Genomic DNA, 59,872 nt, shown 5'->3' with positions numbered 1-59,872 from the left:
TCTCCCGAACATCTTACAGGTTCAAACCTGAAGGCTACCTTTCACAACAACCACTTCACATCGGTGAGGCTGGTCTCATCTCAACTAGTCCAGTAGATGGAGCATTGCACAGGTTTGTTCCTACTTAGAAAATCAGCTATAACCACATTCACAACGTTGTTGCTCTTGGAATATACCAGGTACATAATTTGTTTCCAATATCCGATGGATGAATAAACTGTCTATATGGAAACCAGATTGTAAGTTACAGCATTATTTTCAATACATGATCTTTGTCAATAAAAACATCAATCTATACAACTTATAAATATAAAATATAAACATCCCCATTTAAATTTTCGGAAATGGCACTCTTCTCAGTAAGAAAGTAGTGAAAGGCACCACCAAGTGAATGAAAGCAGTAAAGAGCATTGTATCAGTCATTTATATGGTGACATCACTGTTTCTTAATTACAAGTTTTAAGGCTGGCGTTTTCATGTGCAAAGATTCAGGAATATATATGCGAAAATGCTGCCTCAGAAGATACCAGACCTCTTTCGACTTAAAGCTGCCATATCCCTTATATCCCCCACGCACCCTCCTCGCCCCTCCCCCCGGCTCCACACTGAAAACAGAGAAAACTTTCAAAAGTTTTATGTACCCAATTACTTTCTGCGGCATTCAACCCCTCAGTCAGTCCAAGTACACAGAAATGTGGTCATTTGTAATTTAGGAATCTTAGTTTTGTATATACACACATATACACATAGGCACATCTACCTGTATTGGTAGATATACGTATGTGAATATATATTTATATATACACACAGTTATAAATGTTAATGCACATTTTATAAAGGGACACCACAGCTTTAAATGGTTACTGCGCAGAATTACAGGTAGCCTAATAAATAGTGCGTTAACAAAGTACGGACCTTACAAGCAGACTTTCAATCAGGACCACTGGAAGGTTTCAGACAGCACATGTAAAGGGGATTGGCTACAGTTAAGCGACACAGAAAAACATTTACTTTTGACACTGGAACCATCGCAAAATCTTCTCGTCTTAAATCATATCATCAGTGACAACATGTTTTACTGGTCGACCCCCTTTAGAAATGCCCAGATTAAATTATTGACGACTTCTGGTTGATCCTGTTGAAGCCAGTGACTGCCCTCAGGCACAATGTTCAGTCTGAAGCAGTTCCTCATGTACGTCTTGGTCATCTCGGCCATCCCGAATTCCAGAAATTCCTCTTTTTCTCCCCACAGCAACAGGGTGGGTGACATCACCTCGTTCTGATTCAGGGGCAGGCTACTGTAAAATAAAAGTAATCGTTGTCTCAGGGCCACCAGTTACAGCTTTAAACTCCGGATGCACAGGATTTCGGGTTTCTCATTTGTACCAAACTGAGACTCCAAACTCCCATCCGTACAGATGGGAGAACTTACAGTAAATGGAGGCTTGGGCGGAGGGGTGGCAGATGGAGTTTAATCCGGACAAATGTGAGGTAATGCATTTTGGAAGTTTTAAAACGGATGGGAAATATACAGTAGATGGCAGAACCCTTAACAGTATTGATAGGCAGAGGAGTCCAGGTGTACAGGTACACAGGTCACTGAAAGTGGCAGCACAGGTGGAGAAGGTAGTCAAGAAGACATAAGGCATGGGGTGGCATGTGGCACAGTGGTTAGCACTGCCGCCACACAGCTCCAGGGACCTGGGTTCGATTCCAGGCTTCGGGTCACTATCTGTGTGGAGTCTCCCCATATCTGTGTGGGTTTTCTCCAGGTGCTCCGGTTTCCTCCCATAGTCCAAATATGTGCGGTTAGGTGCATTGGCCATAATAAATTGACCCCAGCGTCAGGGGATTAGCAGGGTGAATATGCCTGATAAATCACGCCTTAATGTTGTGGGATGCATAGGTTAGCAGGATTAGCGGGGTAAATATGCGGCGTTACGGGGATAAGGCCTGGGTAGGATTGTGGTTGGTGCCGACTCAATGGGCTGAATGGCCTCCTTCTGCACTGTAGGGATTCTATGATTCTATGCTTGCGTCCATGGGCTGGGCATTGAGTTTAAAAATTGGCAACTCGTGTTTCAGCTTTATAGAACCTTGATTAGGCCACGCTTGGAATACAGTGTTCAATTCTGGTCACCACACTACCAGAAGGTGGAGGTTTTGGAGAGAGTATGGAAAAGATTTACCAGGATGTTGCTTGGTATGAAGGGCATTCGCTATGAGAAGAGATTGGAGAAACTTGGTTTGTTCTCACTGGAGCGACGGTGGTTGAGGGACGATCTGATAGAAGTCTACAAGGTTATGGGCAGCATGGATGGAGTGGACAGTCAGAAGCTTTTTCCCAGGCTGGAAGAGTCAATTACTAAGGGGCACAGGTTTAAGGTGCGAAGGGAAGGTTTAAAGGAGATGCACGAGGCAAGTTCTTTGCACTGAGAGTGATGGGTGCCTGGAACTCGCTGCCGGGGGAGGTACTGGAAGCAAGTACGATAGTGAGTTTTAAGGGGCATCTTGACAAATGCATGAATAAGATGGAAATATGATGGGAATAGAAGGATATGGTCCCTGGAAGGGTAAGGGGCTTTAGTTCAGACGGGCAGCATGGCCGGTACAGGCTTGGAGGGCCGAAGGGCCTGTTCCTGTGCTGTAATTTTCTTCGCTTTTTGTTCTTTGAAAGTCAAGAATAAAGAATGGGTCATTTGCTTTTTGGTTCTGCTGCATTTTTCCCCATTTATTTCTCCTTCTAAGGGAATCTTTCCATTTATAATAGAGAGAAAATGCTGGAAATACTCAGCAAGCCTGGCAGCATCAATGGAGACCCAATCAGGATTAAGGGGCAAAAAAAAACCTTCTCATGATCAGGACCCACGGGGGCTCCTGTGCTGAGGGAGAGGGAGACTGATAGATACTGCCCGTCCACTCACAGGGCTGGCAGCTCCAGTGCCCTCAGAAGCTCCACTGGGAGATGAGGTGCCACTGCTGAGGCAGGCGGGGTATACAAGGGCACCTCGGCACAGAGGGGAAAGGAAAATCCGGAATATTAACAAAGATATAGGGCACGATCTTACCAGTCGTTCATGCCTCACTCCCACTGCAGCAAGGACAGGGAATTTGGTGCCCAATCAAATCTCCGTTCACTGCAGCGGGAATGGAAAATCCCACCGGTGTGAATGGAGGTAAGACTCCAGCCTATGTCACAAAATTACCCTACATCTCGGTCCGGTCACACGGCCGACCAAAATGTTTTACCAGTGACAATAAAGTGAGGATTTCTAGATTCTTCCATAGGCTAGAGTGGCTGTCTCCCAGCATGCACTGGGAGCTTGTCAGGGCTTCATTTTGTGACAGCAGCAGCCCCTGTCCAGTTCACCTTGGAGTGTCAGCAACAATAGCCGAGACACATTGAATGGAAGACAATCCAACTTCCACTGAGCGTACAGGCACAACAATAACAACAATGTTATTACTTCAGTCCCCAGTGCACTTCCTCACCGTCAGACCTCAAGAGAAAGGACTCAGAAACACGCACATTAGATGCATACATCCCCACCAACGTTTGAACCAAAGCGTTGAACTGGCTTTGCAAATTAGGAGATGCAAAGGCAATACCCCACCCCCCGCAAAAGCTCATGTGCAGCCTAGACTGTACCTTCCTGTACTGGGCCACCTTCCACCGACTGCCCCACACGATCGTGACTTCAGCACCGTGAAGAGTGAGCAGGACAGTGTAGAACTTCAAAAGGACATTGACAAGTTTGTGCAATGGGCAGACAGGTGACAGATGAAAGTTCAATGCAGAGGATTGTGAAGTGACTCATTTTGACAGGAAGAACGTGGAGAGACATTGGTGGGAATTCTCCGGCCTCGTGTGCCCCTTCGCCGCAGCCAGCGAGAACGGAGAATTTGGCCAAATCTACGTTCGCAGCAGTGGGATTGGGGAATCCTGGCTGCAGGTGAGGTCGAAGAATTCCGCCTAATATAAAATGAAGGGCATGATGCTAAAGGACATGGAGGAGCAGAGGGGCCTGAGAACATGTATATTAAGTCATTACAGATGGTAGGAGAGGTAGAGAGAGCAGGTAATAAAACAATGTATCCTAGTCTTTATTAATGTGAATCTGTTGCCTGTGTGTAGCTTCTTGACCAGAGACTCCCAGCTTCCCTGCATAGCAAGGCCCAAAAGCCCAAGATGAAGAAGATCCATGCCTCAGTCTTAAAGCAGCCTGACCAAAGAGAAGAATTCCAAGTGAAGCTCACAACCAATTTGAAAAATTTTCATACATCCAACACAATTCCAGAATAGAGGGACCCCAGACCACTGCGTTCAAACACTGTAAGCCCAGATCTGGAGGGTCATACCCTGGAATATATGCTGGAGGACTCTTCAGTAAGTCTTCTTGCAAGGACTGCATGGGAAGCCCAGGAAATTTCAACTTTCATTGGACAATTACCCACGCCTAGGTCTACTTCAATGGAGATGAAGTGGGAATGGTTGAGAGCTTCCAGCTTCTAGGTGTTCAGATCACCAATAAACTTTCCTGGTCCCTCATGCCAACGTTACAGTTAAGAAAGCCCACTAACACCTCTACTTTCTCTGGAGGCTAAGGAAATTAGGCATGTCCACTATGACTCCCACCAATTTTTACATATGCACCATAGAAAGTACCCTTTCTGGTTGTATCATAGATTGGTATGGCTCCTGCTGTGCCCAAGACCACAAGAAACTACAAAGGGTCATGAACAAAGTCCAGTTCCACCTCGCAAACCAGCCTCCCATTCATTCTGTCTACACATTACGCTCTCTTGGAAAAGCAGCCAGCATAATCAAGGACCCCACGCACCCCGGGGCATTCTCTCTTCCACCTTCTTCCATCAGGAAAAAAGATACAAAAGTCTGAGATCACATAGCAACTGACTCAAGAACAGCTTCTTCCCTGCTGACAACAGGCTTTTGAATGGACCTGGCATATATTAAGCTATCTTTCTCTGTCCTTAGACATGACTATGAGTTGGAGGCCAAAATAGAACAACGCCAGGGTGAAAGCTGGTTCACAACCAAGACCCGAAATGTGAATCTATTGACTCTGACATTCTGACGAGCTTGTCTTGCTTGGAACGAGTGAATTAACAACACTGCAAGTGGAAAAAGAAATGGAATTCCAATGATCTTGCTACGAAAACAAAGATAAACAATGGTGAAAAGCAGAAGACTGCAAATATTGGAAATCTGAAACAGAAACAGGTAATACTGGAAATACTCAGCGTGTCAGTCAGCACCTGGAGAGGGAAATAGAGTTTCCTCTACCTCAACGACTTTCCATCAGAACTGGGAAAAGTTAGAGATGTAATGAATTTTGAATGAGATGTGAGTGGGATAAAGACAGAGTTGTTTTTTTTCAAATGTATGCTTTTGCTTAAATTTATAGTTGGGATAAAGCGATTATTCTGGCAATGATCAGGCAGACCACAAGGGTAAATAAAGTCAGTCCTATATCATTTTCAGGATTTGATTTAAGGAACATTAATGGGGTAGCTTTGAGGGAACATAGCTCTGTATGTGGCCATGCGAACAGGAAAATAACCAGAAAGGACCCATCAGACTTATCTCATTCGAAAATGATACAATTGCATACAGTCCGTCCTCCAACTTCATAATCTTCTGAGAGAGACAAAAATACAGGAGAAAAAATAATCCTGCAGCCAATTTAGGAACTAGCTAGGAAATCCATTCTAACTTCATAAAATAATCCTACTAGAGTCCAGCATCATCAAAGCAGCTAACTGCAAGTTCTTGATGCTCAAATTGCGAAGATTCAATCTTCAGTACTTGTGTTCCTTAATGTTATAAGGTGAAATTTATGCAGATTAGAAAAAATGTTCATCTTCATATGATGGATCTCAATAAGATCGCCTGAGATTAACAGAATGCAATTCATTCTCTGTCTGCATCGTTGTAGCCTTGTTTTATTTAATTAGATTTGGTACCACAGGATGATAAGAGTGCAATGAAGACAAATTTCTAATCTTTACTGCAAGTTAAATAGAATAGTATCCGGGTGAAAGTTCAGTAAAAATGAAAGGTCACGGATATAAAGACTGCGGGTGGAATTTTCCAGACGGAACAGGACCATGCAAAGATCCATTGACCTCGGGTGGGATTTTCCTGTCTTGGGGCAAGTGCAGCCGGAAAAATCCCACCCCGTGTATTTATTCTTCAATCGACATCAGTGAAACAGATTATCTGGCCATTTATCTCATTGCAGCTTCTGTGCTACTACTATGCGCAAATTGGCAATGGGTTTTTTCCGCATTATAATGATGGCCACACTCCAAAAGGGCTTATTTGGATAGAAAGTACCTTGGGATGTCCTGTACTCATAAAAGGTCATGATGTGGAGATGCCGGCGTTGGACTGGGGTAAACACAGTAAGAAGTCTGACAACACCAGGTTTAAGTCCAACCGATTTATTTGATAGTAAACTCACAAGCTTTCAGGGTTTGCCCTTCATCAGGTGAATGACGAAGAGGGAAACCTTGAAAGCTTGTGAGTTTATTATCAAATAAATCGGTTGGACTTAAACCTGGTGTTGTCAGACTTCTTACTGCACTCACAAAAGGTGCCAGATCAATGCAAGTCTTTCTTAGATTAATACTGTCTATTTAAAATAATATCAGGAAATGCCGGAAAAGTTCAGCAGGTCAGGCAGCACCTGTGGAACGAGAAACAGAATTAACATTTCGAGTCCACATGATTCTTCATCACTGCCTATTTGGCTGTGTATTAGCAAGGAGTCACCCCAGAATGTCTTGTTGGCTGGAACTGCGATGTGTGATGCTATTAACAACCATGTTAGCACAATAATCCATTCATTTTAAACAGGGCAATGGCTTAATTAAAACAGTGTAATGAGAAATTTCCAAAGTGTTTATTTCCAAGATGATCGTGTGCGAATTCAAACTGAGTGTGAACAGGTACCATTCCCCAGCTGATTACAAGTCTTCCTTGGTAACTAGATTCCTTCTGACCTTTATTCAATTTTCTGCACCGTAATTTCTTAAATCATAATTATTTACCCATTTTATCCAATTGGCAGCGTTAAATTTCACTTATGGCCATCTGAATGAATATTTTCTTATCGGCTTAACCACATGCCCTTTAAACAGAGGAGAAACAAAACCCAGAAAGGTTTGTTAGCGAGCAATTAAAATTTACCAGCGAGATGTTTCGGTCAAAGATCAGAGACTGGATACTGACATCAACTCAAACAACACCAAAAAACACAAATAAACAGTTAGCCAAGCAAATCGTCTACGTCTGCCAAATAGTCATAATTTATCAGTTTCCAAGGTTAAAGATCTGATCTCTGTGGTATTTAAATACAATAAAATATGTCAGGTACATGGTTCATAAAAACAGGAATGTTTTCAAACTGTTTTAGAAAATATGTTGAATTTGTTAGATCCTCATGCTTTTTGGAGGCAATCTTTATGCAGTGTATTATTTAGATTCTTACAGCCTCTTCAATCTTCATACTATAACGGAAATAAATGTGTTTTAAATCATTGATGTTACTAAGAGATGCAGCTCGAGTCAAAATGAGCAATTTTGAAGCAAGTGCCTTATATATACCAACAATGTTCTGTTCTCATCTCTGTTTATTTTCAGTTTATTTATTTATGGTCACAAGTAGGCTTACATTAACACTGAAATAAAGTTACTGTGAAAATCCTCTAGACGCCACACTGAAGCAGAATTTTTAGCCTAGTCAGTGCACCTAACCAGCACATCTTTTGGACTGTGGGAGGAAACCAGAGCATCCAGAGGAAACCCATGCAAACATGGGGAGAATGTGCAGACTGTACACAGACAGTGATCCAAGTCGGGAATCAAACCTGAGTCCCTAGCGCTGTGAGGTAGCAGTGCGAAGCATTGTGCCACCATGCCATGTCTTAAGCAGGCAACCCGTTACTCTCAGAGTATGCCCTCTGATCCTAGACTCTCCCACAAGGGAAAAAAACCTCTCAGCATCTACCATGTCAGGCCCCCTGAGAATCTGCTATCTCAATAAGGTTGCCTCTCATTCTTCTAAATTCTAGTGAGTACAGGCCCAACCTACTCAACTCCTCCTCATAAGAAAACCCCTCCATACCCAGGGTCAACCTCGTGAACCTGCTCTGGACTGTCTCCAATGCCAATATCTTTCCTATGATAAGGGGACCAAAACTGTTCACAGTATTCCAGATGTTGTTTAACTAATACCTTGTATAGTTTTAGCAAGATTTTCCTATTTTTATAGCCCATTCCCTTTGAAATAAAAGCTAACACTGCATTTGCCTTCTCTATTACCTGCTGAACTTGCATGCTAACTTTTTGTGATTTATATGCAAGGACTCCCTAATCCGTCTGTGCTGCAGCTTTCTGCAGTCTTTCTCTATTTAAATAATATTCTGATTCCTTATCCTTCCAACCAAAATGCATAACTGCACAATTTCTTACATTATGTTCTGACTGCTGACTATTTGTCCACTCACCTAACCTAGAACATAAGAACATAAGAAATAGGAGCAGGAGTAGGCCATCTAGCCCTTCGAGCCTGCCCCACCATTCAATAAGATCATGGCCAATCTGAAGTGGATCAGTTCCACTTTCCCGCTTTCTCCCCATAACCCTTAATTCCCTTGCCTACCAAAAACCTATCTACCCGTGACTTAAATATATTTAGCGAGGCAGCCTCCATCACTTCAACTGGCAGAGAATTCCAGAGATTCACCACCCTTTGAGTGAAGAAGTTCCTCCTCAACTCCGTTCTAAACTTCACCCCCCCACATCTTCAGGCTGTGCCCTCTAGTCCTGCTATACCACTATATCAGTCTGTAGACTCACTCACTGGAAGTCTACCACCCCGCCCGCCATGGGAATCGGAGTGGGTGAGAGGTGGACAATGGGAAGGTCCATTGACCTCGGGTGGCATTTTCTGTTCTTGGGTTGAGCGAGGCTGTAAAGCCCGCCCTTTGTGTCATCCTTAACACTTCCCATCTATTTTGTGTCATCTGCAAATTTGACAATATACATTCACTTCCCTTGTCCAAGTCATTAATATATACTGTGAATAATTGTGGCCCCAACACTGACCCCTGTGGGCGCTCCATTAGTTACAGGTTGCATTCCCAAAAATTCCCTTCTTATCCTAACTCTCTGTCTTCTATCAGTTAGCCAATCCTCTATCCATAATAATATCCTACCTTCAACACCATGGGCTCTTATCTTATTAAATAGCCTTTTGTGCCGCATCTTATACAATGTGGATCTCACTTAAACACACTCAAGCCTTGACAGCAGTGAGCACATCCAGAGAGCATTAAAAAAAAGTTTCAGATAAATAAATGACCCCTTTCCCCTTGCAAAGTATCTCATCCCCACAAAATATTCACAAGTACAAGAGTACATGTGTATTTCTAAAGTGCAGGTAACCAGTGCGAGGCCTGTGTAACTGTATAGCAGATCAGTGGTGAGAGAGGTGGCAGAGAGACAGTGAGGGAGGCAGCAGAGAGACAGCAAAGGGGGGGTGGCAGAGAGATAGTGAAGGGGGTGGCAGAGAGACAGTGAGGGAGGCAGCAGAGAGACAGCAAAGGGGGGGTGGCAGAGAGATAGTGAAGGGGGTGGCAGAGAGATGGTGAAGGGGGTGGCAGAGAGACAGTGAGGGAGGTGGCAGAGAGATGGTGAAGAGGGTGGCAGAGAGATGGTGAGGGGTTGGCAGAGAGACAGCGAGGGGGATGGCAGAAAGATGGTGAAGGGGGGACAAGGAGATGGTGAAGGGGGTGAGAGAGAGATGGTGAAGGGGGTGACAGAGAGATGGTGAAGGGGGTGGCTGGGAGATGGTGAAGGGGGGACAAGGAGATGGTGAAGGGGGTGACAGAGAGATGGTGAAGGGGGTGGCTGGGAGATGGTGAAGGGGGTGGCTGGGAGATGGTGAAGGGGGTGGCTGGGAGATGGTGAAGGGGTGGCAGAGAGACAGTGAGGGAGGTAGCAGAGGGATGGTGAGGGAAATGGCAGAAAGACGGTGAGAGAGATGGCAGTGACAATGAGGGAGGTGGCAGAGAGATGGTGGGGGGGAGACAAGGAGATGGTGAAGGGGGTGACAGAGAGATGGTGAAGGGGTGGCAGAGAGATGGTGAAGGGGTGACAGAGAGATGGTGAAGGGGTGGCAGTAAGATGGTGAGGGAGGTGGCAGAGAGACGGTGAGAGAGATGGCAGAGAGACGGTGAAGGGGTGGCAGAGAGATGGTGAAGGGGTGACAGAGAGATGGTGAAGGGGTGGCAGTAAGATGGTGAGGGAGGTGGCAGAGAGACGGTGAGAGAGATGGCAGAGAGATGGTGAAGGGGTGACAGAGAGATGGTGAGGGAGGTGGCAGTGATGGTGAGGGAGGTGGCAGAGAGACGGTGGGGGGGGGGGGGGGGACAAGGAGATGGTGAAGGGGGTGACAGAGAGCCGGTGAAGGGGTGGCAGTAAGATGGTGAGGGGGGTGACAGTAAGCTGATGAAGAAGATGGCACAGTTCTCATGCCATAACCTTTGCAAAAACAGTGCTGGTTTTCTATCTGTCTTTTTAAGTTCTGGGACAACAACAGCAACCAAGTGCATTTATACAGCCCTTACAAAATAGCAAAAAAGTCTCAAGGTGTTTGACAGGCACGCATATCAGGCAGGAATCTGACCTGATTCCAATCTGGGCTGCAGCCTATTTTCTGTCCCCCTGAGGGAAGGTATTGATATCGAGCAGGTTTAGTGCTAAAAATAATTAGTGAGAAATAGAGAGAGAGATAGAAGAGAGTGAAAGAGAGGAGTAAATCTTTCCAGACTTTTGCTGCTCTTCAGCAATGGGAATTGCCTGACAGGCTCTAAAAATATGTGCCAAGCCTGGACGGTAGCTATGGTAACTCGAATTCAAATATGAAGTCAAACCAGTGCAGTGGGACACATAATCACAGGGCTTTGAACAGAATCATGGTTGTACTTAAATTTTTGCACAGGCTTTATCTCTTACAACTCTAGTCAACAGCGTACCTGAATATATTTCTAAAGTGGCTGAGTGGTCCGGAGAATGCTCCAGGCTGGGAAAAGATGTAGAGATAGGCTTCAATCTCATCAGCGGTCATCTTGCAGTCTTCTGTTCTAATGCCTGTGATCTGACTTGTGAATAAATACTTCAACACCTGGAACACAAAATCGGTTAACTGCCGTTGACACACTTGCAGTTATTCTCGACACTTTACACGGGACTGTATTATGGAACCGTATTTTGTGGTAGAATTATTCCTGTGTAATTCCTAGTCAGTACATTTTTTAAAAATTCTTCCAGTCTTTAAAAGATAAACAGATTTTATGCAATAGTGTAGCCTCACTGCGCCAGGAGCCCAGGCTCAAACCCAGCCTTGGCTGACTGTCCGGGTGGAGTCTGAACATTCTCCCCGTGTCTGCGTGGGTTTCCTCCAGGCGCTCCGGTTTCCTCCCACAGTCCGAAAATGATCGGGTAAGGTTGATTGGCCATGCTGAATTGTCCCTTAGTGTCCTAAAGTGTACAGGTTAAGGGAATTTGCGGAGTAAATATGTGTAAATATGTAAACATATATTACGGGACAGGGCCTGGGCAGGATGCTCTGTCGGTGCAGACTAGATGGGCTGAGTGGCCTCCTTCTGCACCGCAGGGGTTCTATGATTGCATAAAACAGGTTAAATTGGTTGGCAACCCTTGAATTATATTTCCATTGAAATCAACAGGAGTCAAACTGGGTTGAGATTAAGACCATGAGACCATGAGAAATAGGAGCAGGAGTAGGCCACTCAGCCCTGCAAGCCCGCCGTGCTATTTAATAAGATCATGGCTGATCTAGAATTGGTTGCTGACTTATCGTCATGTGTTTCACATTTGCACAAAGATCTGCCCCTAGGGTCTTCCTGCACCACAAACTGTTTATGTGCCTTTCTCAATAATGTGCCTGAGTGCACACTGAATTCAACACAAATTCATCAAAATATACCCTGCAGATCATTCGTGTGGCACCCAGCAAAATGGGTCCTACTTGCATGGTTGTGAATATGTTATCAGGAAGTAACTTACTCAAAGAGTGTAGGTAAACAAGATTAGTTACTGGATGTGGTCTGATTCCCAAGATTAAATGACAGGCAGAAACTTAATATTGTCTGTAGAACAAAGTACAGCACAGGAACAGGCTCTTCAGCCCTTCAAGCCTGCACTGATCACATTGTCCTATCTAGATCAACCGCTTGTATCCCTCTATTCCCCATTTGTTCATGTCCCTGTCAAGATAAGTCTTAAATGTGGCTAACTGCCTCAAACACCTCACTTGGCAGTGCATTCCAGGCCCTCATCACCCTCTGTGTAAAAAAACTCCCCCCGCTAATCTCCGCTGAACCCTTCCCCCCTTATCTTACACTTGTGCCCTTTGTAATTGTCATTTCTGCCCTGGGAAAAAACTGTTCATAAGAAAATAAGAACCAGGAGCAGGAGTAGGCCATCTAGCCCCTCGAGCCTGCCCCGCCATTCAATAAGATCATGGCTGATCCGTCGTGGCTCAGTTCCACATTCCAGCCCTTTCCCCATCTATACCTCTCATAATTTCACCCTATCTATACCTCTCATAATTTTATAAACTTCTCCCTCGGTCTCCGTCTTTCCAAGAAGAATAATCCCAGTTTACCAATCTCTCCTCGTAGCTAATACCCTCCAGACCAGGCAATGTCCTGGTAAACCTTTTCTGCACTCTCTCCAAAGTCTCCACATGCTTCTGGAAGTGTGGCAACCAGAATTGGACACAGTATTCCAAATGTGGCCTAATCAATGTTTTACACAACTAAAACATAATGTGCCAATTTTTATATACGATGCCCTGCCTAATGAAGGTAAGCATGCCAATACATTCTTCACCAGCTTTTCCTCCTGTGCTGCCGCTTTTAAGGATCCATGGACTTGTATTCCCAGGTCTCTCTGTGTATCTATACTCCTGCCATTTATTTTATAGCTCCTATTTGAACTGGATCTACCAAAATGCATCATGTCGCATTTGCCCGGATTAAATTCCATCTGCCATTTCTCCGCCCAGTTTTCCAGCCTATCTATATCCTGCTGTATTCTCTGACAATGTTCATCACTATCGGCAACTCCAGAAATCTCAGCATCATCCGCAAACTTGCAAATCAGACCAGCTACGTTTTCTTCCAAGTCATTTATATATATTACAAACAGCAGAGGTCCCAGCACTGATCCCTGTGGAACATGACTAGTCACAGACCTCCATTCAGGAAAATACTTGCTACTCTCTGTCTTCTATGGCCAAGCCAGTTCTGAATCCATCTAACTGGTTCACCCCTGATCTCGCGAGAATTTTTCCTTTGCACCAACCTTCTATGAGGGACTTTGTCGAATGCTTCACAAAAGTCCATGTAAACAACATCCACACCCCTTCCCTCAGCAATCATTTTTGCCATCTCCTCAAAAATCTTTATATAATTGTAAATAAAGCATTCCACATCCAAAACTGGTGCGATAATTGCACTAAATGAAGACTAAGCAGCTTCTTGCATTTCATCATCCAGGGTAATAAAGTCACTCAATTTACTGCTAGGTAAAAGAAACAGGAAACATTTTTATGTTGCAAAGTAAAATGGTAAATGGATTATATCCAGTGTATGCTTAAAACTCTTAAAGGCTCTTACAACCATCCCATTGACATCTGTAACATTGCTCACCTTGAAATCACTTATTGTAAGAACAAACTCAGGAAGCCAGGGCACTTGGAAAAAGAAAAAGTAACTTGACTTTATCAGCTGGGAGGGATGTCGGACCATGTAATCTGAAAAAAGACATTTCAATCAATTTCGTTCACATGCTTTCAAAAAATATACTTTTTTTTTGCAAAATACGTTCAACACAGAGCCTGATCTTCAGTGATTTAACCTGAAGCTGCTCCAGTGATGGAGTATTAACATAGTAACATAGAAAATAGGAGCAGGAGGAGGCCATTTGGCCCTTCGAGCCTGCTCCGCCATTCATTACCATCATGGCTGATCAAAGAACAAAGAACAAAAACAGCCCGGGAAACAGGCCCTTCGGCCCAACGAGCCTGCGCCACCATTTTAACATTATGAGTCCCCCTCCACCCATGACCCTTGTCTATGCTTATGGCGTTCCACATTGAGGGAAGACTAACTTAGGGACAATTTGTTACACCAATCAGCCTAATAGCACATCTTTGGGGTGCGGGAGGAAACCGGAGCACCCGGAGAAAACCAACTGAATAGTCTAATCCTGCTTTCTCCCCATAACCTTTGATCCCATTTGCCCCAGGTGCTCTATCCAGCCGCTTCTTGAATATTGGGAGCATTGTCCACATCTCTGTTCCAATTCATTGGATCCTTGATGTTTATTACCATCGACCAGATTCTACATTAGTCAATTACTTCATGTCCATGCATGCTGGTTATTGACCTTTATGTTAAAGGAGATCCATCCTTCTATTTTGGTTCCTCATAATTTCATGAGTTAAATCTCCCTTCCGCTTGCGCTGTTCTAAAAAAAAAGAACCTCAGCCTTCCCAGTGTAAAAACAAATAATATGGTTGCTGGAAATCTGAAATTAAAACAGGAAATGCTGGAAAGACTCAGCAATGTGCGTCGAGAGAGAGCCAGAGTTTACATTTCGCATCCGTATGACACTTCTTCAGATTTGAAGAGGGGCAGAAACGTAATAAATCTTATAATGGGAGAACGGGATGGAGAAAAGGGGGGCGGTTTAGAATGGAGTTGAGGAGGAACTTCTTCACTCAAAGGGTGGTGAATCTCTGGAATTCTCTGCCCGTTGAAGTGGTGGAGGTTGCCTCGCTAAATATTTTTAAGACGTGGGTTGATGGGCTTTTGATAAGCGAGGGGATTAAGGGTTATGGGGAGAGGGCGGGAATGTGGAACTGAGCAACGACAGATCAGCCATGATCTTATTGAATGGCGGGGCAGGCTCGAGGGGCTAGATGGCCTACTCCTGCTCCTATTTCTTATGTTCTTATGTTCTTATGTCCTTAGAAGGTGGAACAAAATAGGTCAGGGATGGGTGGGAGTTCAGGGGAGATTAACAAAGATGTCATGGACGCAATACAAAAGGAGTGTTGAAGACTAAAAAAGTTGCTCATAGTGGTGTATTGCAAGATAACAGAATGTGTTAATAGCAGAAAAAGAGACAGCACTCAACCTTTCCAACCTTTCCTCATAGCTAAGGTTCACTAATTCTGCTGAAAATCTCATAAATCTCCTCGGTAACACCCAGCTGAATTATAGAATCATACGCTGGAATTCTACCAACCCGCCTGCCATGGAATTGGAGTGGGCAAGGGGCGGACAATGGAAATGTCCATTGACCTCGGGCAGGATTTTCCAATCTCGCTTGAACGAGGCTGTAAAATCCCACCCATTGAGTCATAGAGCAATACAGCATGGAATCAGGCCCTTCAGCCCAACCCGTCCATGGTGCTCTCCCAGATACGTGTTTGACCCACATCCCTCTAACCCTTTCCCATCATAGGACTCCAACAATTAAACAGCTCCTCACCTCCCGTCCATACTATCGGCACCTCTTCATTATCGAACTAATCAATAATCCAGCTTTGACTTAGAAACATTAATAATTAATTCACTATTCAATTAGGTTTAACTAAACTGATCAGGAGGAAGCTATGTTGTACAATTATCTAGGATATTAATTTCTACAGCGCACTGATTAATAGATAGGTGTTACATCCCCACGTGTGCTGTTTTAACGCAATTATAATCCCATTTAAAATAAATAGGTGGATGAAAGCAAGAGGAAATCATACCCCCTAATGTCGAGTCAATTATTCCCCTTTCATACCTCTACATTTCAGGCCAGGTTATGTGCATTTCTTAACTGGGGCCTTTCCATTAGAAGAAGCATTTAATTAGATGCAGATTAACACCCACCCATGCAGCATAAAGAGCAACAAAGCAAATCTGTTTCTCACTATGGGTCTGCTACATTCTGAGAGATTCCTAATGTGCAAACAACAGTGCACGATCGGTCCTGAATTAATTTATTACCTTCGATTAACCTCAATAACAAACCCATAAACCAGATGCTATTTGACATCAGTAAGAATATTTTTCAGACATTTCTGCAATGTGCATATTGTAAGTATGTTGCCATGGTACTATTATATTTGTCTTTGACTGATGAAAATAGACTTGAAATGATCCCCTTTTTTTTGCAGCGGGAATGATATAGTTCAGGAATGCAATCTTCTACTGATAAGGAACAAAGAGGCTGTGTTGCTATTTCTGTCGCAGTAAGAATGTGGCAAATTGCATTTTGCCTGATGGCTAAACCTGGAGCCTCGCGGCCCATCATTTTCTCCTTTATTAGATGAGCTTCTGGGCACGGAAACTATGAATACAACATCTGGTGCTGGCAGTTGAAGCTTTTAAAGCGGTGCATCTGCTACAGCCACTGGACTAACGATGCCCCATGGACAACTGACATTGTGGGGGAAACGGCGAATCATTTAGGTGGGTGGAATAGTGGCCCAGTGGGTAGCACTGCTGGTTCACAGTGCCAGAGACCAGGGTTCGATTCCCAGCTTGGGTCACTGTCTGTGCGTAGTCTGCACGTTCTTCTCATGTCTGCAGGGTTTCCTCCGGGTGCTCTGGTTCCCTTCCACTGTCTGAAAGACTTACTGGTTAGATGCATTGGCCGTGCTAAATTCTCCCTCAGTGTACCTGAACAGATGGCAGAACGTGACAACGAGGAGATTTTCACAGTAACTTCATTGCAATGTTAATGTAATGTGACGCTAGTAAATAAACTTTAGCTTTGATTACAAGGAGAAAACCTCCTTAGAGCTTCTGCTTTGGTGTTACAGGCACCAAACTTGGTGAAAACACCCTGATGAATTGTAGTAGATGGAAGTGGAGCATGGATTGTGGGTGTCACTGGCTGGGCCAGCCCTTTGCTCATGAATTGAGTGGCTTGCTAGGCCACAAGTTAACCACATTGCTGTGGGTCTGAAGTCACATGTAGGCCAGATCGGGTAAAGATGGCAGATTTCCTTTCCTGCGGGATATTAAAGGATGTGAACCGGATGTTATTTTTTACAACAATCATAGAATCATTACAATGCCGAACGAGGCCATTCGGCCCATCAAGTCTGCACTGACAACAATCCCACCCAGGTGCTATCCCCTTAACCCCACATATTTACCCTGCTAATCCCTCTAACATACACATCCTGGGACACTAAGTGGCACTTTAGCATGGCCAATCAACCTAACCTGCACACCTTTGGACTGTGGGGGGAAACCGGAACATCCAGAGGAAACCCACGCAGACACGGGGAGAAGCTGCAAACTCCACACAGACAGTGGCTCGAGCCAGGAATGGAACCCAGGTCCCTGGAGCTGTGAGGCAGCAGTGCTAATCACTGTGCCACCCAACAATGGATTCACGGTCATCATTAGATTTTTAATTCTAGATTTTATTTTTAATTGAATTCAAATTTCACCAACAGCTGTGGCGGGATTTGTGTTACGAGGTCAGTGACATTACCGTCACCTTCCTGAGGTAGTTATTAAATTAGTCAGAATACAAAATACTGAAGAGAATATACAAGATATTGGCCGGAATCCTCCAGCCATTCACACCCTGCCATCTCTGCCAGCGAGGACAGAGAATTTGCTGCTCAATTCTGTTCCTGATAGCCCACGAGAGAGCTGTTAGAATCTTAGCTGAGTGTGTCCTGACTCCCATTTCGGGCCTGCCACTGGACACCATTTGTACCACAGCCTGTTAACGGCGGGGTCCTAATTGCATCATGGGACTCTGACGTTCAAACATCTCTGAGATCCCCAGCTGCCTCCCCTCCACAACATAATTACAGGCACCTTAACCATGATCTAGAAAAATCGGAAACCCCCCTCATGGTATCTAAATATATTTTAAATAACTATTAGGTTTTCACTTTCATTTTCCTATATTGAACACCATTCAACATACTGCCCTTTGCATGCAAGAATCTCCAGCTATTTTTGCTAAATTTGCCCCATGCTATTTTGGAGCTATTCTCTCATGATAGCTGAGAGATGTACCTTGAAGTAATGGTGTGGATTTACCTTGTATCACTGTTTATAAAATGGAGGATGACTTTCCACGATCATTGCCATGCAGAGTAGTGTTTTGTGTTGTGATCCTTCTCCCCTCATCGAGGCAGAGGTCAACAGATTTTATTTGTTAGTCTTAGAAGTAGGCTGAACATTAACACCACAATGAAGTTACTGTGAAAATCCCTTAGTCACGACACTCCAGTGTTTGGGTACACTGAGGGAGAATTTAGCATGACCGTTGCACCTAACCAGCACGTCTTTCTGACTGTGGGAGGAAACCCACACAGACATGGGGAGAATGTGCAGACTCCACACAGTGACCCAAGCTGGGAATCAAACCCAGGTCCCTGGCAGCAGTGCTAACCATCGCGCCACCGTGCCTACTTGTGCGTACTAAGGAGATTAAGCATTTGGAGATAGTGTGGGAAGGTGAAGTTGATATAGAACATTAACCATAATCTTGTTGAATGTTGAAGCAGGCTCGAAAGGACAAATGAATAACTCCACCACCTACTTTGTGTATTCTTTAAATCACCTGGAGCTGATATGTTTTGCATTAAGAGTTATTTAATTGCTCAAATCTAGTTGTAAACTGCAAGGATCCCTGACAAGCCCCTAACCCTAACAAAAGAAAAAAATCTTTTTAGAAACAATTTTGAAATAGAAACTAATTAACACTGAATTCAAATAAAAAAGGAACCAGGAGAAAGACAAGAAAGGAGGAATGAATCATTAGAGATTGTCGGAGTCGAACTGAGTCCCATTGTTGAAGCTGTGATAATTAGATTCTCAGCATCTGCTCCAAGAGAAAGTGGATAATAGTAGGGGACTGTCCAGGATGGCTGCACATTATAATAAACACATGGGGTAGAAACAGAGCTAAACATTCAACTGGAAAACAGTGTTCCAAAATATCCGAAAGGAAATAGTGTCAAGCAGTCACCGAGTTTTACAGAACAGGAAGAGGCCCTTTGGCCCATCCTATCTATCTATTCTAATCCCATTTTCCAGCACTTGGTCCATAGCTTTGTTTGCTACGGCATTTCAAACGCTCATCTAAATGCTTCTTAAATGGTGTGAGAGTTCCTGCCTCTATCACCCTTTCAGGCAGTGAGTTCCAAATTCCCATTCCCACCCCCAAAGATGTGTCAAATATTCATAAACCAAAAGGCTGGAAAATCTCAGCAGGTCTGGCAGCATCTGTAAGGAGAGAAAAGAGCTGACGATTCGAGGTCCAGAATCTTTAGTTGCTTTGACAAAGGGAGATCTGGACTCGAAACGTTTCTCTCCTTACAGATGCTGCCAGACCTGCTGAGATTTTCCAGCATTTTCTCTTCTGGTTTCAGATTCCAGCACCCGCAGTAATTTGCTTCTATCTTTTGTCAAATGTTCACGTTCCATTCTGAGGGAAGGGGCACTAGAGATGCGTCAATTCCATCTCTAGAACTGTGCAGACGGATTGCCTAAACTGGATTGGAATAACCCAGGGAGAGATCACCAGGTGAAGAAGAATGAAGACTTTGCTTCTAGATAAACCACTGCTAATTGTGAAAGTTTTCAGCCAAAACTGGGAGAATGACATCGCATTCCGGTGTGGATCTTTGCCGGAGTGAGGCTTTAGGCAAATGTAGGCCTTATTTAAGTGAAGCTGGTGAATTGCTGGCTGATTTTGTCCTCAGGGAATTCACAGGTTCTGGGCCAGAGCTGGTTAGCGGACTGAGACGGGGATAGGGAATGGGGGAGCAAGTGTGGCAGGGTAGGGGGGGGAGGTGGGATGATCCAAGGTCAGGGAGCGGAGTGGGTGGGAGGTGGCAGCACAGGGTGGCAGGGGGGAGTTGATGAAAAGGCGGGGCCTAGTGGTATTATCACTAGACTATTAATCCAGAACCTCAACTAATGTTCTGGGGAGCTGGGTTCGAATCCCGCTGTGGCAGCTGGTGGAATTTGAATTCAAAATAAAAAATGGAATTAATAATCTGCCGATGACCACAAAACCATTGTCGGAAAAACCCATCTATTCATTCATGTCCTTTAGGGAAGGGAATCTGCCGTTCTCATCTGGTTTTGCCTACATGTCACAGCAATGTGGTTGACTCTCAGCTGCCCTCCAGGAACTAGGGATGGGCAATAAATGCCCATGCCCCACAAATAAATGAAAAAAAACACACTGACAGTGGGTTGGGACTTGTGGATTGAGGTAGAGAACTCGTGCATCTTAGAAAATGACAGATTCCCTCAAAATTTCAAGCTATTATTTAAGCCATTTAAGTCATCATATACATATGCCATTCTTTGGGGATTTGTCAGGCTAGTTGGCTGGACAGCTGCTTAGTGATACACAGCGATGCCAACAGCGCGGGTTCAATTCCTGTACCAGCTGAGACTATTCATGAAAGCCCCTCCTCAACCTTAAGGAACCTTCCTGACCTTGCCTCTCGCCTGAGGTGTCGTAATCCTCAGGTTAAAAGTAAAGTTTACTTATTAGTGTCACAAGTAGGCTTACATTAACGCTGCAAAGAAGTGACTGTGAAATTCCCCTAGTCACCACACTCCAGCGCCTGTTTAGATCAATGCACCTAACCAGCCTGTCTTTCAGAATGTGGGAGGAAACCGGAGCACCTGGAGGAAACCCACGCAGACACAGGGAGAACATGCAGACTCCACACAGACAGTGACCGAAGTCGGGAATTGAACCCGGGTCCCTGGCACTGTGAAGCAGCAGTGCTAACCACTGTGCCACCGTGCTGTCCCATCATCACCAATTAAATCACCACCAGTCAGCCCTCCCCCTCGAAGGGGAGAGCAGACTATGGTCATCTGGGACTTTGTCCACTTGACCTTTTACGCTATTCGTTGCTAAGGTTTCATTCCATTGGAGCTTATGGACCTCGGGAGCTTTGCTTAGTGACTGACACTCTGGGACATGACAACTGAGCCTAACCTTGTCTTTACTTCCAGCGGGTATTGCTGGATAACCAGTTTCTTGTCCCTGATGCTGAGACCCATTGGAGTGCCCAAACCAGGAGATCCACCTCCCCAACACAGAGATAAGGTCACCCGGAGGCTGAGGTTCGACAGCTCGTTGGAAAAATTCATTCATCCTGACGTTAATCGTTTATCATTAAGCAAAGAGAATCAAGTGGCTTAAAATGAAACTCACCACAAAAGACTGTAGGATGTGGGCAGTTCAAAATGACAATCTTACTTATCATCTCAGGATAATAGATAGCAAAACACCAGGCGATTAATCCACCCCAGTCATGGCCAATCAGGACACACTTCTTGTAGCCTGTACAGATAGATAAAAGCCCACATCTCAATACACAGAATTGAGAAATTAAATTAGAAAAATCAGAATCAACTCAATCAGAAAACTGATGATTCAGTTCTAAGACATTCTATCATTGATACATCTGTATCTAAACCCAAAGCACATATTGCACTTGGCTGAAAAATCTGTTTGACTATGCAGCTGGCTTTCAGGGTAGCAGTAAGCTGCGCTGTACAGTAAAACATCTACGTAAGTAAAGTCACAAAATAAGCTTTAATTAAAAGCTGGTTACCACAGCCCACACAATACATGCTCTGGCGTTTTAGAATCTTGGAAACTCTCTTCTGATCCTTGTGCAGGCAATCTTCAGACCAAATTTAAAATTAGAAAAATACATCAAAAGATAGATAGTTCACAACATGGAAAAGCAAATTAAATCATGTGTTTTTTTTTTCAATAGGCCAGAGGTTTTCAGTCAGTGACGAATGACCGGTGTCAAAACAGGGTAAATCATTTAGGATGGAGGTGAGGAGACATTTCTTCACCCAGAGTGGTGAGCCTGTGGAACTCATTACCACAGGAAGTAGTTGATGCCAAAACTTTGAGGCAGCTGGATATGGCACTTGGGACAAATGGGATCAAAGGTTATGGGAGGAAAGCAGGATTAGGCTACTGAGTTGTAATGAATGGTGAAGCAGGTATGAAGGGCCAAATGGCCTCTTTCTGCTCCTATCTTCAATGTTTCTACGTTCCTTACAGTTACAATTATCTTGAGGACTTTGCATTGGAACTTGATCAGAGATCCATTTCTGTTCAGTGCCTTTTAGAGAGAATTTGGAGTCCTTTTTTTTAATTCATTCATGAGATGTGGGCGTCAATGGCAAGACCAGGTTTTGTTGCCCATCCCTAATTGCCCTTCAAAGGAGCAGCTTGCAAAGCCATTTCAGTGAGTTGTTAAGAGCTGGACAGAAAGGCTGTGGGTGTGGAGTCACATATAAGGCCAACTGGGTAAAGATGGCAAATCTCCTTCCTTAGAAGGCAGCATGTGGTTAGCACTGCAGCCTCACAGCGCCAGGAACCCAGGTTTGGTTCCCAGCTTGGGTCACTGTCTGTGTGGATTCTGCACATTCTCCCCATGTCTGTGTGGGTTCCCTCCGGGTGCTCCGGTTTCCTCCCACAGTGTGAAAGACATGATGGTTAGATGCATTGACCATTCTAAATTCTCCCTCAGTGTAGCCGAACAGATGCTGGAGTGTTACGACAAGGGGATTTTCACAGTAGCTTCATTGCAGTGTTAATGTAAGCCGACTTGTGACACTAATAAATAAATAAATAATGTCACAGCTGCTGCTTTTGAAAACTGGGTATTTTGAAATCTTTATTCTGTAACAATAATTCCAAAAGTATCTTTGTGTTTTGGTTTTCAGTTAATAAATAATAGTCAGAATTCTCCGGCCATTCACATCTCACTGCCACGGCCAGTGAAGATGGAGAATTTGGCACTCAGCCAAATCTCCATTCACTGCAGCGGGACTGGAGAATCCCAGTGGCGAGAATTTTGGAGAATCAGGTCCAAAAACCCACATTTTGGACTCAAACTAAAGGAGAGCCGATTGATAAATTAATAAAGCAGACAGCAGCTTCCAGCAACTGTGTTAATGTTGTTAAAATGGGAAATCAGGAAGTTGCCATTGAAGTTATCCTGTACTTGTCGAAGCTTCATTGTAACAGTATCCTGCAGAGAGATAGAAACATACTGAGTGGTGTGAAGTTCCTGTCCTGACATAAGAAAAAGCCACTGAATTTGTTAGAAAAGGTTTCAACTTAGGCATTTCATTCTAAGTAAAATTATAAAGGTGTGATGAGCCTTAATTACTGCCAATCTAGCTGGCACTGAAAAATAACTCTTACAAGTGTGGAGTCTCATTCCTTCATATTTTAATTACTACCGTAGGTTTAAAATATTTTTAAAACAACCTTTTGCTTCTGTCTATTTTTCCTTAATCCCAGTTATTGTTCCCGCCTTCCACTGTTAATTGGATAGGAATCTTTGTGAAAATCCAAATGCGCGACTGTTTTCCCTGAGTGTGGGATGGATCTTGGAAAATTCCTAATTTCTGTTTCCCACTCCCAAAGCAAAAAGGGTTTTTCGGAGTAAGGAGTCTTCAATCTGATTGCTTCAGGAGATGCCAGACAGCTTTCCCTGTTCACTCATGTAATTTGAATGTTCACATCATAGAATCCCACCAGCGCAGAAGGAGGCCACTCAGCCCACCAAACCTGCGCCAGCTCGCTGTTAGAGTATCTCGCTCAGGCTCTCTCCCCTACCCCATCCCCGTAACCTCACACATTTACCACGGCCAATGCATCTAACCAATATGTTTTGGGACTCTAAGGGGCAATTTTTTTTAACCATAGTTTATAAAATTGAGTCTTTATTCTGGTATTTACTTGTTGAAACCCCTTGAATGTGTAGGTGTAGCTCAACATAAAAATTAGATGGATTTTTAAAAAAAAATTGAACATTATTAACACCTACTTACCGGTGAGTAGAAAATCATAATTTTGATGCCAAGGATGATGTTGTCTACATTCCTAGCAAGTGGCCTTTTTCTACAGGAATTTAATGCAGCGATAATAGGCTAAGGCGGGGGAATTGAGGCAATAATTAAGCCAGTTATTCTCTTGTTGAGGGAGCGAGAGAAAGGTCACCCAGCCTGGGAACAACAAAAGTTTTGTTGAAAACCTACACAGGAGCCTGGGAAGTACTGTGGCTCACAGCACACAAAGCAAGTACCAAAGAATGTGAATTTTGACTCTGTAATTTCAGTTTGGAAATGAAGATATATTTTGCAGTGAAAATACGTCAGCCTGTAGAAAATCAAGACAAAATTGTCAGACGGGTTGGGATGAGGGAGGTTTGCCAATCATTCTAATCTCACTCTTCCAAAATATCGACTTGTCATCGTAGCGCCCGTATCATCAGCTGGGATCTAAATTCTAATCGAGTCATTAAGTCACACTTCACACCTGTGACTCACTGAGAAAAAGGAAGTGAACACAATATCCAAACCTCGGCACGGCTGGTACTTAATTTATCTCCGCGCTATATTTAACTGTTTTAAGGATAAGAGTCACATTCCAAACATTCACAGGCTGGATTTTCCCAGAGCCCACACAGAGAGAGGGTCGGAGGCAAGGTGGGGACGGGAGCGGGGGTGGGATAAAACGGGGGAGTGGGGGGGGATTTGCATCAGGATAGCTCCCAATGTGTTCCTGCCGCCGAGGACAAGGGACCAGGCGGGGGAGAGGGCCGACAGCAAGCGCCGTGGGGTTGGGCAGCCAATTAAGGTGAATAAGGTCCCAATCAGAGGTGGTTCTGTCTCCCTCCACCATGTTGCATGAGCACCCACCCCCATCGGCTCAATGAAGGCAGCCTCCCTGCAGCAGGCCCGGTGGCCGTCAGAGCCAGAGACTCCAGGCCTGACCACATTGAGCGTGAACGGCCAAAATGGCAGCCAATTCTGAACCTGCAGAGGGATCTCTCCTCCTTTCCAATGCACCTTCCGGCATTGATTAACTTAATCCATGCACTGCAGTGCAGACCAGTGAGGGTGTCTCCATGTTGAGGGGCCCTCATGGGTCTCGACCTGCCTCAGTAGTGGCCACCTCTCCCAGTGAAGCTCCAGGGTTGCCAGACCTCTGACTGGGCTTTCACCATTATTGTTTGACACTTGCTGTGTGCAGTGGGCCATGATATTCCTGAGTAGCCTCTCAACAAGCCTGACTGCCATCCCTAATTGGACGACAAGTGTGTAGATTCAATTAAGAGGCTGCCTCTAAGGGATTGTTGAGTAACTCTCGCTGCCTTTGAGGATCAGTGCGGTTATCCATTTTGGCAGAAAAAGCAGAAAGGCAAATTATTACCTAAAAGGAAAGCAGATTCACAATGCACCCGGGCAGAGGGATCTGGGTGTCTGTGTTCATGAATTGCAGAAAGTAGGCATGCAGGTGCAGCACATAATGGAAAAGGCAAATGGGCTGTTGGTATTTATTACAAAGAGACTGGAATATAAAAGTAGAGGAGTGTTATTGCAATTGTGTGGGGTGTTGGTGAGACCACATCTGGAGTAATGTGTCCAGTTTTAGTCTCCTTATTTGAGGAAGGATATGGTGGCATCGAAGGCAGTTCAGAGGAGGTTCACCAGATTGATTCCAGGGGTAAAAGGGTTGATGTACGAGGAGAGATTAAACAATTTGGGTTTATACTTGCTGGAGCTTAGAAAGATGAGAGGGGATCTGTTTGAGGTATAGAACATTTTAAAAGGGATTGATAAAGTAAATGTGGACCAAATGTTTCCTCTTATGGGGCAATCTAGAACAACAGGTCACAGGTATAGATTGAGAGGCGGTAGATTTAAAACTGAGAAAAGGAGAAGCTACTTTTCGCACAGCGTGGTGAGTTTGTGGAACTCACTGCCCCATAGCGCGGTGGAGTTTGAATCATTAAAAGGTTTCAGGAGGGAGATAGATATATTCTAATAATAAAAAGGGAAAGAGGGATATGGGGAACAGGTGGGGAGGTGGATTTGAGACCAGGGAGAGATCAGACCTGGCTGAATAGCGGAGAGCAGGCTCGAAGGGCTGAATTTGCCAGCAAGGGGGGGGCTCAGGATTCCCATTTGGTCCAGACATTGGGGTCCATAAGCCCAATTGAAAAGTGACAAAAGCTCTCAGGGCAGGATTCAGCAGGAGGCCCAAAAATTGGGTTTATTCTGCTGTGAATTTACAGCGGGGTTTTCCGCTGGTACCCACCATGGTGGATCAGGATACCCACTGGAGGCTGATGTGGATCTCACCGGTATCCCACTAATAGGATGCAGATGAACGCCCGGCCAGCTATGCCCGATTCTCTGTGGCACCAGTGGGAAAATACGCCATTGCATAACACGCTTGGAACCCACGTGGCGTGCAGGTGCTGGGACTTCCTACAATGTCTGGGGCTGTCTACAAAATTCAGGATGGAGGCCAACGGCAACCTTGGACCCCAGAAAGCCACTGCAGTGGCAGGGGCAGCATCTACACCAATTTCCTGAATTGGTGTCCTGGGGAGTCGGGGGGGGGAGGGGTCTGTCTTCCAGCCTCAGAATGTTCCTGGAGATCTGTCTTTCTCCGGAGGTCCATCTTCTTTCTTCCATAGCGAGTCAGTGACGTTGGGAGGCTTGTCAACATTGCACCCGGATAGGATAGTAGACTGTGTGACCTGCCCCGCCACAGAATATGGCACAAAACATCCAGGTACATAATTAATGAGGTCGGGGCTGGAAGATTTAGTGTGTTTTCTTGACAGCCTCTACTTCCTCACCACAGGACTTGGTTTCCAGAAGGGAGAATTCTGCCCTAGGTCTTCCTCGTGCCTTTTTTTAAAATGCCCCCTTATAATTAAACTTCTTGCCAACCTCATCCCCCATCAGGGATGATGCCAAGTTGACCTGGTCAGCAACTTGCTGCCTTGCCTTCTTGGTCCAGGTTTGTGGGGCAGTCTTTAGATTGGAAAGTTCTTTCTGAACAATGAGGATCTTGATTTCCCAACCTGCAAAGGAGAATTCTTCTCTTTCTTCTCTCCAGCAAGAGTTGAGTGTTCCCGACTGGAAAAGAAATACGGAAGCGATGTTCCTACTGGGCGTTGTAATTGACAGGTTTCTCTCATTTCTGCCACTGGCAGAATGAGATTGTTTGAAAATATGGAAGATAAAATAATGTTCATCCATCACCTGGTGCATGGGAGTTAAAAATTAATGAACTGTTAGCAAAATAGCACTTTATTTTTGCAAAAAAAAAATGAAGCGTTTGGGGAAAAATTGCTGCCTAAATTATCAATGGGAATTTTCCTGTTATTAACAGCATAATTAAAGAATTATGGCTTATGGCTACACTAGAAGGTCAGATGATGATTGTTAAATCCCGGGATTTAATTCTATCTTGGAACGAGAGTGATTTGAGCATTACAGAATTCACAGGGTTGGCAATCAACACACTGCTCCCTGGTTTCCAACACACTTACAAAGTTAGTCATGGCCACAGAACAAAGCTCAAGTGCCACAGTGTAAGTTGGTAACCATTGGTTACAACACAAGCGCAATATCTGCATTCTGCTGGGAGATTTGCAGAGGGTAAAAACACAATTGTGGAAAGCAGAAAGAGGAGCAGAGGAAACAGTGCTCTAAATTCTCTGGCATGCAGCCACAGAATAAAAGACCCCATTGAAAGCCAACCAGGCATCTTCTCGCTAACCTACCCAAGGACTCCACAATATCCTTTACGTCTGTGATCAGAGAATCCAGCTGGTAGTTTTCTCGACCAATGGGCGCATCCGATTCCCCGTATCCTCGTAAATCCACCGCAACCACTCGGAAGTCACTCTTAAATTCTTGAAGCTGATAACGCCAAGAGAACCTGTATCACAGAAGGAAATTGAATCAGAAATCCTTAGCCCTATATTTATAAACAAAAACGAGAGTATTAAACATCGTATCTTATATCCCTGTGCCATCCAGGCCACCCAAGCATATACACCGAGGCGGCATGGTGGCTCAGTGGTTAGCACTGCTGCCCCAGGGCCCTGATCCCTGGCGCTGTGAGGTTCAATTCCTGACTTTGGTCACGGTGCAGAGTCTGTATGTTCTCCCTGTGCATGGATTTCCCCTGGGTGCTCCGGTTTCCTCCCACAGTCCGAAAAATGTGCTGGCTAGGTCCATTGGCCATGCTAAATTCTCCCTCATCGTACCCGAACAGGCACCCAAGTGTGGTGACTAGGGCATTTTGACAGTAACTTCTTTGCAGTGTTAATGCAAACCAGTTGTGACAATAATAAATAAACTTTATTTTTATGCCATACCCAGGGGGAGGAAATGGCCTAGTGGTATTATCACTAGACTATGAATTCAGTAACTCAGCTAATGCTCTGGGGACCCGGGTTCGAATCCTGCCATGGTGGAATTCAAATTCAATAAAAAAATCTGGAATTAAGAATCTACTGATGACCATAAATCCATCGTTGATTGTTGGAAAAACCCATTTGGTTCATTACTGTCTTTTAGGGAAGGAAGCCTGCCGTCCTTACCCGGTCTGGTATAGATGTCACTCCAGAGCCACAGCAATGTGGTTGACTCTTAAGTGCACTCTAAATGGCCTAGCAAACCACCCAGTAATACCAATCACCCCCTAACAACATTGTGGATCAACCCAGGGCACATGGACTGTGGCAGTTCAAGAAGGCAGCTCACCCTCCACCTTCTCAAGGGCAACTAGGGATGGGCAATAAATGTTGACCAGCCAATGATGCCCATGTCCCACAAATAAAAAAAAGACAACAGCCAATGTTTCAGGGGCCCTGTTTGCGTTGTCTAAGTGCATGACTCAAAATCATTTGAATTCAAACTCCTCCTGAGTCCAATTGTCCTGCTCCTCCTCTCTCTACAAGTCCTGTGTTTATGTTGTTAACTCCTTCAACTGTATATGATGAAATCTGTTGTTTCAAAGCTTGCATTTTTTACTTAAATAGTCCTTAATTGGAAAAGGAAACTGAGAAAGAAAGTGACCATCTCCATTTCTAAGTAGCTCATATCCAGGTTTGTATAAGACCAACCTCTGGCCAGCTTTGTATACAAGTTTTCAACCTTTGGTACTTGGTAGTTATTTAATTTAGCAGTCTGATTAATTGTTAATTTGTAGTCTCCACGATGTGGACAATTTTGTTAGGTTTTATCACGGGAACTACGTGTTGTCTACACGGACTTTATCAAGGCCTTTGACAAGGTACCACATGGTAGTTTGCTGCATAAGGTTAACGCTAATGGGTTCCAGGGTGAAGTAGCCAAATGGATACAAAATTGGCTTGATGACAGAAACCTGAGGGTGGTTATAGAGAGTTGTTTTTCAAACTGAAGACCTGTGACCAGCGGTGTGCCTCACAGACCAGTGCTGGGTCCACTGTCATTTGTCATTATATGAATGATTTGGATGAGAATATAGAAGGCATGGTTAGTAAGTTTGCAGATGACACCAAGATTGGTGGCATAGTGGACGGTGAAGGAAGTTATCTCCAATTGCAACGGGATCTTTATCAACTGGGCTAGTAGGGTGACAAATGACAAATGGAGTTTAATTTAGACAAATGTGAGGTGATGCATTTTGGCAGACTGAATCAGACTTACTCAGTTAATGGTTGGGCAGTTGGGATAGTTACGGAACAAAGGGATCTAGGGATATATGTTCATAGTTCCTTGAAAGTGGTTACCGCTGCTGCCTCACTGCGCCAGGGACCCATGTTCAATTCCCAATTTGGCTGACTGTTTGTGTGGACTCTACACGTTCTCCTTGTGTCTGCGTGGGTTTCCTCTGGGTGCTCCGGTTTCCTCCCGCAGTCCGAAAGACGTGCTGGTTAGGTGCATTGGCTGCGCTAAATTCTCCCTTGGTGTACCCAAACAGGTGCCAGAGTGTGGCAACTCGGGGATTTTCATAGTAATTTCATTGCAGTGTTAACGTAAGCCTACTAGTGACACTAATAAATAAATTTTCATTTGAAGGCCCTTTATTTTACCTAATGCCTCACAATAGAACATAGAACATAGAACATTACAGCGCAGAACAGGCCCTTCGGCCCACGATGTTGCGCCGACCAGTTAAAAAGCAATGATCCTCTAACCTAAACCAAACCCTTTCCATCCATAAACCTATCCACGGATCTCTTAAATGCCCCCAAACTAGGCGCATTTACAACTGCAGCAGGCAGGGCATTCCAATCCCTCACCACCCTCTGGGTAAAGAACCTACCCCTGACATCCGTCCTATAACTACCACCCCTTAATTTAAAGCTATGTCCCCTCGTGCTAGCTTTCTCCATCTGAGGAAAAAGGCTATCACTGTCCACCCTATCTAAACCTCTAATCATCTTATATGTTTCAATAAGGTCCCCTCTTAGCCGCCTTCTTTCTAACGAAAACAACCTCAAATCCCTCAGTCTCTCCTCATAGGACCTCCCCTCCATACCAGGCAACATCCTGGTAAACCTCCTCTGCACCCTCTCCAAAGCCTCCACATCCTTCCTATAATGTGGGGACCAGAACTGCACACAATACTCCAAGTGCGGCCGCACCAGAGTCTTGTACAGTTGCAACATGACGCTGCGGCTCCTAAATTCAATCCCCCTACCAATAAACGCCAAGACACCGTATGCCTTCCTAACAACCCTATCTATGTTCTCATATTTCGCCATTAACTCAGGCAGCTCCTCTCTTCTCATAATTGGAAGATCTCCATCTTGTTAACTTGATTTCCTTGAGCCAATCACTGCCCAGAAGACTTGGTCCTTGGTCTGACACTATTGTTACTGGGTGCTGAGTCGATTGCAGCCGATAGTTTACAGGTACTGTGATGGTATCCGTTATCTTGACAGTTTCTCCTGTGTAAGTTGTTAGTTTTGCTGCGGGTCTCCCGCAAACTGAAGGGCACGCACTTAGTGTTCAATTCTAGTCGCCACACTACCAGAAGGATGTGGAGGCTTTGGAGAGGGTACAGAAAAGATTTACCAGGATGTTGCCCTGGTATGGAGGACATCAGCTATGAGGAGAGGTTGGAGAAACTTGGTTTGTTCTCACTGGAGTGATGGAAGTTGAGGGGTGACCTGATAGAAGTCTACAAGATTATGGGAGGCATGGACAGAGGGGATAGTCAGAAACTTTTTCCCAGGGTGGAAGAGTCCATTACTACGGGGGCTTCAGTATAAGGGGCAAGGTTTAAAGGCAGATTTTTTAGACAGAGGATGGTGGGTGCCTGGAACTCATTGCCGAGGGAAGTAGCGGAAGTGGATACGGTAGTGAATTTTAGGAGGCGTCTTGACAAATACATGAATAGGATGGGAATAGAGGGATATGGTCCCCAGAAGGGTAGGGAGTTTTAGTTAAGTCGGGCAGCATGGTTGGTGCAGGCTTGGAGGGCTGAAGGGCCTGTTCCTGTGCTGTAATTTTCTTTGTTCTTTGGCTGAGTTTTTGATTGAGTAATTCTGTTTTTAAAATTACAACTGATTCTTGCAGGAAGAAATATGAAATTCTGGGATTCCATTTTAGAGAACTTAACGAATGTTATACAGTTAACTTGAAATTGTAATGCTTATTAGTTTAGGAATAGTGTACCAGAAACTTTGTATTTTTCTTGACAACTGTTCTAATTAATTCCATGGACAAACTGTACTGAAATCCTGTCTGGCAAACTACAGCGAAACCCAATCTTCTGTAACTGAACCAAGAAAATCAAAATTAGATCGAGGATAGGAAAATCTGGAAATCAGTTTCTTAGTTTATTTATTTATTGTCACAAGTAGGCTTTCATTAACGTCGCAGTGAAGTTACTGCGAAAATCCCCTAGTCCCCACACTCCTGCTCGCATACACTGAGGGAGAATTCAGCATGGCCAATGTATCCAACCAGCACGTCTTTCAGACTGTGGGAAGAAACTGGAGCACCCGGAGGAAACCCATGTAGACACGAGGAGAATGTGCAAACTTCACACAGACAGTGACCCGATCTGGGAATCGAACCCAGGTCCCTGAGCAGAATAAGACCCTTTGTTTTTTGAGAACATTGAAAAGTCAGGTGCTATGACTTTACAAGTACTATAGCTACAGGAAAACGTACTGCTGGATTAGGATCACTGGAACAAACAAATACATGCCTGGAAAACTTAACTTGCACTTAATTTGAATCTGTTTCATCTTATTTTACTGTGAATATAGAAAATCGCACGTTACAGAGTTTCAGATGTAGGGCATTTGTCTATAAATATAGAATGCCCTTGCTCTACAGTCTTCATTGTAGGTCATTCCCATTGTATATATATTGAGAATGTCCTTGCCTTCTTGTCTGATATGCAGGGCAGTTTCACAGTAAATATAGACTTTGCAGTATTACAGAGTTTTGTACCCAATGCTGATTTAGTATGTTAGGGGACAGGAAGAGTAATAAGGACAGTGGCCTCATGTGGCCAATCCTCCTTTGGCTGCTGCGAAGATTTGGAGATATACGACCTGGGGACAGAATAAGCAACAGATTTTCCAAAGGCCAATCTGCGCCCCAGAAATCCTAGCTCGGCAATTGATAGCTAATTGTGCACACTTGAGCCAGCATTCTAGGCAATTACACTATCTGCAAAGTGTCTCTGCAGGCGGGTCAAAAGGTGTACAAAGCTTTGTTGCTGGCTTGCTGCCCGAGCACTTGGCCTGAATCAGAACACTGAGGTGTACTTGTAGGAGCTTTTGTGTTCCTGCAAAAAAGAAACTGAGCACCAGACTTCAGCACAAACAGCTCTCCACATTCTGGCTGGGAAAGCTGCAGTCTAGACATACCTATCCAATTTTGGAGAGGAAAGATGCTAATAATGAACAAACCATTCTCTTCTGAGTTGACTGGGGAGATACTCATTGGAATTCAGAAGAATGTGGGAGATCTTATAGAAACATATTAGATAGAAACAGGGAAGTTGTTTCCACTGGCGGGTGGAACTATAACTAGGAGGCATGGCCTTAAAATAAGGGGGAGCAGATTTAAGACTGAGTTGAGGGGGAACTTCTTCACACAAAGTGTTGTGAATCTGTGGAATTCCTCGCCCAGTAAAGCAGCTGAGGCTACCTCATTGAATGTTTTTTAGGCAAGGATTTTTGAGCAGTAAAGGAATTAAGGGTTATGGTGAGCGGGCGGGTAAGTGAAGCTGAGTCCACAAAAAGATCGGCCATGATCTTATTGAATGGCAGAGCAGGCTGGCAGGACCAGGTGGCCAACTCTTGCTCCTAGTTCTTATGTTCTTGTCCATTGTCCTGCACAAGAAAGATTTTAACTCGCTTAACAAAATAAGTTCACTTATAGAATGAAATGAAATCAAATCAATATTTTGCCCTGTACTCAGTTTCGGTTGGGTTTCACTGCGGTTTTGACAAGCAGGATTTCAATGTTCCACGTGAGGCAGCCCTTTCAAATGCTGAATGTGGTAACGGTGATAAGTAATGTCAGGTTTTCCAAAGTTCTTTCAGTCAGTGGAACTGTTTGTTTATCTCGATTAGATTTGTCCATTGAGCCCAGGTGAGAAGTTCTGCCCAATTACGATCAACGGACAGGAAATCCCATCCAAGGAGAACAACATCTGCAATTGAAGGAAGTTTGCAACACGTTAACCAGAGTGTGCAGAGCAACGACACGGTCCAGCTTAACTGAATGAACTGATAGCGTTGCTCTTCCTTCACAGTAGACACCATCCTACATCCACACACAATCCAATTTTGTTTGTATTAGCCCACAGCGATTTAGGTCACCACTTGTCAGCAAACATAGAGTCATTGTACAATGTCATTTCTGACAATGAGCAACAAGGTGAGACCCAAGTTAGTTCCCCTGAAAGCACGGTGCACAGTTACTTCAGTTAGCTGACAAATTCCCATTTGTGATGACTCAATCTGAGAAACGTGAGAACCCTGTTCAGGAACCCATCCAACATGTAACAGGAAGCTTCTCAGTGCCAGCAGAATACGATCCACTATCAAAGGTTTTTGAACTGTGTAAACAGAATGCCACTGTGCCACTAATTATTTTCTGTGGCGCCTTCTCACTGTAAGTAGAGAATGGCCATCACATTAACAGAAATGCACTCGTCTTCTATGTATCAAAGTTTGGGATCCCAGGCTTTTCTCGGACTGGTGGAGAGTTGGGCAAGTGTGAAATATACCTGCCACCTCAGAAAAGGGAGACGGTGGATTAGTGGTATTATCGCTGGATTAGTGACCCAGAGACCCAGGGTAATGCTGTGGGGATTGGGGTTCGAATCCCACCACGGCAAATAGTGAAACTTGAATTCAATAAATATCTGGGATACCATGAAATGTTTGGTGTAAAAACCCATCTGTTTCCCTACTGTTCTTTAGGGAAGGAAATCTGTCATTCTTATCTGGTCTGGTCTACATGTTGACTCCAGGCCCACAGCAATGTGGTTGACTCTTAAATACCTCCTGAAATAGCCTAGTAAGCCAACTTCAGTTCAAGGACAATTAGGAATGGGCGATAAACGTTGGCCAGCCAGCGATGCCCATGAAAGAATAAAGAAAACAAAAGAACAAGCCCATCATGGTTCAAGTCTCAGGCCTCATTATAAATTCAAGTGGGTTTCCACCTCAGTTTGTTGATCCCTCAGAGAAACCCATTCACAGAGCTAACTAAAGGAGGAACGCATTTCTTAAAACGGGGCTGTGTCCTCTTCTGTGAGATTTTGCAGTTTGGCGGTTGAGGCAAGGCAATTGCTCAAATATTTCACAGTTTGGTCCCTTGCTGGAGGGGGTGAGGGAGAGGAGGGAATCTATCATCTCAGCCAACACCAGGAGGATCCAAAAGCACCAGGCAAGAAGAGACATGGTTGAGATTACCAGGTCCAGGGATTCTCTAATTGCAGGAGCTGGGACCAGTGCAACAAGTGCCTCAAAGAGCTCATTGAGTCATAGAGGTTTACAGTATGGAAACAGGCCCTTTGGCCCAGCTTGTCCATGCTGCCCAGTTTTTACCACTAAGCTAGTCCCAATTGCCTGCATTAGGCCCATATCCCTCTATACCCACCTTACTCATATAAGATTACCCATCTTATCCATCTTACCCATAAAGCATTGAATACAGGAGTTGGAATGTCTTGTTGAAATTGTACACAACATTGGTAAGGCCACACTTGGAATACTTTGTGCAATTCTGGTCACTGTATTATAGAAAGGACATTATTAAACTAGAAAGAGTGCAGAAAAGATTTACTAGGATGCTACCAGGACTTAATGGATTGAGTTATAAAGAGAGGTTGGATAGACTGGGATGTTTTTCTTTGGAGCAGAGGAAGCTGAGAGGTGATCTTCCAGAGGTCTATGAAATAATGAGGGGCATAGATCAGATAGATAGTCATTATCTTTTCCCAAAAGTAGGGGAGTCTAAAACTAGAGGTCATTGGTTTAAGGTGAGAGGGGGGAGATACAAAAGTGTCCAGAGGGGCAATTGTTTCACACAGAGGGTGGTGAGTGTCTGGAACAAGCTACCAGAGGTAGTAGTAGAAGCGGGTACAATTTTGTCTTTTAAAAAGCATTTAGACAGTTACATTGGTACGAAGAGTTTGGAGGGATGTGGGCCAAATATGGGCAATTGGGATTAGCATCGGGATTTCAAAAAAAAGGCAGCATGGACAAGTTGGGCTGAAGACCCTGTTTCCATGCTGTAAACCTCTATGACTCTATAACTGTCTAAATGCTTTTTAAAAGACAAAATTGTACCTACCTCTACTACTACCTCTGGCAGCTTGTTCCAGACGCTCACCACCCTCTGAGAGAAAAATTGCCCCTCTGGGCTCTTTTGTATCTCACCCCTCTCACATCTCCCCTCTCAAGAATAGCAACAGTGCACACAGTTTGTTACCTCTCTCACTCAACAACACATGGCTGATATTAGATGATGTCATGCACCCTCAGGCCAAATGCTAACAATACCCTTTCAGCCACATCACAACTCTCATAATAACAGTTACACAAGCATTATGTTCAATAATTGGTGAAGAAAACACGACATACTAGCCTCTGTTTATTGTGGAAACAATTTCATACTGTAATCAAATACATTTTACATGCAAAAGAAGTAAAGTAGCAACGTCTCCAAATGCCACAAACTACAGATTCAGCAAAGTAAGAAGATGATTACCAGAACTCTGGGAATCCATGCAGCAATAGCATAAGAGGTCTGCCTCTCTCCCCTGCCGCAACATAGTGGAACCTTAATCCTGATTCCTGGAAATTGAGAGAGTAAACAAAACATCAAGTACAATATATATCATCCATTTTAAAGCAGCAGATGGTAGATTCCTTGTTAAATTGTTTTGTATACATACATGCTACACGAGAGACTATGGTTACCCAGATAAACCATCTACACTGTTGCCTGGACTGCATGAAACTGTGGTATAAAGCAATAAGTAATCTTAATGTTCGACATCCTACCCATGGGAAAACAATGAGACAAGACTTCTGAGTAAATTCTCCATCACCGAACAACTCACGCGCTCAATAAAATGGGAGCAATTCGATGTAAGGTTTACAGGACAACATTTAAGATGCCTTTGGGATGTGGTCAATATGAACATAGGAGCAAAGGTAGGCCATTTGGCCCTTCGAGCATGCTTCACCATTCAATAAGATCATGGCTGATTGGTTTGTGTTTCAGGTTCCATGTTCCCATCTATCCCCAATACTGGAAATTAATATTTTTTGACCATGAAGGATCAACTGCATAATGCGGGACTGGAGCCCCAATGTAGGTAAAGCAGGTTAGGATTCCAGGACAGCAGGTTAGGATTCCAGGACAGCAGCTTAGGATTGTTGGTTCTCTTCCCTGAAGGATATTTGTAATTTTGTTTGGCTTTGATGACAATTCAGTAGATTCCAGAGACATTTTTCTCCTGCCAACCAGTTTTACATAGAATTACACGGAATTTATAACAACGTCTTATATTTCAATAGGGCCCTAAATGTACTAAAATGACTCAAGGACCTTTGCAGGAACGTTAAGGGTGGCACGATGGCACAGTGATTAGCACTGCTGCCTCACGCTGTCGGGCACTTAGGTTCAATTCCAATCTCAGGTGACTGTGCGTGTGATGTTTGCACATTCTCCCCGTGCCTGCGTGGGTTTCCTCCGGATGCTCCAGTTTCCTCCCACAGTCCAAAGATGTGTGGGTTAGGTGGATTGGCCATACTAAGTTGCCCCTTAGTGTCAGGGGGACTAGCTAAGATAGATGCATAGGGTTATGGGGATAGGGTCTGGATAGGACTGTGGTCAGTGCAGACTCGATAGGCTGAATGGCCTCCCTCTGCATTGTAGGATTCTATGATACTTCAATGAAAACTTAATACTGAGCTGGATAAGGTGATATTAAGTGAGGTCTCTCCCTGAAGCACCACCGCCTGATTCTGTCATCCATTTCACAGTTTCATTTCATCTTTCACCTCATTCAGCCCTTCCACAAAACACCATTTATTTTCCTTTCAGGTGTGAACATTCGCAAGCTTCAACAGCTCTGTGTGTACCAATACTCCTCCGAACTCTTCCTCCCCTCCCCTTCCCTCCAACACCATCTCTTCCTTGAATCCCAACCCTTGATCACCGGCCTCCTGCGCCTCCCACCTCCTCATTACTGACTTAGAACCTTAGAATCCCTACAGTTCAGAAGGAGGCCATTCAGCCCACCAAGTGTGCACTGACTCTTACCCAGGCTTACTCCGTAACCCCACGTACTTACCCCACTAATCCCCCTAACCTAAATATCTCGGGACACAATGGGGCAATTTTTCATGGCTAATTCACCTAACCTGCACATCTTTAGATCTTAAAATCTCTTACATTTCTATTTTCCTTCCATTCCAAAGAAAGTTCTTTGACTTGAAACATTAATTACTGTTCATTGCTACAGATGCTTTGTGACCTGCTGAGTATTTCAACACTTTTTTTGTTTTATTTCCCAAAACTCTATATGTAAAGAAACATTAAATTCTAACCTTTCTTTTGGTGACTTTTTTTAAATAGAATTATTTCCACATCTCCTTTTGAATGTCAGACTAGCCCATATGAGGTGAACAGTGCCATTTTCTTAGATTCTCCTATGAATTTTCTTACAGTCTCCTTTGTGCAAAACACTTCTTACTTCAGAATTATCCAGTTAAAAATATACTTTCCTGAACAAGATGACATACACTTCTGCTGATAACATTAAGGTATTATTAGAATTTTAACCTTCAACTTGTTGCTAATTAAATATGTCACTCATTTTTTAAAGTTTATTTATTAGTCACAAGTAGGTTTACATTAATACAGCAATGAAATTACTGTGAAAATTCCCTAGTTGCCACACTCTGGCACCTGTTTGGGTACACTGAGGGAGAATTTAGCACGGCCAATGCACCTAACCAGCATGTGTTCTGGACTGTGGGAGGAAACTGGAGCACCCGGAGGAAACCAATGCAGACACAGGAAGAACGTGCAGACTCCGCACAGACAGTGACCCAAGCTGGGAATTGAATCCGGGTCTCTGGTGCTGTGAGGCAGTAGTGCTAACCACTGTGCCACCATGCCACCCTTCACTGTCATCTAAGTTAAACATTGGCTAATTAAAATTCACCACCATTAAAACACTCTTGTTGTCCATAATGACACCCATTTCAGCTGCTTTAAGAGTCAAGAATAGAAAATGCAAGTCCTTGTAGATACCAAACCAAAGTCACTTACTATGATTAAAGCTTCAAATAGATTATAATAATAGCAGTGAATAAATTAGCAAAAAAGTGATTGAATTTGATAAGGCGGGAAACATTCACGCATAGTTAAATCCGTACTTCAAATGACTGTTATGCACCATGGTAACTGGGAAAGTACAGGTGACCCAAACTGCTCCAGATTCTAGCATCCTCCTCCACATTCCTACCCCCTTCATCACTTACACCCACATCCTCCCCACACACACATACCTTCTTTCTCAATCTTACAGCTACAGAACCGTGTGGAAGGAGACGAGCTATAATAAGATTACTGAGGTTGGACAGTATCTTTTATAGAGTGGCATCTCCTTCAGAGCTGTGAAAATGCTCAGCCAACTTGAAAACAACGTGGGGCTGAAATTCAGGTTATTTCTTCCTGCCTTGTCCTTCTGTTCCTCCAATATTCTCATTTCCATGCATATTTCCTTTCATCTCCCACTTGCCTGTCATTTCTACCTCTGCTTTCTTTTCTTATGGAGATCTCTGTGAATATGTCTGTGCGAGGTGTGGGCTTCAAAGGTCTCTGTTCTTTCGACCATTGGTTAACCTAAGCTACACCTTGCTCACTTTCATAGAATCATAGAATCCGACAGTGCAGAAGGAGGCCATTCGGCCCATCACTCGAGTGTGCACCAACAACAGTCCTGCCCTGGCTCTATCCCCTTTACCCCACATATTTACCCCGCCAATCTATGCATCCCAGGGGCAATTTAACATGGCCTCTCAGCCTAACCTGCATATCTTTGGACTGTGGAAAGAAACTGGAGCATCCGGAGGAAATCCACGCAGGAGAATGTGCAAACTCCACACAGACAGTGACCCAAGTTGGGAATCGAACCCAGGTCCCTGGAGCTTCGAGGCAGCAATGCTAACTATTGTGCCACTCTTTACACTCCTGCCTTCAAATAAAGCTGCCCACCACCATCTCAAACAAGAACTTGATGTCTTGTCTCCAAATCTCCTTTTCTATATGTCTCATGACTCATCCTGCTAGATAACTCCCACTGGATCATTACACACCACCCCCCCCACCCACCCAAATCAGTCATGCTGCTGCCTCTCAATCTTAAGTGTGTTATCCAAACATCTCCAGTGCCACTTTACCCAGCACCAACACTGACAGCACGGCTCACATTTCACAGCATCTCTTGTTTGGTGGCACGCTGGAGGGGGAGGGGAGGGGGAAGCGGACAGAGTGCAGCAGCAGCACCGATGCTGAGGGTAGGTTTGGACTGGACAGAAAGGACAAGTCACCCTGGAACAGCTATAGAGAGGGGGAAACAATCTGAAACAGAGACTCAATACGGGAAAAAAAAACACTAGGCAAAGATCACAGCAGATGGATTTCATCCATTAGATTTCAAAAATGTTATTTATTAGGACGCCTTTACAGAGCAAAATATGTTACAGGATGTAACAGATTGGAGGCAGAATGACAGACCTTTCAGTCATCACTCCGTTCTGCAATTTTATCTTGTGCATCATAAGATGATGATCACTCCAGTGTATTTTAGCAGTACAAATAATACTTGTCTAACCAGCGATCAACCTCACATTCCAGAGACATACACCCAGGATAACAAAACATGGATTTAAAGAAAGACAGAATACCCAATATTAAATTTCTCAACTAACTCCACATTTAAACAAGAAGAATTTAGATAGCACAAATATCTGTTACATTAACAAATCTGTGCAGTGCTGACTGTTGGCTGCAGTATGAGGCATTGAGAGTCACAATTTTCAATTATTAAATACAACGATTTTTTTTCTAAACTGCTTTGCAGCTGCCAAGAGGTGATTTATCGCCGCGTCACTAAAACTACTGGACCTTTTTCTAACAGTTCAGGCAACAATTAATCCGATTTGAAACCACTATATACCGCAAAGCACTTAATTTTGAGAAGGCACAAATCGTACGAGATATATATTTTACACTGCACTGTTACAACAAGCGATCCCATTGAAATGCGCTGGGCAGCAAAACTGCCCTGGCACCACTAAGCTTCAAATTGTCATTGTTAATATTAAATGTAACAGTTTCTCTGCGGAAACAACAATACAGATTCACATGGAAATCTTCAAATTGGTTATTCCCCCAAGGCGGAATCCGCTAACATTGCTTTGAGGATAAGGGGAACAAACAGATTTCGAAATTCGGCGTTTGGTTGAAAAATAAAAATCTCTGGAAGTATTCTAATACTGTGTCACACTCTTGCTCCGAGGCAGTTTTGGAATTACTATTCCAGCAGCGTGTTAAACAAGACACAGATAGAGGTGACCTACACTGGGAGGACGTGCTTGACAGCTGAAAGGCTTCCTACTTTGTGAAAACGATCCAGTTTGAGAAGTCCGTCCATGCGGGTGGGGAACAGGCAACATTACTTTAAATTAAAAGGCAACGGACAGTCCAAATGATACACCTGAAAATGTTTGTTCTGCAAAATCATTATTTGATGAATTGGTGCGCGTTTTATTGAACACACCGGCGGCCGTGCGCAGGTTTACTCAGGAGCTGTCCACAATTTCAGCACTTTGTGTCTGAAGCCAGACTGGTGGATAAACAAGGCTGGCCCATTGTGAGCCCCATTGCAAAGGGGAGAAAGAGTAAAGTGCCGCAGGGAGGGCAGCGCATGTTTGTACAGTTCAGGGCCCCGGGGGGCGGCCCAGCGATTTCACAACACTCTAGTTTTTATTTATTTTTAAGGAACAGGGACATTTCTGCATCAGCCAGAGGTTTGATGAGTGTAGGAATTCTCCAACAGTTCAGCCCACCAACCCCCACCCCCGCCCCCAATTCGGAGTCACTGTTAATAAATCAGATTCAGGCCTCCTGGCGGTCAACAAGAATAAACATATGTGTCTGTCTGTTTGTATGTTTGTGTTTATAAGTGTGTGTGCATGTGTGTGTCTGACTGTATATATGTGTGTGTGCCGGTGTATATGTATATGCATGTATGTGTGTATGTATGTATGTGTACGTATGAACGTATGTGTGTTTTTGTATGCATGTGCATGTGTATTTGTATGTGTGTATGTGTAAATGTATGCGTGTGTGTATGTATCTGTGTATATATGTATGTGTGTGTATGTATGCGTGTGTATATGCATGTGTGTATGTATGTGTATATGTTTGCGTGTGTGTCTGTTTGTATATGTATGTATGTATGGATATATGTGTATGTGTGCATGTATGTGTGGGGGAGTGTTAATGACAAAATAAATACATTTGGAACCAGTACCCACCACCCCCACCCCTCAGTGCTGCCTGCACTGAGTCTCTGCCCAGTCCCATCCCAGTCTTTACCTTAATCCGCACATAGCAGTGAGTCCCCAGGGAGGTGTCGTTTAAGCAGGCGGGCAGGGTCTCTCGGACACTCCACTGAAAGGTCTCTGCCGGCTTCCTGATAATGTGCCACAAAAGTTTCAGCGCGACCAGGCACGCACACAGCCCGCAGAAACTGTAAGCGAGAGCCCAGAATAGGAGGTTCCTGGATTTCACAAGCAGTCGAGTTGTCAACATCAGGAAGCGGCAAAGAGGTTTCACCATAGTCCGGCTGGGAATGAGAGCCGCCTCGCCTGCGATCCAGCAGATCCTTCACTCTCCAGCAGATCCACCCTCAGTCAGCGGGTGCCAAGGAAGATCCCCTTAAAACTGAAGTCATGGAAACCACCAGAGATTGCAACGTCAAAGATTGTGCGCCGGCGTAAAGCGTGCTTTCAAATATTTGTTATACATTTCATTGGTCGGATCGATGTCTGCAATCGGAAACAACTCCCCCCCTCCCCCTCCACCCACCCACTGCCCCCCCCCAAAAAGGGGCAGCCAGACAATGACTCAAAGGCGGCTGAGAGACCAGGGTTAGGTAGCACAGGTACACTGCAGACTCCAGATCAACACAAAGCATCGCACAGAACAACAATAATGTGGGGAAACTGTGCTGCATTGCCGAAAGGCTGGGATTACACAACATGCTTGTGTTCAGGGTCAGCTTTGCTCCAAGGAGTCAGGTTCGCATTTAATAAAGCCCTTCTGTAGGGAAAAAAAACCCCAATTCAACAAAGACAATCCAATCCATATTATAGTTCCTGCAAAATAAAAGCACTGCTTGGACAGGAATTCATTTTGATTTGATTTGATTCATTATTGTCACATTTGTTAGCATAGTGAAAAGTATCGTTTCTTGGGCACTGTACAAAGCATACCGTTCATAGAGAAGGAAACAAGAGCGTGCAGGGTGTAGTGTTACAGTCATAGCTAGGGTGCAGAGAAAGATCAACTTAATGTGGGGTAGGTCCATTTAAAAGGCTGACAGCAGCAGGGAAGAAGCTGTTCTTGAGTCGGTTGGTACGTGACCTCAGATTTTTGTATCTTTCTCCCGAGGGAAAAAGGTGGAAGAAAGAATGTCCGGGATTGGGGGAGGGGGGTAAGGGGGGGGGGAAGGGAGAGATTTGAGATGTCAGCTATATTCTGCCATTTTATCTTTAATTACATTTGGGGATTAGGGAGTATTCCGGGGAATTGTCCCTTCAGAAGATTAAATCTTACAGAACAATACCAAGTTGAAACATTGACTGTGTTTCTCTGGAGACTCGGTGATAGTGCCGGAGGGCTGTCAACGCTCTGGCTGCAGAGAGGACGAGATTGCTTGGCTGAACTGTCACAGATGCTGCCTGCCCAGCTGAGTGTCGACAGCAATAACAACAAGATGTATTTATATAGGACTGTTAGTGAAACTCCAGGCACTTCACAGGAGAGTTTCAAAGCAAACAGAAAGCCCTGTGGCTCAGTGGATAGCACCCCTGCCTCTGAGCCAGAAGCCCCGGGGTTGGAGTCCCACCTCAGGGCTTGGTGGCCAAAGAAGGTATGTTCATAATGCGGCCAAACAAGTTGAGTGTGTCAATCTGGGAAATCCTTCCAACATGCCAATGGCTGATGGTAAGAGTGGGAAGGACCCCTGGTAGCCATGCCTGAGGTGGATTGGCAACCCTCAAACTATCAGCCTCTGGCAACAGACGACCAATCTGTTCCCGGAATTACTAGCTGTGGAAACAGACAGAGGTCAGCCTTAGGAGTACCACTAGGTGTGGGACAAGGAAGACAAGGCAACGCTCAAAATAATATCATTGTGGATGGACACAAGATTGGTTGAAGAGGTAGGTTTTAAGGAGCATCTTAAAGGATAAAGAGATTTATGGAGGGAATGTGAGCGCAGTGATGGTGGAGGGATTAAAATGGGGAATACTCAAGAAGCCAGAGCTTGGGGAATGGAGATTTATCAGAGGGTTGATGCTCAAATGGGGCAACAAGGTTACAAATTGTCAGTCCAGGCAGTTACCAAGGAGAGGGTTGGAATTAATGGTTTATCACAGAAACTGAAACCAGTGGCTGCTCTTCCCAATATTTAAATTTGGGGAAATTTTGTCCATTATTTTGATTTGATTTGATTTATTATTGTCACACGTATTAACATAGCATGAAAAGTATTGTTTCTTGCGCACTATACAAACAAAAGATACTGTTCATAGAGAAGGCAGCAAGAGAGTGCAGAATGTAGTGTTACAGTCATAGCTGGGGTGTCAAGAAAGATCAACTTAATGCAAGGTAAGTCCATTCAAAAATTTGACAGCAGCAGGGAAGAAGCTGTTTTTGAGCACTGGATGTTAAGTGTGTAGTCCAGAAATGCCAGTATTGTGTGTTTTCTCCAAACCCTGTTCAGCTCCTGCCCCATTCCCACCTGTTAAAAAAAAGTGGACAGACTTTCCATTCAAAAACAGAAAATGCTGGAAAAGTCTCAGCAGGCCTGACATCATCTGTGGAGAGAGATAATAGAATCAATGTTAAGAGTCTAGATGACCCTTCGTCAGAACTACTGAAAAGCGAATAGACTTCCCATTGCCTGATTGGATGATTCTTTATTGCTAAAAGAGTTTTCTCTATTATCTGTAATTTGTTTATTAGTTAGAAAAATAAAATGATAAGTTCATAAAATCCCTACAGTACAGGAAGAGACCATTCAGCCCATCGAGTCTGCGCTGACCACAATCCCTCCCAGGCCCTAACCCCATAATCCCTACAGATTTACCCACTAATCCCTCTAACCTAACATCTAAGGACTCTAAGAGGCAATTTTTAGCGTGGCCAATCAACCTAAACAGCACATCTTTGGACTGTGGGAGGAAACCAGAGCACCTAAAGGAAACCTACGCAGACATGAGGAGAATGTGCAAACTCCACACAGACAGTGACTCAAGCCAGGAACTGAACCCAGCTGTGAAGCAGCAGTGCTAACCACTGTGCTACCGTGCCACCCAAGTTTTTGAAAGTGATACTCTTCTGGTTGCTGGAAACAATGTGCATGATATTAATGTTAATTCCTAGTGACTTCAGGACAGTCCTATGGTCTATCTGGGCCAATCTTGGTTGATTTCTACATTTGAACTGATATATGACGTGAATTTTATTCATCGCATAAGTAGGCAATGATCATAGAATCATAGAATCCTACAGTGTAGAAGGAGGTCATTCGGCCCATCGAGTCTGCACCATCCATAATCTCACCCAAGCCCTATCCCCATAACCCCATGCATTCACCCTAGCTAGTCCCACTGATACTAAAAGGCAATTTAGCATGGCCAATCCACCTATCCCACACACCTTTGGACTGTGGGAGGAAACCGGACCACCCGGAGGAAACCCATGCAGACACAGGGAGAATATGCAAACTCCACACAGACAGTGACCCAAGCCGGGGATCGAACCCAGTCCCTGGTGCTGTGAGGCACCAGTGCTAACCACTGTGCTACCGTGCCACCCAGGTTCAGCTGCCTCCCCTTGACATCTAATGGCATTACCATCATTAAATACTCTCTCCATGAATATTTAGGGGATCACCACTGAGCTGAAACTTAACTGGGTCGGTTACATAAATACTGTGGCTACAGGAGCAGGTAGGAGGCTGGGTGTTCAGAGGCAAGTGACTCACCACCTGTCTCTTCAAAATCTTCCACTATCTGCAAGGAACAGATCTGGAGTTTGATATAATATTCTCCACTTGCCTGGATGAATACAGTTCAAACAACACACAAGAAGCTAGGCACCATCTGGGATAAAGCAGTCCACTTGATTGACATCCCACCTTTAAGCAACCACCTTCTCCACTGCTGATGTACCATGACTGCAGTGTGTATTTTGCAGCAGTTGTGTTGCAGCACATTGCCAAGATTTGTTTGGTAATACCTGCCTCACTGCCTAAAAGAACAAGGGCAGCTGGTGCACAAAATGCACCACTACCTGCAAATTCCCCTTCAAGTCACATATCATCCTGATTTGGAAATATATCACCATTCCTCATACACAGTTAGGTTAGATCCTACAACTCCCTCCTCAATAACACTGTTGGTGTATTTTTACTATCCAGACTGCAGTGGTTTAAGACAGAGGCTTACCACTATTTTCTCAAGGACAATAGGGATAGGCAATAAAATGATAACCTTGCCGCAATGTCAATTTCCTTGAGTCATTTTTTTTTGGTCAGGTCATTTAAGAAACACTTAGTGACCATTGCTATTTTGGTATCACACTATTCAATTTATTCCACTTGCCATTAGGCCTGTATCTACTTCTTCACAGCACATGAAATTGCACTTGGATACAAATAAGATAACCTAAGAACAACTGTTGGTCTAATGTAATTTGTAGAGATGCAATTGCCTTATTGCTTTTAGTCTGAATAAATCTTCAGATGGAAGATGCCAGAAAACCATCAGGTTTCATCTTTTTAACAGTCGTGGAAATTTAATTTTAATCAGAATAAAAGGTCGATCAATTTTAAAACTGCAGCACATTTCACAGATGTAACAGGTCCGTCTAAACTCCGCGTATAGACAGGCAGTGAGTGCCTATGCTATTTTAAGCAAAGAAAATAGTGAAGCATATGAGTCACAGTTTTGTGATATTCTGTTCATTTATTCCTTATTAATAAACCATCTGTTGTTTTAGAGCCCAGATTGTGGTCGGTTAGCGTGTATTTAATCACTCTTTGGCTACACATGATGCATTCCAATAGCTCAGATTGCTTGCCATTGCCATTCCTGAATCTTTGCTCAGACATTGGGAGAAGCCAGTGACAGAGCAGAGAAAACCATTTAGTGCCAAAACCATGACAGCCAGTGTTCTATTTATTCTCACATTCCATTCCACTAGTTCTTGCATCCAGCAGATAATTTCCCATAATTTTTGTCATACATAGTTTCAACTCTAGAGCAAGTGTGTATCTCCGTCCTGAAAAGGAACCACTTTTACGATACATGCTTGCTCACTCTTCACCATCCCAATTCTCCCTCCGTTGCAACCTCCCTATGAAACCATAACAAGGGAATTTGCTTGCCACATATATTGAATGTCACTCCAAACACTTTCTAAGGAACACCAGGTACTTCTGTCATATAGTGCACTACATTTGCAGGTCACCATGGGGTCGCAGGGAGACCAAAGTGAGTTAGAATGATGGCTGGAAGTGTGATCCTGATCTCACTGTGGTTTTCCACTTCAATTTCTACTCCAATCATTGCATCTAACGCTGATCTAACCAAGCTCAACACCATGAAGAAACACTATTGCATCTTCATATTCTGCAGCTTTGTGGTCTGAATGTTGACTTTACCAACTTCAGCCACTAAGATGCACTTAACAAATAGTTTCAGCCTCTGGCCAACCTGCACTTGTGAAATGAAAGTTAAGGTTTGAATGGACTCTGAAACCATGTTCAGCATCAGGAAGGGTCTGCCTTTGAGTTAAAGTCAGTAAGAAGTCTCACAACACCAGGTTAAAGTCCAACAAGTTTATTTGCAGGTAAACCCACAAGCTTTCGGAAACGCTCTTCCTCCTTCAGGTGTGTGACCTGGTGTTGTGAGACTTCTTACTGTGTTTACCCCAGTCCAACGCCGGCATCTCCACGTTTTGAGTTAAAGTGGCAGTTGTATTAATGGCACAGTCGTGATGCAAACCAGGATTGTATGCTGTTCAATCTCAAGCCAATCTCTCTTCCTTTTTGGCCACCAAGATCATCTTATTCTACTTTCAATACTTTGACAAGGGTGAGAAAGGTGCAAAGATGGACAGTGAGATTACTTTTCATTACTCCAAAGTTTGGCTTTTCAAATGAACTACTGAATACTGAATGAATAAGTTGCAGTTCATCCACATCCTGCTGTGCATGATCTGAGCTGACGTCTCTTATTCCCATTACTCCAGTCCTCACCAGGTCCTATTGTTTCCAAATGTCTTCACACATGAATCGCTGAAGATTCATGACCAGCTGAAGGGTAAACATGATCTACTGCCTGTAGAATGAGAAGGGAAAAATAATCATAGGATAGTTACAATCCCAATTTCTCTAGTCTAAGTAATTGGAAGTTCTCATGCCTGGAACCGTTCTTTAGAATCTGTTCTGAACCCTCTTTAATGTCCCTACATTCTCCAAACCAGTGAAGGTTAATCAGACTGATTCCTGGAATGGGAAGACTGACATATGAAGAGAGTTTGGATCAACTGGATTTGTATTCACTGGAATTTAGAAGAATGAGAGGGAATCTCATGGAAACATAAAATCCTGATGGGATTGGACAGGCTTGATGCAGGAAGAATGTTCCTGATGTTGGGCAAGTCCGGAACTATGGGTCAGAGTCTAAGAATAGGGGGTAAGCCATTCAGACTGAAATGAGAGTGAATTCTTCACTCAGGGTGAATTCTTTACCACAGAAAGATGTTGGGTCCAGTCCATTAGATATGTTCAAGAGGGAGCTAGACGTGGCCTTTGCAGCTAAAGGGATCAAAGGGTATAGAGAGAAATTGGGAGTGAGACACTGAAAGTGCAAGATCAGCCATGATCACATTGAATGGCGGTGCAGGCTCAAAGGGCTAAATGACCTACTCTTGCACCCATTTTCTATGTTTTCCAAAGTGTGGTGCCCAGAACTGGTCACAATGCTCCATTTGAGGCCTGACTGGTGTTTGATATCAGTTTAACACATCTTCCTTGCTTTTGTATGCTATGTCCCCATTGACAAAGCCCAGGATGCCATATGCTTTATTAACTGCTCTCTTAACCTATCCTACCACTGTCACTAACCTGGCTGATGTTAATTGGAGAGTGTCCCAACTTGGAACACTGGTTTGTGGTGGTGTACAATTTTGTTAACGGGGATGGAGTAAGGAGTCATGTGGAAGTCCTAGTGAGAAAGTAGCCAGCCAGTTGTAGTATAACACTTACTAACGACTATTTATCACAATTAAAGAAAGGCATATGTAACCGAACAGGACTGTAATCATCCAAGACATATGAGAACTACTAAACACACCCATACAGTTTATGCAGAAATTACCCTTTTTGATCCAAAGCATGTTTAAGAAATGTGAATTCCTTCCCAAACAACATCCACTTCAATAGATCTATAAGTAAAGGCCAGTTTATAGTGATCACACTACATGATTGAAGAGTTATTCTGGGAAATGTCCCTTCTTGGTTTAGCTAAGATATGGTTCTAACTGCCGCCACAAAGGTTTCTGCATTCTTGCTTCTTGTTTGCTAGCTGGAATTAGCTTCCAGGCTGCTAGGTGGGAAACAAGGCAGGCAGATTCAGGAGTATTAGCCATTATACTATTTTCCCCTTGATTGTTCTGTGTGTTTGATATCTGTCCCCTCAGCTTCAATGGCTTAAAAAACCTAACAAGGTGGAGATGCTGGTGTTGGACTGGGGTGGGCACAGTAAGAAGTCTCACAATACCAGGTTAAAGTCCATTATTTGGAATCACGAGCCTTTGGAGCACTGCTCCTTCATCATGTGGGTTTAAAATATGTATATCTCCCCTTGACGTTTCAATTGTCTAACTAATGTGTTTCCTACTAGCCAAGATGATATATTCTTCTGGTCTGTCTAAAGCCTGCTGATCTCATTACTGGGAGACTCACGTCCTGGTAATGTCTTTTGAAATATTGGTGGCTTCTCCCTGTTAGTTTTGTTACATTCTTGATATTGCTTGTTATTAGGCATATTCTTGACAGCTACCCTCAATGATTTATGCACCTAAAGCTTTCTCTCTACCTGCCCTACCTTTAGAATTGTATTCTTTATATTTCACTGTCTTTACATGTTCTTCCTATCAAAATGAATTACAATATACCTCTCTGCATTCAATTTTGGCCCAGTCTATCAACCTGTCCATGTCTTTTTGAAGTTCTTCACTAAAGTAAAGCTTATTTATTAGTTTCACAGGTAGGCTTACATTCACACTGCAATGAAGTTACTGTGAAGATTCCCCCAGTTGCCACACTCCAGCGCCTGTTCAGGTACACTGAAGGAGAATTTATCATGACAAATTCACCTAACCTGCACACATCTTTGGACTGTGGAAGGAAACCCATGCAGACACAGGGAGAATGTACAAACTCACATGGACAGTGACCCAAGTCAGGATTCAAACCTGGCTCCATGGCGCTGTGAGGTAACAGTGCTAATCACTGTGTTGGCCCACTCTATTTGACACGAAAGAGATTTCTCCTTATCTCTGTCTTAAATGGGTAACCCCTTATTTTTAAACTTCACCCCTACTTCCAGGTTCTTCAACAAGGGAAATATCCTCTCCACATCCACACTGTCAATACCCCTTCAACCTATACACCTTGAGAATGCAGAATTCATTCAGATAGAGTGCCAGTAAACGTCTTTTAAATATTATTCTACATTCTGATCCTAATTAATGCTTTCCTTTGTTTCATCTGCCATCTAATTCCACTTTTTTTTTTAAAACTTCCAGTCACCAGTTTTGCTTCCCCATTCAGAACTTCCAACAGGTTACCAGCCACCACCCCACCAATCTAGTTTAAACCCTCTCCAACAGGACCAGCCAATCTCCCTGCAAGGATGTTCGCTCTGGTACTGCTGAGGTGCAAATCATCCATCTCGTCTCCCAGTTGCCCCAGAACCAGTTCCAATGTCTCAGATATTTGATGCCCTCACACCATACTAATCTTTTAGCCACATGTTCAATTGTTTAATCCTCCCATTTCTATGCTCACCAGCATGTGGAAACTGGGAGGAATCCTGAAATTATAAACAGCACGGTGGCACAGTGGTTAGCACTGCTGCCTCACAGCCCAGGATCCCAGGTTCAGTTCCAGCCTCGGCTTACTGCTTGTGTGGAGTTTGCATGTTCTCCCTGTGTCTGCGTGCGTTTCCTCTGGGTGCTCCGGTTTCCCCCCACTGTCCAAAGATATGCTGGCTAGGTTGACTGGCCATGATAAATTGCTCCTTTGTGTCAGGGGAATAGCAACATGGGGTTACAGAAATTGGGATTGGGTGGGATTGTGATTGGTACAGACTCAATGGGCTGAATGGCCTCCTTCTGTATTGCAGGGACTCTATGATTCTGTATGATACTCCTTTTGAGATCTCACTTATTTCCTAACTTCCTAAAAATAACTTCCAGCACCTTAATCCTCTTCCTACGTTAGTACCAGTGTGGGCCACAGCGTCTGTTAATCATCTTCACCCCAGAAAAATGCCCTGTGACATACTTTATTTTGGCACCAGGAAGGCAATATACAATCTTGGAATTACATCTACAGCAGGAATACCCATCTGTTCACCCAACTATGAGTTCCCCTTTATTATTGCCCTTTCCCTCTTCTTTCTCCGATCCTGTGCATCTTAGTCATCAGTGGTATCACAGATGTGGCTCCTGTTGCTCTTCTGAAGAATGAACTGCCTGACATTCCCCCCACCACCACCCAATCAGCATCCAAGATGCAAAACCAGTTAACAAATGAGATTGACTCAGGCTCCTGCACTCCACCCTTGGTTCTCAGACAATCTGACAGTCACACATTCCCTCCCTACCTGCAGGTTCTAAGCTGCAGCATGGCCACTTCCCAAACTGTGATACCCATGTAGTTCTCAGTCTCATTGATATACCACAGGGAATCCAGTGCTGCTCAAGTTCCAGTGACCAAGGCCAAAATTGAACTTGGGTCCCTGGTGCTAGGAAACAATGCCAACCACTGTGCTGCCTCATTCAGTTCAAGCTGCACTCCAATATCTGATGTCCTGGTCTTGGCGCTTTATCAACATTAAGTATAGTCAGCTCTTCAAATATAGTCAGCCCTCAACTTTTAAGTCCTTCTGGTGTTTGAACCACCTTGTCTTCCACCATGGTCTGGGCAGGAGTATCTTCCTTGGTAAAAACAGATGCAAAGTACTCATGAATAGTCTAGCTGTGCTCCCAAACTCTGTATATCCTCTTTTCAGTCTTTAATTGGCTCCAGTCCACCACTTACATCCTTTTATATATCCATAGAAACATTTTTGGATTCCCTTTAACATTAGCTGCCAATCTCTTCTGTCCATTTCAGGGATCTAGGCTCAATTCCAGCATTGGGTGACTGTGTGGAGTTTGCACATTCTCCCTGTGTCTATATGGGTTTCGTCCAGCTGTTCCAGTTTCCTCCAACACTCCAAAGATGCGCAGGTTAGGTGGATTGGCTATGCTCAATGCACAGGTAGGGCCTGGGTGGGATGGTCTTTCAGAGTCAGTGCAGACAGTATGGGCTGGATGGCCTCTATCGGCACTGTAGGAATTTTATGGTAATAGCGATAAATAATTGAGACTTCAGGCCTGTCCATTTCCAAACAATGGGAGTTAGCAGCTACACATGAACTTTCATTGCGTAATAAGGTGCACAACGAAATTCTTAATATCAATTGGTTGTAAAATGTTAGATATTTCTCTTTCTGAAGCTGAAGTTGACACTTTAACAAAGGATTGTGCGAACAGAGACAACTGCTGAGAAATGCTGACAGTTGCAATTACAAAGTAACTTTACATTTTCTTATTGTTCCTATCTACCTAAATAGCAAACGGTGAGAATGCTAAAGTTTGTGTGTGTCACAAGTTGGCTCACACTAACACTGTAATGACGTTACTGTAAGAATACTCCAGTCACCACACTCCGGCACCTACTCAGGTACACTGAGGGAGAATTTAGCATGGCCAATGCACCTAACCAGACACGAGGAGAACGTGCAGACTCCGCTGTGACAGTGACCCAAGCCGGGAATCAAACCTGGGTCCCTGCCGCTGTCCTAACTGCTGTACCACCCTCATGCTGCTACAGGAAAGGATCACAGCTGGCATAGTTCACTGAATAAAGTGTATCAGTGCAACTCTGAGCTGTGTCAGTTAAGGTTGCCTCAAAGCAGAAAGTAGTAATATATCCTTGGATTGTTATGAAATGATGCTGCTTTGTTGACTTTGAAGTCTGCTACAAATCAGGCTGACATTTATTTTAATGCATGTACATCTGCAGTCAGGCTGATCAGACAGGCCCAAACCCATGTCAGTTTGAGAGTCACAGCAACTAATATTTAATTTAATGAGTTAGGCTGGTGGTGCGTGGTTGCATGTTTTAGATCACCAACGTGACAATCCATGCACCTCAGCATATTAATACACCACATGTCTTGGCTGGACTGTGTCAATCCAAAGTATTCAAGTCAACTATAAACAAAAAGCCAGCTCCAAGGAACAATACCTATGAGCAATAATCAAACACATTGAAAGGCCTTAAATTTTATACTAGATTATAGAATGAATGTAACAGAACATTTAAGTTCAATGACATCATCTCCAAAACAACACCGAAATTCTAAATAGGGCAAAAATATGATATAGCTAGACCATCACACTTATAGAAATTGTTCTTCCTTAGAGTTGAGAAATTTGGTTCCAAACATGACTCGCTCATTCTTAAAGTTAACAGTGCAATATATTGTGTTTCATTCTATAATGAAGTACAAAGTCAAATGCTAAATTTATGATGTGTATATTTAGATTTTTTTAATGCATATGGATCAACTTCAAACAATGCTTTATTACAATCAGCTACTGTGAAAAATTAATACAAATTAAAGCACAGAAATACTGACAAAACTAGAACAGTAATCAGTCAGTAATAGGAAAATAGATTAAAAATTGTCCACTTTGTACATCTAATGTTTGATTGCATTTTCTCTCAAACCTCAATATACCAAAGGTCTCCTGATTTTTTTTCTTCTGAGTTTATTTATATTTGTGTACAGAACTATTTCACCAATGATAGATACTGCATGCTAAATTTGCCCCTCAATGCAAATTCAGAGACATGATTCCATTATCCTTGAATAATGAGTTTGGGAGGGGATTGGATTGGAGGGGAACTGGAGGAAATGGGAGTCGCAATGGAGAACTGGTCATTTAAATATATTACCTCCTTCCAAAAAGCAAAAGTGGCTTACTGAAACATTACACCGATGAATAAACTTACAAAGATCGGTACAGAGGTTTTGAAAAGGATAATTCTGCATGTTTATCTAGTTGCCAGCAATTACAAATAAGTTGGCAGTTGCAAAGCAGTGAAACAAGGAAAGTTCAAATTGTGGAAACAATCTGATTACAGAAAACTGTGATCTATTAATGAACATTTTGAAAGAAAATCTGTTCATAACATGTCTGATACCAAGTGAGAAAAGAAAATCACTCACAATATATATTTATTAACTCTAATTTTAATGCCATGTCAACATGTTAGGGTAGAAAAAAATTACATCACATCTTTTTCCTTATTGTAACCATCGTCTTTGAATAACTGGGAATGTTATCCCCTTGTCTCAATTCTTTCAATACAAACGTAAGTACATCATTGCAGTAAACCAGTTAAATGTAAAACAAGACATTTATAACTACAGTGAATCAAAAGCCATTTGTGCAAGTAGATTTTTTTAATGTTATAAACATGTTATACCTAAGTATTCAAAACATAGATCACATTATCTTTTATTTTCAGGTTTACAAAAGACAGACAAGGGAGATTGTCACCCTATTTACAAGTTTGCTTTATCCAGGAGGAGCCACTGACCCCAGTTTGTCCACATAATTGTAAATACACAGTATATTTCATTTCTGCGAATAGCTTTGGGTTATTTGAAAAATCTAAGAAAAAAGGTGCTATATGCAAGTGCAAGTTCTTCCATCTTCCACTGTATGCAGGGAACATTACAGGAAGCATCTGATGGTCAAGTTCACATCAGGGTCTTTTAATAACCAGTGTCTAGAATATGCTTAAACAACTGCAAAACTCAGAATTGTCATTTCAGATTATCTCAATCATCATGCAGAAAGAAATTCACTTTTGCATGACCAGAGTCCAAATTAACATCACGATTTCTAACAAAGATTTTTCTCAAATGTTGCCATAATATCACTCTGTAAATTCATGTCAATTGTAGTTGCCATCTGTAATGAAATGGAGATAAAGGTTACTTTTTCAATTCATTCATCTGTTGCAAGTATTCCTGGCAAAACCAGAATTTGTTGCCCTTCTTCAATTGCCCTGAAAAAGGTGGTGAGCTGCCTTCTTGAACTGCAGTCTGAGTGATGTGGGTGCAATTATAGTGACTTTATGGAGGGAGTTCCAGGTCTGTGATACTGGAGGAGTGGGGTTGTAGTCCCATGGCAAGGTGATACGCAACTTGGAGGACATATCATCATTCCTTTGCAGTCGCTGGGTCAAAATCCTGGAATTCTCTTCCTAACGGCATTGTGGGTTAACCCACAGCACATGGACTGTAGTGATTCAAGGCAGCGGCTCACCACCACCTTCTCAAGGGCAACTAGAGATGGACAATAAATGCTGGCCAGCCAGCAACACCCATGTCCCACAAATGAATAAAAAAGAACTTGCAGAAGGTAGTGCATCATGCATCTCCTGCCCCTATTCCTTTAGGTGGTAGAGTTATTAAGTTTGGGAAGAGCTGTCGAAAGCAGGCTCGGTGAGTCGCTACGGTGCATCTTGTACATAGTACATACTACATACTGCTGCCACTGTGTGCTGATGGTGAAGGAATGAATGTTGAAGGCTGTGGTGGGCTACAGATCAAGCAGGTTGCTTTGTCCTAGATGGTGTCAATTTTGAGTGTTGTTGTGGGAGTTGTGCTCATGCAGGTAAGTGGAGGTAAATTCCATCACACTCCTGACTTACACTTGAAAGCTATTCTATGTAAAACAATGAATTCCTTTTAAAATCTCAGGAGAAATTAATTAAGTTCAAACTCCTGGAAGAGAGAAAATCAGCTTGAATCTTTAAGAAATATTTTAAGTGGCCAATATTTTCTAGAAAAAGAAATTTGAAACATCCATCCATTAAAAATAGGAGTAGGCCATTCAGCCCTTCCAGCCTGCCATCCATTATGATCATGGCTGACCCATCAAATTCAATATCCACAATATCCAAAATTAATATTCAATATTAATATGGGGCAGCATGGTGGCACAGTGGTTAGCACTGCTGCCTCATAGCACCAGGAAACCAGGTTCAATTCTCAGCTTGGGGTCACTGTGTGTGGAGTTTGTACATTCTTCCCATGTCTGCTGGGTTTCCAATGGCTGCTCTGGTTTCCTCCCACAGTCCGAAAGACATGCCGATTAGGTGCATTGGCCATGCTAATCCTCCTCCATGTACCTAAACAGGCGCTGGAGTGTGCCAATTAGGGGATTTCCACAGTAACTTCATTGCTCAAGATAAACAGTTTCTAAAAAAGGCTCACTCTTGACTCCCAGCCATTACATTGCAATACTACCAAAATTGGGGCATTTCTTAACTACAAAGACCACTCTTAAATTGCAGACTTAACTACTAGGACAATACATTTTCTGTTAGCTTCTCACAGTGGATGAGGAATTGTGCGGTTTTTACTATTGGATGGAAGCAGCTTCTTAGAAATGGAAAAGTTATCACAGAAACTACCATCTTGAGCACAATAACATTCTCATTAATTATTTAACACTATTGCAAAATCAATAGCAACGGTCTTGGTTTTTGGAAAGTATTGTCTTGGGCTACTTACTGCCTCTCTCCTTCTACGTTCTTGCTCCTTTTTCCTGGCCAGCTCTCTCTCTTTTTCTGGTGCCTCATGTTCCTCTTGCATCTTCTGCTCTGTCTGTTTCTCACCCACTTCAACTTGAGCTCTTTGATTCTCTTCCAGGACACTTTCCTTCTCTTTTTCTCTGCAAAAAAGTGTTGAGTCAGTGTGACCTCTTGAAAGGAAATTTTAAGTTGGCATACAATGTGCAAGGAACTTAGTAACCGGCAGTGATTATCAGGTTCAGTCTGCAGAACTGCTTTCCACAATTTTATTTTTTGAAATTAGATCATTGCAATGTATGCTCTTTCCGAAAAAAATTAGTTTTAATCTTGCAACTAGATTCTACATATCCTTCATTACATTGACAGTCACCACTGCAATAGAAGCCAATAAAAAACTTCATGTTGCTTAATGATGATATTTGCATACTAGGCAAATGACTTATCATATCCTAAAATAATTTCCAAATAATTCAAAGGTAAAGCTACATTAGTTTTGATGCTGCTTCTGCTTAATATTTAGTAACACATTAGGTTTCAAAAAGGAACCTTGGCGATAGAAAATAATAATCTAGGAAATGTGTCTTCAAGGACTTTGTGCAATGTCTGTACCTAGTGCTCTTTGGTGATTTTTAATGTATACAAGCCTCGATTTGCAACAACATGCTGGGATCCTGAACAGCAAGTGATAACACAAATACATCTCGAACAGTTAACAGAGTCAAAAGCCATGTGGAGAGCAATCAGATGCAGGACATATACTTGGAATGAATTTCCTTGTGGAGAAAACGCCTTTCAATGAAAATGAAGCACCATACAAAAACAGCAAAACCCAGAGGCTGAAGGCTGTGCAATTGATGTTGTAAACATAGATTTTCCAAGTCTGGTATAGTAGACATGTTGGAAAACAGAAACAATGTGGCATGAAAAGGTCAATGCTAATTTGCCTACAAAATTGACAAAAGGGATAGCAGAGAGACTAGTGATAAATGGATGCTTTTCAGAAGAAAGCATCTGTGTAGTGGGTTTCCCCAAGGGCTGGTGCTTGGGCATTTACCTTGTTACTGTGACAATACTGTGACTTTAAGAAATGTACTTGCCATATTCCTTGTGCAGGATCTGGTTTAACAGTTATCAATGTTGATTTGTCTATATCCAGCAGCCCTGTATTATTACTGCAACAGCATAATTACTCCCAATTGCTCGAATGTTTGTTTTAATCTAAAATAATGCTGTTCTGCTGTTTGTATTGAGTAGGATTTGATTGGATAGATTAACAGATAACTGGATGGAGCTAGGTTTACACAGAGAATTCAAGCTTAGTTGTTGCTTTAGATGCTGTGAGCTTCTCTTTTCCCCTGTCTGAAATTGGACACTGGAATCTGCCAGAAAATAAGTCTCTTTCTCAGGGATTCTGCCTTTTGGGAGTGGATATCTGAAAGTCTGCTGTATGAGTTGTTAATGTTTTGGAAGCTGCACAGGGAGAGATTTCCCTTTCTGTTCTAAAGTCTGAAGGCTGGGATCTGCCAAAGACTAGGTTTATTTCTGAAGTTCTGCTGCTTGAGGATATATCCTTCTCTAGAAGCTGCTGCCTGGATCTCTGTCCATAACTGTTAAAAGGCTGGAAAACTAGTGTCCATGTAAGCATATCTGTTTTTGGTGCTAACAGGTTCTATGGAGATTTGTGTCTATCGGGGATACTGCTAAATAGGAACAATAGAGATAGCTAGCTGTTAAACATGACTAAGTATAATTCTTAAGTATTTTAATTGTTAAAAGTTATACTCATTCTTTTTGTTATATTCTGTGTTAAGTTTGTTTCGATAAAAGTTTTCGAGGGGTCAACTGAATCATACCTGGAGCAAAATGCCTTATGTTCACCCTAATGTCAAAATCAAAAGAAAAAGTTGGGGTCTAGGCTAACTTCATTCTATACCTTGGAGTTTTTTCATCAGGTCCCTAACATTATGTACAACTGACCTCAGACTTGGGTACAATTTTAAAGTTTCTGACTGATACAACTTTGATATTCACTATATTGCCAGAGAGGGTGGAGGACAGACAGGTGAAATAGTCAACCAAGTGACAAATACAATTTAATGTGCATTGTTGTTAAGTGACACACTTTGGCAGAAACAACATGCAAAGGAATTGTAATCTAAAACTGTACCATTCTGAATGGATGAAAGAGCAGAGGGATGAAGGGGTGCATATTCACAAATCCTTGAAGGTATCAAGGCAATGAGGTAGTTAGAAAAAAGTACATAGGATATAGGCTTGGTAAGTAGGATCATTGTTTACTAAACCTTTACAAATAACTGGTTAGGTCTCAGTTGGAGTGGTGTGTATAATTCTGTGTACTACACTTTAGAAGGATGTCAAGTCCTTGTAGTGAATACAGGTGGTTTCCCAAAATAATATCAAGGATGAGGGAGTGTAGTTATGTGCAGATTAGAGAATCTGGGATTGCTCTTGGAGCAGAGCACCTTGAGGAGAAAATTAATAGAACATTCAAAAGAAAGGCCAGTTTTGCTCTTTCCTACTTGCTTGTTTCCTCTAGAATGTAGGCCAGAAACCAGAAAGGAAAGATTTTTTGGATGATGTCACTGAGTGGCAGCATTGTGACAGATGTCTCCATAACCCTATATATTTGCCCTGCTAGTCCCCGACACTGGGGAGTAATTTAGCATGGCCAATCCACCTAACCAGCACATCTCTGGAGTGAGGGGCAAAACCGGAACACCCAGAGGAAATCTCACAGACATCAGGACAATGTGCAAAGTCCAAACAGAGAGACAGTCATTCAAGGCTGGAATTGAATCCAGGGTGCTGTAAGGCAGCAGTACTAACCACTGTGCCACCAGTTGGAATGATACCATTGTGTGGTTGGGTCATTAAAAGTCAGAGTGATCAGATCAATCCTTCAAGAGCCGGGTCACTGCATGAACACTCTGGCTTTCAAAAAGTGAGGCCAAAAAAATTTGCTTAGCACTGTCTAATTTGTTTTGCGTGAAACCATGGCAGCAAAATCATTGGTTGTGTACATCTGTAAGTTACTTCCAACAGAACAAATGGGAGGAGACAGTTTTTCCGACAAAC

The 59,872-nt window shown here is 43.4% G+C and overlaps 1 protein-coding gene across 1 annotated transcript; it reads right to left on the bottom strand.

The window, feature by feature from the left end:
* Positions 1 to 599: 599 nt before the first annotated feature.
* On the bottom strand, positions 600 to 42,429 carry ephx4 (epoxide hydrolase 4). The gene is made up of 7 exons (XM_080196506.1): positions 42,124 to 42,429; positions 36,211 to 36,296; positions 27,747 to 27,904; positions 21,338 to 21,466; positions 13,768 to 13,871; positions 11,065 to 11,213; positions 600 to 1,298 (listed from the first exon to the last, which is right to left on the bottom strand). Exons 1-7 carry the CDS (start codon positions 42,364 to 42,366, stop codon positions 1,076 to 1,078), a joined length of 1,092 nt encoding a protein of 363 aa, XP_080052632.1. The 5' UTR covers positions 42,367 to 42,429; the 3' UTR covers positions 600 to 1,075.
* Between the last annotated feature and the right edge of the window lie 17,443 nt (positions 42,430 to 59,872).

The sequence above is a fragment of the Carcharhinus amblyrhynchos genome, chromosome 9 (genome assembly GCF_965287045.1).
Source record: "Carcharhinus amblyrhynchos chromosome 9, sCarAmb.v2.hapA, whole genome shotgun sequence".
Taxonomy (NCBI): domain Eukaryota; kingdom Metazoa; phylum Chordata; class Chondrichthyes; order Carcharhiniformes; family Carcharhinidae; genus Carcharhinus; species Carcharhinus amblyrhynchos.
The sequence above is the reverse complement of the archived record's forward strand: the minus strand, read 5'-3'. Positions and strand labels throughout refer to the sequence as shown.

What these genes read in the sequence shown, in the direction of transcription:
- ephx4 (XM_080196506.1), bottom strand. Translation starts at nt 42,366, where the DNA reads ATGGTGAAACCTCTTTGCCGCTTCCTGATGTTGACAACTCGACTGCTT. An exon ending in ACTGCTATGTGCGGATTAAG is followed by an intron (nt 36,297 to 42,123) that starts GTAAAGACTGGG and finishes CTCAATTTCCAG; the next exon opens with GAATCAGGATTAAGGTTCCA. An exon ending in GGATATTGTGGAGTCCTTGG is followed by an intron (nt 21,467 to 27,746) that starts GTAGGTTAGCGA and finishes CTATCTGTACAG; the next exon opens with GCTACAAGAAGTGTGTCCTG.